Genomic DNA, 70,409 nt, shown 5'->3' with positions numbered 1-70,409 from the left:
GGACTCTGAAAAGAGATATGTCTTTCCCTTATCAACTGAGATGTCATTGCCAGGATAGGGCTGAACACATGACTTTCTGAAGCCCAGACAGGAGTCTCTCCAAAGCTGTTCCCACCTTGCCCTCCCGCTCCCACATAGAGCTCTCAGATGTCGTCATCCCCTGCTCAGTGGTCCGGGGAGGCTGACTGGCCATAGGTTCACCTGCGAGCATATGGAAGCCAACACTGGACTGCCCCCAGTGCAGAGATCAGCACTTGGCTACTCTCAGATGCACCTCTGTCCTCCCCTTTCTCCTCACCCCTTCACACAGCACAGAACCCCTCAGACAACTCCACATGCTCAGTCATCATGCAAGGGTGAGAGTGAGCCACCTGGTTGGTGTTTTCCACACTCTTAGGAACTGCCCTGACCTCTACAGTGTCGTTTCCCTGCCAAAGTCTTTCCTATTTACACAGTAATTAAAATGCCTTGCTTTTGTTCTATCTGGTGCCCTGGTACCCTCGTGGGATCTGGGGACTCCAGTTGAAGCACAAGATCTAGGTGCTGCCACATCCCCAACCTGAATCTCCTCTTGCCCTAGCGGTGGTCTTCCCTGATGGCCAGGCTGTCGGGAAGAAGATCTTCAAGACGGCAGGTGCTGTAAAATCATATTCAGATGCTCAGCAGATCTGCAGAGAGGCTAAGGGACAGCTGGCCTCCCCACGCTCTGCAGCTGAGAACGAGGCTGTGGCACAGCTGGTCAGAGCCAAGAACAATGATGCTTACCTGAGCATGAATGACATCTCCACGGAGGGCAAGTTCACCTACCCCACGGGGGAGTCACTGGTCTATTCCAACTGGGCCAGTGGGGAGCCCAACAACAACAATGCTGGACAACCAGAGAATTGTGTGCAGATCTATCGGGAGGGCAAGTGGAATGATGTACCCTGCAGTGAGCCACTCCTCGTGATCTGCGAGTTTTGAGCTCCCCCACCCACCCCAGGGAAGGGGCAGTGTCCAGAGCTGTGAGCTGCCAACATCCCAATAAAAAGGTGACCCTCTGCTGCTCACAGCTTCCCCACTGAGCCACGGGATGAGGCCACAAGCCAGGCCTCCTATGGAACTCCTCCCTCAGAATAAAGTTTGAAACTGGCTTCACATCTGGAAGATCTGTCACAAAATAGGGTGGGGGTGGGCAGCTTGCTGACTCAGGGGAAAGGCTAAAAGGAGGTCTCCAAGATGCCCTTGTTGAAAACTTCAGAGTCTCCTCCTCAACAAGAAAGGTGTCTAGCCCTCCACGTCTGCCAAATATGGACTGCATTTGACCCCACTAGTCACTGCTACATCCTTCCCTTTCCTCTCCTGCCTTCAATCTTTTTATCCTTCAGCCTCTTTCACTCTTCTCTCCTCCTCTCCTGGACATCCACAGAGAGGAGCAGGCACCTCAGCTCTGGCTAACACTCTACACAATGGTGAAAAATAAAAAGATTTTTCTCCAAGATCATTGTCAAGACAAGGAAAGTTAAAGTGAAAGTCTCTCAGTAGTGTCCAACTCTTTGTCAGCCCATGGGCTAATCAGTCCATGGAATTCTCCAGGCCAGAATACTGGATTGGGTAGCCTTTGCCTTCTCCAGGGGATCTTCCCAACCCAGGAATCAAACCCATGTCTCTTGCATTGCATTCAGATTCTTTACCAGCTGAGCCAGAAAGATACCCTCTCTCTTTTTTTTTTAATTTATTTTAATTTGAAGTTAATTACTTTACAATATTGTATTGGTTTTGCCATACATCAACATGAATCCACCACAGGTATACACGTGTTCCCCATTCTGAACCCCCCTCCCTCCTCTCTCCCTGTACTATCCCTCTGGGTTGTCCCAGTGCATCAGCCCCAAGCATCCAGTATCATGCATCGAACCTGGACTGGCGATTCGTTTCATATATGATATTATGCATGTTTCAATACCATTCTCCCAAATCATCCCACCCTCTCCCTCTCCCACAGAGTCCAAAAGACTGCTCTATACATCTATGTCTCTTTTGCTATCTCGCATACAGGGTTATCGTTACCATCTTTCTAAATTCCATATGTATGCCTTAGTATACTGTATTGGTGTGTTTCTTTCTGACTTACTTCACTCTGTATAATAGGCTCCAGTTTCATTCACCTTATTAGAACTGATTCAAATGTATTGTTTTTAATGGCTAGGTAATATTCCATTGTATATATGTACCACTACTTTCTTATCCATTCATCTGCTGATGGACATCTAGGTTGCTTCTATGTCCTGGCTATTATAAACAGTGCTGCGATGAACTTTGGGGTACACGTGTCTCTTTCAATTCTGATTTCCTCAATGTGTATGCCCAGCAGTGGGATTGCTGGGTCATAAGGCAGTTCTAGTTCCAGTTTTTTTAAGGAATCTCCCCACTGTTCTCCATAGTGGCTGTACTAGTTTGCATTCCCACCAACAGTGGAAGAGGGTTCCCTTTTCTCCCCCCTCTCTCCAGCATTTATTGCTTGTAGACTTTTGGATAGCAGCCATTCTGACTGCCATGAAATAATACCTCATTGTGGTTGGATTTGCATTTCTCTGATAATGAGTGATGTTGAGCATCTTTTCATGTGTTTGTTAGCCATCTATATGTCTTCTTAATATTTAGAGAAGAGGTAAGGAGATCAGCCCTGGGATTTCCTTGGAAGGAATGATGCTAAAGCTGAAACTCCAGTACTTTGGCCACCTCATGAGAAGAGTTGACTCTTTGGAAAAGATGCTGGGAGGGATTGGGGGCAGGAGGAGAAGGGGATGACAGAGGATGAGATGGCTGGATGGCATCACTGACTCAATGGATGTGAGTCTGGGTGAACTCCGGGAGTTGGTGGTGGACAGGGAGGCCTAGTGTGCTGTGATTCATGGGGTCGCAAAGAGTCGGACACGACTGAGTGACTGATCTGAACTGAACACCTACCCTACTCAAACTCTTCCAGAAAATTGCAGAGGAAGGTAAACTTCCAAAGTCATTCTACGAGGCCACCATCACCCTAATACCAAAACCTGACAAAGATGCCACAAAAAAAGAAAACTACAGGCGAATATCACTGATGAACATAGATGCAAAAATCCTTAACGAAATTCTAGCAATGAGAATCCAATAACACATTAAAAAGATCATACATCATGACCAAGTGAGCTTTAACCCAGGGATGCAAGGATTCTTCAATATCCACAAAATCAATCAATGTAATACACCACATTAACAAATTGAAAAATAAAAGCCATGTGATTATGTCAATAGATGCAGAGAGAGCCTTTGACAAAATTCAACATCCGTTTATGGTAAAACTCTTGAGAAACCAGGAATAGAAGGAACATACCTCAACATAATAAAAGCTATATATGACAAATCCACAGCAAACATTATCCTCAATGGTGAAAAATTGAAAGCATTTCCCCTAAAGTAGGGAACAAGATAAGGGTGCCCACTTTCACCATTACTATTCAACATAGTTTTGGAAGTTTTGGCCACAGCAGTCAGAGCAGAAAAAGAAATAAAAGGAATCCAGATTGGAAAAGAAGAAGTAAAACTCTCACTGTTTGCAGATGACATGATTCTCTACATAGAAAACCCTAAAGACTCCACCAGAAAATTACTAGAGCTAATCAATGAATATGTGGCAGGATATAAAATCAACACACAGAAATCCCTTGCATTCCTATGCACTAATAATAAGAAAACAGAGAAATTAAGGAAACAATTCCATTCACCATTGCAACGAAAAGAATAAAATACTTAGGAATATATCTACCTAAAGAAACCTAAGACCTATATATAGAAAACTGTAAAGCACTGGTGAAAGAAATCAAAGAGGACACTAATACCATGTTCATGGATCGGAAGAATCAATATAGTGAAAATGAGTATATTTCCCAAAGCAATCTATAGATTCACTGCAATCCCTATCAAGCTACCAACAATATTTTTCACAGAGCTAGAACAAATAATTTCACAATTTGCATGGAAATACAAAAAACCTCGAATAGCCAAAGCAATCTTGAGAAAGAAGGATGGAACTGGAGGAATCAACCTGCCTGACTTCAGGCTCTACTACAAAGCCAGTCATCAAGACAGTATGGTACTGGCACAAAAACAGAAATATAGATCAATGGAACAAAATAGATGCCCAGAGATTAAACTACACACCTATGGACACCTTATCTTTGACAAAGGCGGCAAGAATATACAATGGATTAAAGACAATCTCTTTAACAAGTGGTGCTGGGAAAACTGGTCAATCACCTGTAAAAGAATGAAACTAGAACACTTTCTAACACCATACACAGAAATAAACTCAAAATGGATTAAAGATCTAAACGTAAGACCAGAAACTATAAAACTCCTAGAGGAGAACATAGGCAAAAGACTCTCCGACATAAATCACAGCAGGATCCTCTTTGACCCACCTCCCAGAATATTGGAAATAAAAGCAAAAATAAACAAATGGGACCTAATTAAACTTAAAAGCTTCTGTACCACAAAGGAAACTATAAGCAAGGTGAAAAGACAGTCTTCAGTATGGGAGAAAATAATAGCAAATGAAGCAACTGAAAAACAACTCATCTCAAAAATATAAAAGCAACATCTGCAGCTCAATTCCAGAAAAATAAACGACCCAATAAAAAACTGGGTCAAAGAACTAAATAGACATTTCTCCAAAGAAGACATACAGATGGCTAACAAACACATTCAAAGATGCTCAACATCACTCATTATCAGAGAAATGCAAATCAAAACCACAATGAGGTACCATTTCATGCCAGTCAGAATGGCTGCGATCCAAAAGTCTACAAGCAATAAATGCTGGAGAGGGTGTGAAGAAAAGGGAACCCTCTGACACTGTTGGTGGGAATGCGAACTAGTACAGCCACTATGGAGAACAGTGGGGAGATTCCTTAAAAAACTGGAACTAGAACTGCCTTATGACCCAGCAATCCCACTGCTGGGCATACACACCAAGTAAACCAGAATTGAAAGAGACACATGTACCCCAATGTTCATCGCAGCACTGTTTATAATAGCCAGGACATGGACACAACCTAGATGTCCATCAGCAGATGAATGGATAAGAAAGCAGTGGTACATATACCCAATGGAGTATTACTCAGCCATTAAAAAGAATTCATCTGAATCAATTCTGATGAGGTGCATGAAACTGGAGCCTATTACACAGAGTGAGTAAGCCAGAAAGTAAAACACCAATACAGTATACTGATGAATATATATGGAATTTAGAAAGATGGTAACGATAATCCTGTATGCGAGACAGCAAAAGAGACACGGATGTATACAACAGTCTTTTGGACTCTGTGGGAGAGGGAGAGGGTGGGATGATTTTGGAGAATAGTATTGAAACGTATAATATATATGAAACAAATCGCCAGTCCAGGTTTGATGCATGATACTGGATGCTTGGGGCTGGTGCACTGAGACGACCCAGAGAGATGGTATGGGGAGGGAGGAGGGAGGGGGGTTCAGGATGGGTAACACGTGTATATCTGTGGTGGATTCATGTTGATATATGTCAAAGCCAATACAATATTGTAAAGTAATTAACCTCCAATTAAAATAAATAAATTTAAAAAATTAAAAATAATAAAAAAAATCAGCAGAAACATAAAAAAAAGAAAAGAAAAGACCGTGATGTTGGGAAAGATTGAAGGTGGGAGGAGAAGGGGACAACAGAGATGAGATGGTTGGATGGCATCACCAACTCAATGGGCATGAGTTTGAGTAGACTCTGGGAGATGGCAATGGATAGGGTGTGCTGGAGTCCAAGGGGTCACAAAGAGTCAGACACAACTGAGTGACAACTGAACAAACAGATAGTACCCAATATTCTTCGGGGGAGCTTCCCTGGTGGTATAGTAGTTAAGACTTCCTGCTTGCAATGCAGGAAATATGGATTCCATTGTTGGTCAGGAACTAGGATCCCCCATACCTTGCTCCATGGCCAAAAACAAAAGAAAGAAACCAATAAGCTATGGGTCACAGGGACTTCAAACTGAGGGTACACTGGGGAGAAAACTTGTTTTTCTTTTTTGGCTTTATCATGTTGCTTATGGGCTCTCAGCTCCCTGACCAGGAACTGAACCCAGGTCACAGCTGTGAAACCCAGGAATCCTAACCACTGGGCCACCAGTTGTTGGGGGTTCTTTGTACCTTTATACCAACCCATTCTTAAACTCTCAAGAAGACATGATTCTCCTGATTCCCTTTGGGATGTACAAGACAGCATTTACTCAAATCCTAGTAGTTATTTATCATCCCTTGGGAATACATGTGGCCCTAAGTGGTTGAGGGGTACAGGCTCATTTGAATGGATGGTTAAGAAGGAAAGTCCATAAAATAATTAGGGGTTGGGCTGGGTGGGCATGTGATTTATTCCTTTATTCCTTATCTCCAAGATACACCTATGCTGAACCACCTCTCCTGTAAGTTCTGAAGTGATTATGAAACAGTGGTAACCAGTATCTTGTGCTTGAGGGCCCTAGGGCCCCAAATCCACCTTCCTCAAATCCACCCTCTCCTACCCCTTGGGATAACCTAATCATCTCAGGTGTTTGACCTTATCCTTGGTGGGGATTGAGACACAATTATACCTAGATGAGAACTGTTCTCCAAAAGGTAGGAAGATAGTGATTTGGGGTATATCTTAGTCTCTTTTGGAGAAGGCAATGGCAACCCACTCCAGTACTCTTGCCCAGAAAATCCCACGGATGGAGGAACCTGGTAGGCTGCAGTCCATGGGGTCACTAAGAGTTGGACATGACTGAGCAACTTCACTTTCATTTTCTGTTTCATGTTTTGGAGAAGGAAATGGCAACCCACTCCAGTGTTCTTGCCTGGAGAATCCCAGGGACTGGGGAGCCTGGTGGGCTGTCATCTATGGGGTCGCACAGAGTCGGACATGACTGAAGCGACTTAGCAGGCTTAGCAGTTAGTCTCTTTGGATACAAATGAAAGAGTCATTTGTACCCAAAAACCTATGATCCTGCTTCAACTGGCTTGCAAGACCCTTCTGTTCTGCATGGAGAGAAAGGAAATTCAGTCTCATCAGAAAAGTGCTTCTCTGATACAGCCTGCAGGAAGAGTGTTGATTCAAACTCAGGTGCTTTTCATCTGGACTTGGTGGCTGCTTATGTCTGAACATCTGTCCATAAGAGATGAGCTTATAGTCATATAAGTGGGCACATGAACTGAAGGCATGAATTTCAATCCATGCCTAAAACCAAGAAAGGCATCTGAGCCACAGAAAGTGATTTTTCATTTGGATCCCAGCTCGTAGCAGAGGGAGAAATGTTTTAAGGAATGCCTGTATACCTGAGGACTTGAGCACTCTGGGTAGTGAAGGGTAGGCAGATTACTATCTGAGCTAAGAATCAACAAATGGGAGCTACTAAGACATCAACTTCAAGGAAATGAAAGGACAATAAAGGCAATAGTACATGAAGAGTCCTCCATTTTAGCCAACCAATGGACAAGTCACTCCTAGCCAGGTGTGATGGAGAAGGCAATGGCACCCCACTCCAGTAGTCTTGCCTGGAAAATCCCATGGACGGAGGAGTCTGGTAGGCTGCAGTCTATGGGGTCGCTAGGAGTCGGACACGACTGAGCGACTTCACTTTCACTTTTCACTTCCACGCATTGGAGAAGGATATGGCAACCCACTCCAGTGTTCTTGCCTGGAGAATCCCAGGGATGGGGGAGCCTGGTGGGCTGCCACCTATGGGGTTGTACAGAGTCGGACATGACTGAAGCAACTTAGCAGCAGCAGCAGCCAGGTGTGGACAGTTGCTCTGAATTTGCACCTAGTATACAATGATCAGATGAAAGGTATAAATTGAATCCCCAAGATTTGACCTCAGAGACACTGCCCTCTGCCTGACGGGTCAAGGGGGAAACAGAGCTGGATTCTTACTTCTTCTGATGTCCATGTCTCTATTTTCCTGCCTGTGTTGTGGTTTTAGAAGCAAAGAGCTCAGCACCCAGAATAGAGCAGAAGTGGGTCTATAAATGCTCTGGTGGAAGGCACCACTGCCAGACCTCCCCTGACAGTTCCCAGAGACCCAAACCAAAGCAACCTGCCCACTGCTGTTGGGCTGGACCTCACAGGCCTTCATGCCTTGTAGATGCCCTGCCCTAAGACTGAAGCAAGGGGGAGAGACCGCAACAAAGACATCAATGGTTATTGGACAGGACATCTTACATGTTCGAAACACATTATCCTAGAGTGATGTGCCAATGTTTATAGCAGCTAGGAAATGGCAGCAATTTTTGGCACTGGGGAGAAGTGTCAATGTGTCCCCCTACCCTTTACAGGGGGAGTTGATGTCAGCTGGGCTTATCTGTTACCAGGGAAACCTGCAGCTAGATCAGCAGCCAGCATGTAGGTGGTTATTAATTAAGCAATGTATGAAATAGGATTGAGCAGTCCTGTGAGTGGAGCAGGGACTGGTTGAGCAGGGAGGTGTAGTAAAAGAAAGAGAACAGCCATGTCAAATGGGCTGACCATACACTCCATCCCTATATAACCTGCATGACCTATGACCCTTACTATCTAGGTCCACCCCTCTTCCACAGTATTCCCGGCCTCAGGTATACAAAGGTGCACCACAGTCAGATACCACAAATGCAATACAGACAACCACAGCTGCGAGTACTGAGAGTCCAAAGAACAGGCAATCTTTGGAGACAGCCATTTATCAGGACAATTTTTCATGGAATTCCTGAGGATAACAACAGCATATCACTGTTAGACCCACCATCAGATTCATTATGGAGTGAGGTCACCATTGTTGCCATGTCTGCAAATAGATTCCTTACCACTCAGACTAGACATGAAATGTAAGATGTCTAACAGACTCAGTGCAGGGAAGATCATGACCATTAAGCAAAATACAAGCAGTCACAGCATTCTGACATAATAACACCCCTGACTACGTTTTTTGTCCTGGCTAGAGTACCATTACTCTGTCCAAATTCAGTCCACTCCAGCCAGTGTCAAAAAACACTGGAGGGGTATAACAGAACACAAGGTTAATATAATGGTGCCTTTTCTAGTAGGGGACCTAGATTAATTTCTTAGTTATTTTATGTGGGTGCAGATGAAATCTTTAAGTCCCTTATTCCTAATCCCTACAGGGCTGCAAACCCAAAACACCTGGGACATCCATACCAGTTTCAGTCCCAGAGCCACTTACAGTATGTTCCCTTGGGTAATCCTGTAGCAAGGGCAAAAGTTATTCTCCTGATTGTTAGCTGTTAATGATATTTGGCTGATCAGCAGTTGAACTCCGATGATGTTGAATAGTTTGCTCTGGTTTAATACAAGGTAGGTACGCCCTGTGCTGACTGCTCTTGGAATATTTAATGAAAAGCTCTGTGACTTAAGCTAGCCTCTTGGTTCACAGGTCGAGACAGTGGGTCCCTGTATCTGCTGTTGCTTACTCAGTCCACTCGTCCATTAGGCTGGCAGCAGTAGGGCTGTAGGACAGGCGGAAATGCCTGAGTATGGCATTCTTATCAGCCCATTCCTGAAATTCATGGCCACTAAAGCGGTGTTTTTTGCATTGCTCAGCAAGTTGAGTAGGCCCACTGTAGCAGCTTCCACCTGTTGTAAAGCATGTAGGCCGCATAGAGCCTTGTTCCTTGACACTATATCCCTGCTCTACCCCCTCCCACACCTGGGACCAGAAGCCCAGAGGGTACTCTTTTTATTTCGCCATTGCCACAGGTCCTAACCAAACCCTTCATGGTAACCGACCATGGCCAATTCACAAGCTGTCCCACTTAGTGTCTCTAAAGCCTGTAATTGTTTAGGGGTGGTGGGTCAGGGGTATGTTTGTATTTTGTAGAAAACAATAAAACCAGAAAGGCTCTTGTGTTTTGCCAGTATCACAAGCCCTCCCCAGGCAGTCAGGTGAAGCACAAGCCCAGGCTGCTACTTTTAAACTGGAAAGAAACTGAGGTTAATAGGATGTCATCAGTTTAATGGAAGAGAAAGATATCTCTCACAGGAGCCCACTTGCTAGGGGAATGACACCCTGGTATTATCCCCACAACTTTCCCTTCCTGTCCTCATTCTCCAACATCTCTGCACTCACGGGATTTTCTGTAGCTTTCTGGCTGACTCACCAATTTTGGGGCTTCACCCTGCAGCTGTGCACGCGTGTTGATGCCCAGCCTTGAGACCGAAGCAAGAGTTGGGAGACAGGGACAAAGATGTCCATGGCTTATTAGATAGGAAATCTTACGTGTCCAGAAAAGAAGGGTCCTAGCGCAACAGCATACTATGTTCAGCAGAGAGCAGGAAGGACGTGGAGGCACTCTTCACTGCTTGAGGGAGGAGCCTACCAGTCTAACAGAGAGTTGATGTCAGTTTGTTCATCAGTTACCAGGGAAACCAGTGTCTGGGGCAGCAAGCATGTAGGCAGTTGCCATTACACCCTATAATTAAGAGAATTGGATAGTCATGTGCGTCTATGGGGTTACACAGACTCGGACATACTGAAGTGACTTAGCAGCAGCAGTGAGTGAAAAAGGGTTGGGTAGGAGATGAACAGAGAGCGTAGAAAGCCATCTTGAGGCAAGTGGAGAGTAGTCCTAGATCTACAGCATAAAGCAAAAGAGTGACCCCTGCCAGATGGCAGCTCGCCGAGATGCTGTCTCCCACAGGCTGTTGCCTCAGCAGCCCTTCACCTGCCCCACTTCTGCTCAGATTGGCCAAGCAGCTCCCAGATCTTTCCTAGTGTCTGAGCAGTAATGTTGAGATGAAGGTGGAAGAGAAGTGGCCGCAGGGTGCTAGCTCTTGGACTCTGCAGAGGAAGGCTGCTTTTGCAAGAGTTGTAGATCGCTGTACAACTTACTGTTCTTCTCTGGACCTTGGATCCCTGGAGATCATGAAATACAGACACCGATGCTGCCATTTTACTTACAAGGCTGAAGTGGGGAATCCATGAGATCCTGGGCTGAGGGTGCTCTTTGGACTCTAATGTGTGTTTAGTCCTGTCAACGTTAGTGGCAGGTGTCCAGAACCCAGGTGGACACCTGAGCTCAGGTGGGGGTGTGACTGAGTGAGTCAATAATAAGGAAATTACCCTACTTCCTGAAGAGAATTCTCAGGAAACTGGGGCTTAGGGTCAAGTTACAGGGCAGATATAAAGAGCCAGTGCTTACCCAGGAACTCTAACTTGCCTGGACATTCTGGACCCTTACGGGAAGCAATTGTGAGTGTCTCTGTCCTTGCCTCTTAATTTGTTTTCCATATGCAGTGAATATCTCCTTGCCTATGTGGGTGGTTGAAGAAGGCAGGGTGTGTGTAGATCTTCCACTCTAGGAGGTTCAGTGCTGGTGGTGGGAGCAAATGAGGCAATAAGGGGTGCTCTTCACTCTGCTCCCTTTGTTTGGTGGGAGATGTCTTTCCAGGACAGGGAGAGGGGGAGAGTTGAATGTGACATCCAACCAGATGTCTGATGCCATTGTCTGGAAGTCCCCAGGGTAAATGCAATTCATCATCCTCTTGGAAGGAGGCACTTCTCTGCTTAGGAAACCCCTTCCCTCCCACTGCATCAGCCTGCTTGGCAATTCTCGGTCCTTTGCACAGGTCCCTCAGGCTTTCTTCCAGGTCTCTGCAACTCCCATGATTCTTTTCCATGCTCTAAACATTACAGTTTCTCTCTGAGAGAAGAAAGAAGCCCAACACTGGGAGTGACCCACATCCTGCACCCTGATCTCACTTAGCTCCTGAGTCCCTTTCCGATGGTAACCAGAAGCTCTACTGGACACCGGCTTTCCTCCTTTGAAGCCAGCTTCCCCCTGATGGCACCCATCTCACACGTCCTCTCTACCAAGAGGCCCCCGTCCCAGGTCCTCTTAAGAGGTCTGGGCAGGACTCTAGGTGTACGAGGAACTTTCCTGGTGGAGCACATGAATGACAAATCCTGGAAAAAAAAGCAGTCATGCACCTTTCTGTGCTCAGGACAGACCTCACCAAGCATTAGGACTCTGGCTTTCTTTTCAGATAGCACTGCAGACTCCAGTACTAGCCTGTCCAGAGCAGCAAGTGAGAGGAAACAAGCCAGCATTGTAAGAGGTAAAGCAACCGACTTACTGGTATAAAAAGGGATAAAGAGGCCAGAGAGGGAAGGGTCCCACCCGAGGGCCCTCAGTGAGTCCCTCTTTGTGTGACAATGGCCTCAATGAGGACTTCTACATCCTGGCACAGTGCCCTTGGCAGGGATGACAAGCCCAAAAAGGGATGACACAGAGCATCTGGGAGTAGATTCATGCTGCTGGAAGAGCAGGTCATTTGCCCAGCTGGTCCACTCATGACCTCCCTGGCCAGACCTCATCCTAACTTTCCTTAAACTGCTTTTGAAGCCCTGCTACTCTTGGCCCCAGAGGGTGGGAGAAGAGATGGGGAAAGGGCTTCTCCTGACCTCCAGGAGCTGGGCCAGCCCTACGCCTCGTCCTTGGACCAAGAGCACCCCCTCTCTCTTTTCCTCTGCCTAGGACATGCTTCTCCTCCCTCTCTCCGTGCTGCTCCTGCTCACACAGCCCTGGAGATCCCTGGGAGCAGAAATGAAGATCTATTCCCAGAAAACACTGGCCAACGCCTGTACCCTGGTTATGTGTAGCCCCGTGGAGGGTAGCTTGGCTGGTCGTGATGGACAAGATGGGAGAGAAGGCCCCCGGGGGGAGAAGGGAGATCCAGGTAGAGTTGGGACCATGGGCTTGCCCTGATAGGAAGGGGTGGGCAATGGAATTTTAACCAACCTCAACTCTGAATCTTCTTTAGTGGAAACCTTGAAGATGGTCTTCCCAAGAGGGGAGGTTTCCCCCAAATTTTCAGTCCACCTAAATCATGGCTTTACTGGTTGGCAAAGAATGACTTGCCCAAGTCCCCAGCTCCATAACCACCTGTCCTGATTCCTCCCCTAGGATATTCTGACCCTAACACCCCCAAGAAGGTACAAAGAATGAGCGAGTGACTGGTATTTGGAGTCCCCTGCTCCAGAACTCATTGGGCGTCCCAGGTGGTACTAGTGGTAAAAAAAAAACCTGACTCCCAGTGAAGGAGATGTAAGAGATGTAGTTTCGATCCCTGGGTCAGAAAGATCCCCTGGAGGAGGGCATAGCAACCCTCTCCTGTATTCTTGCTTGGAGAATCCCATGGACACAGGAGCCTGGCGGGCTTTGGGCCACTGGGTTGCACACAACTGAAGTGACTTTGTACACTCATGTAGGAGACATAGGAGATGTGGGTTTCATCCCACGGTTGGGACAATCCCCTGGATAAAAATGGCAACTCACTCTGTTATTGCCTGGAGAATATCATGGACAGAGGAATCTGTCAGGAATCCACAAAGAGTCAGATGTGACTGAGTACACACACTCCAAAGCTTAACTGTTGATCATTCGTATTAAATGTTGCCTCTGCAGAATGTCAAATATTTTTGAACTGATGACAGTGTTGTAAGTTTCAGTTTAATCATCTGTAGATGAGAATAATATCAACCAACTAGTGACAAAGAATTGAGCAAAGGCTTCATTTCTTTGTTGGGTCTTCAAGATAAAGTTTTATCCTTCTGCTGTCCCAACCAGCTGAATTTGCCTGAAGTTTCCAAATGTACTGATTATTAAGGCAATTTTCTGGAAACACTGTCCCACAGGAGAAGATCTGGTTTTTACTGGCAAGAAGTGAGAATTTGATGAACCAGCAACAAGGACAAGGGGACCACCATGGCCCTGGGCCAGGGAGATGGGGGATCAACTGAGGTCTTTTAACTTTCTGGAGTTTGTGTTTTGATTGGAGAGGAAAGAAATGAACAACATTAAAGCCGAAAAGAACACATAATATCCCCAGGATTTGTAGGGTAAGAGACAAGTATCTGTCTTTTAGAAAGAAAGTAGCTTCCAACATGAATGGGCTGGGGCTAGAGCAGGCCTCCTAGAAGTGATCTCAGAGGAGGGGTGGTATTCAAGATGCCAGCTCTCTCTAGCTCCCCGAGGGGCCTTGAATTGAAAAGTATCCCTTCCTCTACCTCCCTGCTCTCATGGCCGCCATGGTTGTGCAAAGGATGGGCAACCTCTAATGCTCCCTTCTAAGGAGTGACTTGCTTCCCAGGTACCTGCTGCCCTCCCCAGCCACTGGGGAGCCAAGGAGAGGCTCAACCAGGGACCAGGTGTCTCTGCCTGAGCACAGTGCACCAGAGGTCTGGGATGCGGGGCCCATCCTCCGGGCTCCCATTGATTGCCTAGCGAGATTTGGAGCTAAGAGCAGGACACAATGTCCAGCACAGAGGCTCTCACCACCCACCAAATACCCCAGTCTCCCTCCACCTGCACAGTCTTGGCCCAGGCTGCCTGGCCCTTCTTACCCTGGGGGAGTGGTTTCCAGATCTGAAATGTCACCTCTCCTCTCCAGGTCTCTGAATCCTCTTCAGCCTTGAAGTCCTGTTCCCTATGAGTACGTGTGTGTCCATGGGTTGGGGGTGCTGGGACGGGATGAGGGATATCTCATAAGCTGTTTTCTTCACTCATTACCTGTGCCTCACAGTTTAAACTTCAGTGACAAGTTCCTTGTAGACCAGGACCTGGTGCTGACATTTACTTCCTGCTCAGTGCTAGGCAGAGAGCCATGTTCCACAGAGAGATTCTCAGTGAACAGAGAAATGAAATAATGAGGAAATGAACAAATAAGTGAATGAACAAGTTAGTAGTAACTGACAGATTTCTTTTGTTGTCTTTTTGCACATGAATGCTGACTCACAACAGTCAAAAGATAGAAACAACCCAAGTGTCTATCCACATTTATCCACGGTGATTGAATAAAGAAAATGTATTGTGTTCATACTATAGAACATTACTCAGCCATAGACTGGAACGAAGTACTGAGATGTGCTACAAATTGGATGAGCCTCAAGAATGTCACTCCTGGTTTAAAGAGGCAGACACAAAGGGTCATATATTGTATATATTTATATAAAATATCCAGAATAGGTAACAGAGACAGGCAGCTGCATAAAGGTAGCCAGGGCTTAGGAGGAGGCAGGGAGGGAGTATGGGTATGAGGTTTTCTTTGGGATTAATGAAATAGTCTTGAACTAAAGAGTAGTGGTAGTTGTACAACTATGTCAATGTTCTAAATGCCACTGATTTGTATACTTTAAATGATTAATTACAGGTAATTCCTGGAGGTCCAGTGGTTAGGATTCGGTGCTCTCACTGCCAGGCCTCAGGTTTAATCCCTGGTTGGGTAACTGAGAGCCTGCAAGCTACACAACACAGTAAAAGAAAATAAAAAAGTTATTTTTATATTATGTGAATTTAATCTCAATGAAAAAAGAATAACCAAACTCACAGAATCGAGTGTATAATTCTTGAATCAATAGGCATTTCTCCCTTTAGTCTTTGAAGGCAAATCTCATAATTTCAGACTTAGGCAGCCTTCTTAAGGTAATGTGATGTTTTGAAATGTTTGGTCATTTTTCAAAAGCAAATTAGCATGTGGTCACTAAATACAAAAAGATGAAAATTTAAATTGCCTGAATTGTGCCCCTTAGAACAAACGATAACACTTGTCTATGCTCTTCTTGTCGTTTTTTCAATGTGTGTTACATGTGCACATGCCTGACACATGCATGGACATGTTGAAGAAACCGAATCATATTAAATAGTGTTTATAACTTACTTTTATCACTTAATAATGAACAATAATGTCATCTATCTTCCATAATGTTAAAAGCATGTTACATAGTTTGTGTTTTTTTTTGGATTAAACAGAATTGATCTATAATATATTAGAATCAGATGTACATCATAATGAATTCATATTTGCATATATTGTGAAATGATGTCACAATAAGTCATCAACACACATAGTTACGATTTGTGTGTGATGAGAGCTTTTAAGATCTGCTTGCTCAGCAATGTTCAAGCATGCAACCCAGGATTACTAACTATAGTAACTTCACTGTACATTATATTCCTGGGACTCAATTGTTTTTTAACTGAACTCTTGTACCTTTTGAAGATTTCTATCCATTGTGCCAACTTCTCAACCCCACCTCTAGCAACCACAAATCTGTTCTCTGTATTGTGAGTAAGTTGTTTTTGTTCATCTGTTTTCTTAGATTTCACATGTAAGTGAGATCGTATGGTACCGCCCTTCCCTGTGACTTATTCCACTAAGCATAGTGCCTTCAAGGTTCACCAGTGTTGCTGCAAATAGCAAGATTTCATTCCCTTTTATGGCTGAATAATGTTCCATTGTATACACACCCTGCATTTTCTACATCCGTTCATCCATCCACAGATACTTGGGCTCTAGGCTGCATCCATGCCTGGGCTACCATGAATGACACTGCAATTAACTTGGGGGTACATATACCTTTTCAGGTTAGTATTTTCATTTTGTCTAGTTATATGCTGAGAAGGGGAATTGATGGATTATACAGTGGCTCTAGTTTTAACTTTCTGAGAAACCTCCATGCTGTCTCCATAGTGGCTGTTCCATTTGCATCCCTACTGCACAAAGCTTTCCTTTTCTCTACTTCTCCAGCACTTCCTATTTGCTGTCTGATAATAGCCATTCTGAGAGGTGTGAGGTGACAGCTCTTTGTGCTTTTGATTTCTATTTCTCTGGTGGTAAGTGTCAGGTGTCATTTTTGACAGAAATTTTGGTTCTGGGAAGGGGGGAGGGCAGGGAGTCCATGGTCCAGGGTAAAAGCTGACAAACTTAACTGCCATAAATACCGTGGCCTTGGGGCAGGGGCAGGTGCATTGTATGCAAAGCCAGGTGAGTCTTGGTTTGGATCTGCCTCCAATTCAGCAAGCCAGTTTCTTCACTTGTAAAATGGAGATGTGGACACGCATTTCTTGATAGCCACTGGACCAGTCACCTGGAAGGGCAGTGTCTACACCCTACAGAACCCTGAAAGAATGCCAAGGCCCTGACCCTGCAGGCAGCTGGCTCCTCCTGGGCCGGGATCAGCTTTATGTCCATCTCTTCTGCGGCCACAGGTTCACCAGGACCTGCAGGACGAGCAGGGAGGCCTGGACCAGCTGGCCCCATTGGGCTGAAAGGGGACAATGGCTCTGCTGGAGAACCCGGACCAAAGGGAGACCCTGGACCACCTGGTAAGCAGCTGGGCATGGAATGCAGGTGTCTGCAGATGGTGTGCTGCTGCTAGGCCATGGCAGTAGGCATGCAGTGATTCTACCACAGGAAGAGGAAGGTCATTCTCAAGTTGGCACAGGGTTATCTCAGGGAAGACTGGAGCTCATGGGGAGGGTGGAGAGTGAGGGCAACATCTTTAGGAGGAGGCTGCCTGTCTGACTTCTATTACAGCCCCATCTTTTATGCACTCCGTTCCGAGGACATTCAGTGTCACTGACGGGGCTGGTTTTTTTTCCCAGGGCCTCCAGGTATGCCTGGTCCAGCTGGAAGAGAGGGCCCCTCATGGAGGCAGGGAAGCATGGGACCTCCAGGCACACCAGGCCCCAAAGGAGAGACTGGGCCCAAAGGTAGGAGGATGGTATGAGGTGGGTGAGGGAGGGAGAAGGGAGGGGTGACGTTGGCAGCCCTGGTAGGGAGCAGGGTATGTGCACAGTGCCTGGAAAAGCCTGGAACGTCCGTGCCTGGTAGGCCTGGCCTGGGACTCACCTCCCACATTCCCACACTGACTGAATCTCCTAGAGGAGACCTAGCAGTCAGGAGCAGTCTTCCAGGTCGCTCTCTCACCTGGAGCTATGGGTGACAAGCTGCGCTGATGAAGAAATGGTACCTGCTGAGCGCACTCTCAGCCATGTTTCTCCAATGTGTTTCTGCCTCAGGAGGAGTGGGTGCCCCAGGCATGCAGGGCTCCCCAGGCCCCGCAGGTCTCAAAGGAGAGAGAGGTGCCCCCGGGGAGACTGGAGCCCCTGGACATGCTGGGGAAGCAGGTGAGCAATGGATATGGGGCTGGGCTCATATTCCCTTGTGCCCACCACCACCAGCCATCATATCAGAGCTGGCATTCCAGGGAGAGAGCCAGTGTTGGGTTTTGGGAACTGCCCGTCTCCAGGGAGAGGGTGGTGTGAGCAGCAGGGACTGTCTGTATTCAGGGAAGGCTAGTTGTTAGGTTATGGGACAGTCAGTGTATAGAGAGGATGCAAGCAGAGGTTCCAGGCACAGAGGGACATTTGTATGTGGGAGGGTGTACTCCTGGGGATATGACAGTCCATGTGTGGAGGCTGGGGCCGGGGGGGTGGGGGGGGGCACAAAAATGCTAAAATATATGTTCAGCACTCACCCATTTCTACTTCTCTTATTCAGGGCCTGCTGGAGCCATAGGTCCGCAGGGCCCTTCAGGTGCCAGGGGCCCCCCAGGACTGAAGGGGGACAGAGGTGATCCTGGAGAAAGAGGAGCAAAGGGGGATAGTGGGCTTGCAGGTAAGGAAGCCTTGGGGGCCCCATTAGGGTGTGGGGCAGGGAGGCGGCCTTATTCAGCTCAGCTCTCCTCTCAGGTAACCCATTTAGTTACAGGTTGGGGTCAAAGCGGGAAAGGTTGACAGGGTGTATGGCGAGGTGGACTCTGGTCTTAGCCTCTATGACTCACTGGAGGACAACCTGAGCAGATTTTCTATCTGATCTTTATGACAAGCTAACGTCCCTCTCCAGTTCATCACATAACTTTGAACATCAAATAACTCAGTGGATGGGAAATACTCAAGCTATGTGTATTCCTCTCCTACAACCATACCACCCCCTGCAATGCAAAAGGAAGTGCTATCAGATTCCTAGAATTTGGAATTAAAATGACATCTGGTTCACTGTCAGTGAGGCAAGGGACCTGTCAGGGATACTGTTCACAAGAGAACCCCAGGAAATCCCGTGGACACAGAGGCCAGCTAGGTCAGCAGAGGTGGACTTCCTAAGCCTCTGTTCCACCTCCTTACCCCACCCCCAACTTGCATCTTCACCTGGGCACTCTTCCCTTGAGGCCTGGGCTCTGAGTGACTCCAGGCTGTTCTGGATCTGTCTTCACTTGGCCTCTCTCTCCTGCAGAGGTCAATGCTCTCAGGCAGTGGGTGACAATCTTAGACGGACAGCTGCAACACTTCCAAAATGCCTTCTCTCAGTATAAGAAAGGTGAGTTCCTGGACCTGACTCTTGCCAGGCCCTGAGCGTGGGCCTCAGACTTAGTCTAGGCTTGGCTTGTAGTTCTCTTGGCTGGGTCTAAATTGGACTTGCTGGGACCATGACTGGGACTGGACCTAGACCTGGGGCAGGAGGTGGGGTTAGGACAGGGCTGGGACAGAGCTGTACCCCACATGCTCCAGAAGCTCAAGTAGACGCACTGGAGAAGGAGGAAGATGAGGTCCATGTCACCAGTTCAGCAGACCTTTACTACAGCCTACCCTGGGCAGGTTCCTATGACATACAAAGGGTCACCCAACCCAGGATGCATTTCTTCCCTCTGTGGTGCCTGGTGTGAAAATATCCAGAGAAGAAGCTGCACAGTCCAGAGTAGCAGAGAATCCAGACATGATCCTGAGATCCAGGGTGGGATGATGCCTGTGGGGTTCAAGGCTGCTGGGAACCTATCCTTGGTGTGTGGCCACTAAGTATCTTACCCTAAAGATGTCCCTGGGTCTGGAAGGAATAGGCTGCCTCCAGTCTCTGGCCAGTCCTGGACTCCCCTGCACCTCTTGGGGAGTTTAAAGCAGAGATTCTTCCCTAAGCCTGGATCCTAAGCAGGCAGAGGCCTCTTGGAGCACACACCTGAGTGCCCTGCGTCTTTGGGATGCTCCATCAACTGCCCTTCCTCCTTCTCTGCTCTCCCTGATGACAGCTTTGAATGCACATCACTTATCAAACCTCACTGATCCAAAAAAAGTAGAGTTTTCTGAAGAAGCAGAGCATTAAGGGGCCTGATGGGGTGAGACATAGGGTTGGCCCCTAAGAACTCAAGCCAACTAAGTACTGAAGTAGTGGGATGAGAATTCTCAGCAGTTTATGTGTTCCTTCTTCCACAATCATATTTACATATCAATGTACTACCTCATTCCCTGGTAGCTCAGCTGGTAAAGAATCTTCCTGCATTGCAGGAGACCTGGGTTTGATCTCTGGGTCAGGAAGATCCCCTGGAATGGAAATGGCAAACCACTCCAATATCCTAGCCTGGAAAAATCTCATGGACAGAAGTCCCTGGGGGGCTTCAGTACATGGGGTCAAAAAGAGTTGGGCACAACTTAAAAACTAACCCTTCATGCAGACTGATATAAACAAAGGTGAACTTGGGCATATGTGCTGGCCACCTGTGTGTACCTAAACACCATCACTCAGTCCACACCACCTACACACAGGAACACACATGCAGACATATGCACACCCATCCTGAGGACCTTGAGTCAACCCATGTACCTTCAGATGGACACACGAATGTATTCAAGCATGCACACACACACACACCAAGATGCATGGGACATAAACCAATCATGGCACACAAGCTTGCACTGACCTTGTCCAGGGCTGTCTGGGCGCCATCCTGATTACGTGGAAAATCTGATCTCCGATTGCTTGTTGAAGCTACTCAGAGGAAAAGGGCAGTGGGTCAGGGTGCAGCCTGGGTTCAGAACCAGTCCAGTGAGCCCTCTTAGGAGCCCAGAAGATTTCCATGCAGACCCTGGAAGTCAGAGTGGTGTGGATGGGATGGAAGAAAAAGATACTTAACACGTCACATCGGGGATGCCGTTTTGCAGTGCACCTTTTCCTTAGAAATAAGGGATTAGACTCTGAAAAGAGAAGTGACTTTCCCTTGTCACCTGGGCTGTCATTGCCAGGGTAGGGCTGAACACATGACTTTCTGAAGCCCAGACAGGAGTCTCTCCAAAGCTGATCCCACCCTGCCCTCCCGCTCCCACATAGAGCTCTCAGATGCTGTCATCCCCTGCTCAGTGGTCCAGGGAGGCTGACTGGCCATAGGTTCACCTGCGAGCATATGGAAGCCAACACTGGACAGCCCCCAGTGCAGAGGTCAGCACTTGGCTGCTCTCAGATGCACCTCTGTCCTCCCATTTCTCCTCACCCCTTCACACAGCACAGAACCCCTCAGACAACTCCACATGCCCAGTCATCATGCAAGAGAGAGAGTGAGCCACCTGGTTGGTGTTTTCCACACTCTCAAGAACTGCCCAGGACTCTACAGTGTCATTTCCTTGCCAAAGTCTTTCCTATTTACACAGTAATTAAAATGCCTTGCTTTTGTTCTATCTGGTGCCCTGGTACCCTCGTGGGATCTGGGGACTCCAGTTGAAGCACAAGATCTAGGTGCTGCCGCATCCCCAACCTGAATCTCCTCTTCCCCTAGCGGTGCTCTTCCCTGATGGCCAGGCTGTCGGGGAGAAGATCTTCAAGACGGCAGGTGCTGTAAAATCATATTCGGATGCCCAGCAGATCTGCAGAGAGGCTAAGGGACAGCTGGCCTCCCCACGCTCTGCAGCTGAGAACGAGGCCGTGGCACAGCTGGTCAGAGCCAAGAACAATGATGCTTACCTGAGCATGAATGACATCTCCACGGAAGGCAAGTTCACCTACCCCACGGGGGAGTCACTGGTCTATTCCAACTGGGCCAGTGGGGAGCCCAACAACAACAATGTTGGACAACCAGAGAACTGTGTGCAGATCTATCGGGAGGGCAAGTGGAATGATGTACCCTGCAGTGAGCCACTCCTCGTGATCTGTGAGTTTTGAGCTCCCCCACCCACCCCAGGGAAGGGGCAGTGCCCAGAGCTGTGAGCTGCCAACATCCCAATAAAAAGGTGACCCTCTGCTGCTCACAGCTTCCCCACTGAGCCACGGAATGAGGCCACAAGGCAGGCCTCCTATGAAACTCCTCCCTCAGAATAAAGTTTGAAACTGGCTTCACATCTGGAAGATTTATCACAAAAAAGGGCGGGGGTGGGGGGCAGCTTGCTGACTCAGGGGCAAGGCTAAAAGGAGGTCTCCAAGATGCCCTTGTTGAAAACTTCAGAGTCTCCTCCTCAACAAGAAAGGTGTCTATCTCTGCACGTCTGCCAAATATGGACTGCATTTGACCCCACTAGTCACTGCTACATCCTTCCCTTTCCTCTCCTGCCTTCAATCTTTTTATCCTTCAGCCTCTTTCACTCTTCTCTCCTCCTCTCCTGGACATCCACAGAAAGGAGCAGGCATCTCAGCTCTGGCTAACACTCTACACAATGGTGAAAAAGAAAAAGATTTTTCTCCAAGATCATTGTCAAGACAAGGAAAGTGAAAGTGAAAGTCTTTCAGTAGTGTCCAACTCTTTGTGAGCCCATAGGCTAATCAGTCCATGGAATTCTCCAGGCCAGAATACTGGATTGGGTAGCCTTTCCCTTCTCCAGGGGATCTTCCCAACCCAGGAATCAAACCCAGGTCTCCTACTTTGCACGCAGATTCTTTACCAGCTGAGTCAGAAAGATACCCTCTCTTTTTTTTAATTTATTTTAATTTGAGGTTAATTATTTTACAATATTGTATTGGTTTTGCCACACATCAACATGAATCCACCACAGGTATACACGTGTTCCCCATCCTGAACCCCACTCCCTCCTCCCTCCCCATACCATTCTTCTGGGTTGTCTCAGTGCACAAGCCCCAAGCATCCAGTATCATGCATCGAACCTGGACTGGCGATTCGTTTCATATATGATATTATACATGTTTCAGTGCCGTTCTTCCAAATCATCCCACCCTCTCCCTCTCCCACAGAGTCCAAAAGACTACTCTATACATCTGTGTCTCTTTTGCTGTCTCGCATACAGGGTTATCGTTACCATCTTTCTAAATTCCATATGTATGCCTTAGTATACTGTATTGGTGTTTTTCTTTCTGGCTTACTTCACTCAGTATAATAGGCTCCAGTTTCATCCACCTCATTAGAACTGATTCAAATGTATTGTTTTTAATGGCTGGGTAATACCCCATTGTGTATATGTACCACAGCTTTCTTATCCATTCATCTTCTGATAGACATCTAGGTTACTTCTATGTCCTGGCTATTATAAACAGTGTTGCGATGAACACTGGGGTACACATGTCTCTTTCAATTCTGGTTTCCTCAGTGTGTATGCCCAGAAGCGGGATTGCTGGGTCATAAGGCAGTTCTAGTTCCAGTTTTTTTTTTTTAAGGAATCTCCCCACTGTTCTCCATAGTGGCTGTACTAGTTTGCATTCCCACTAACAGTGGAGGAGGGTTCACTTTTCTCCCCACTCTCCCCAGCATTTATTGCTTGAAGACTTTTGGATAGCAGCCATTCTGACTGCCATGAAATAGTACCTCATTGTGGTTTTGATTTGCATTTCTCTGATAATGAGTGATGTTGAGCATCCTTTCATGTGTTTCTTAGCCATCTGTATGTCTTCTTAAAATTTAGAGAAGAGCTAAGGAGATCAGCCCTGGGATTTCCTTGGAAGGAATGATGCTAAAGCTGAAACTCCAGCACTTTGGCCACCTCATGCGAAGAGTTGACTCTTTGGAAAAGATTCTGATGCTTGGAGGGATTGGGGGCAGGAGGAGAAGGGGACGACAGAGGATGAGATGGCTGGATGGCATCACTGACTTGATGGACGTGAGTCTGGGTGAACTCCGGGAGTTGGTAGTAGACAGCGAGGCCTGGCGTGCTGTGATTCATGGGGTCGCAAAGAGTCAGACACGACTGAGCGACTGAACTGAACAGAACACCTACCCTACTCAAACTATTCCAGAAAATTGCAGATGAAGATAAACTTCCAAACTTATTCTATGAGGCCACCATCACCCTAATACCAAAACCTGACCAAGATCCCACAAAAAAAGAAAACTACAGGCCAGTATCACTGATGAACATGGATGCAAAAATCCTTAACAAAATTCTAGCAATCAGAATCCAACAACACATTTAAAAGATCATACATCATGACCAAGTGGGCTTTATCCCAGGGATGCAAGGATTCTTCAATATCCGCAAATCAGTCAATGTAACACACCACATTAACAAATTGAAAAATAAAAGGCATATGATTATCTTAATAGATGCAGAGACAGCCTTTGACAAAATTCAACATCCATTTATGATAAAAATTCTCCAGAAACCAGGAATAGAAGGAACATACCTCAACATAATAAAAGCTATATATGACAAACCCACAGCAAACATTATCCTCAATGGTGAAAAATTGAAAGCATTTCCCCTAAAGTCAGGAACAAGACAAGGGTGCCCACTCTCACCACTACTATTCAACATAGTATTGGAAGTTTGGGCCACAGCAATCAGAGCAGAAAAAGAAATAAAAGGAATCCAGATTGGAAAAGAAGAAGTAAAACTCTGTTTGCAGATGACATGATTCTCTACATAGAAAACCCTAAAGACTCCACCAGAAAATTACTAGAGCTAATCAATGAATATAGTAAAGTGGCAGGATATAAAATCAACACACAGAAATCCCTTGCATTCCTATACACTAATAATGAGAAAACTGAGAAATTAAGGAAACAATTCCATCCACCACTGCAACAAAAAGAATAAAATACTTAGGAATATATCTACCTAAAGAAACTAAAGACCTATATATAGAAAACTGTAAAACACTGGTGAAAGAAATCAAAGAGGACACTGATAGATGGAGAAATATACCATGTTCATGGATCGGAAGAATCAATATAATGAAAATGAGTATACTTCCCAAAGTGAGCTATAGATTCAATGCAATCCCTATCAAGCTACCAACAGTATTTTTCACAGAGCTAGAACAAATAATTTCACAATTTGCATGGAAATACAAAAAATCTCGAATAGCCAAAGCAATCTTGAGAAAGAAGAATGGAACTGGAGGAATCAACCTGCCTGACTTCAGGCTCTACTACAAAGCCACAGTCATCAAGACAGCATGGTACTGGCACAAAGACAGAAATATAGATCAATGGAACCAAATAGAAGCCCAGAGATTAATCTACACACCTATGGATACCTTATCTTTGACAAAGGAGGTGAGAATATACAATGGATTAAAGACAATCTCTTTAACAAGTGGTGCTGGGAAAACTGGTCAACCACTAGTAAAAGAATGAAACTAGAACACTTTCTAACACCATACACAAAAATAAACTCAAAATGGATTAAAGATCTCAACGTAAGACCAGAAACTATAAAACTCCTAGAGGACATCATAGGCAAAACACTCTCTGACATACATCACAGCAGGATCTTCTATGACCCACCTCCCAGAATATTGGAAATAAAAGCAAAAATAAACAAATGGGACTAATTAAACTCTAAGCTTCTGCACCACAAAGAAAACTATAAGCAAGGTGAAAAGAAAGCCTTCAGAATGGGAGAAAATAATAGCAAATGAAGCAACTGACAAACAACTAATCTCAAAAATATACAAGCAACTCCTGCAGCTCAAATCCAGAAAAATAAATGATCCAATCAAAAAATGGGCCAAAGAACTAAATAGACATTTCTCCAAAGGAGACATACAGATGGCTAAGATACCCTCTCTTATCACTCTTATTCAACACAGAACTGGAAGTCCCAGCCAGAATATTTAGGCAACACAAAGGAATGAAATGCATCTAAATAAAAAAGAAGTAAATTGTCATCCCTTGCATATAACTTTACATATAGAAAATCCCAAAGACAAATCAAAATAGTTGGAAACAAAGTCAGTAAAACGGGGGAAAAAAAATCAACATACAGAATCAGTATTCGTATATAACGAAAAATGAGATATCTGGAAAGGAAATAAATTAGACCTTTTCAATAGCTTAAAACAATAAAATGCCTAGAAAAAATTTAATCACTTAAGTGAAATATGTGTTCAATGAAAAGTACACAGGTTTGTTGAAAGAAGTCAGAGGCAAAAGCAAATGGAAAGACATTCGATGTTTATTGATTGAAATAATGAATATTGTGAAATGGTCACAGATTTATATATAGAAAATAAATTTATAGATATAGGTCAACACTTAAGAGTTTTAATTCCATCCCTTTCAAATTCTAATGGAAATTTTCACAGAAATAGAAACAAAAGAGCCAAATCTGTATGGATCACAAAAGACCCTGGATAGCCAAAGTAATTCTGAGGAAGAACAAAGTTGGAGATTCACACCACCTGATTTAAAAATACACCACAAATCAAGAGTAATAATATGGTTCTAGAATAAAAATAAACACACAGACCAGTAGAACAGAACAAAGAATCCAGAATGAAACCATATAAATATGGTAAAAATGTTTGAGACTGGAGCCAAGAACACCTAATGGGGAAAGGACAGTCTCTTCAGTCAGTGGTATTAAGAAAACTGGATCAAGCTGCAGAACAATCAAACTGGACCACTATCATAAAACAGTCACAAATATTAACTCAAAATCAATCATAAATATAGGGCATGATATCATACTACTCCAGGAAGAAAACAGGGTAGAAGTTCTTCAACATCGGTCTTGGTAATGAGCTTTTAGATATGACACCAAAGGCACACACAACAAAAATGAAAACCAACGTGACTACATCAAATTTAGAAGCCTCTGCACAGCAAAAGGAACAATTAAATGAAATGGCAAGCAACAAGAGAATATTTTTGCAAACCAAGTACAGTGGTTAATATCCAAAACATGTGAAGAACTCATACAACTCAACAGCAATGTGATTTTAAAATGGGCAAAGGGATGAAACAAACATTTCCCAAAGAAAACACATAAATGGTTAACAGGTACATGAAAAGATGCTCAAAGGAACTAATCAGAGAAATACGCATCAAAACCACAATAAACTATCACCTCACACCTTTAAGAATGGCTATCACCAAGAGGACAAGGGATGGCAAGTTTCGACAAGAAGGAAAAGAAAAGTGAACTTGTTGTGTACGCTCTGTGGGAATGCAAGTCGGTTCAGCTACTATGGAAAACAACACAGAGATTCTTCAAAAAATTAAACAGATCTACCCAATGATCTAGCAGTTCCATTCCTGGGTATACACCAAAAGGAAATGAAAACAGGTTTTTAAAGAGATAGATGCACTCCTATGTTTTTTATAGCATTATTCTTAATAGCTCAGATGTAAAAACAACTAGGTGCCCATCAACAAATGAATGGATAAGGACATGAGATATACACATTCACACAATGGAATATTATTCAGCCATAAGAAGTATATCCTGACATTTGCAACAACATGGATGGATCTTGAGGACATTCGACTAAGTGACATAAGTCAGGCAGAGAAAGACAAATACGTAAGATATGACTTACACTTGGAAATGAAAAACAGCCAAATTCATAAAAACAGAGTATACAGTTACTAGGGGAATCAGCGGGGGGTGGGGGGACTTAGAACATATTTTGTAGTGTACAAACTTGCAACAAGTAATAAATATGTCCTAGACATCAAATACATCACATAGTGAATATAGACAACAATATTCTATTGTATGTTAAGATACTAGAATGTAATATTTCATTCACTAAAAAGAAATTAAGTTTTATGATAGAGGTGCTAATTATCACTACAATGGAAATCATATTACATACACATATGCATCAAATTAATATGTTGTACGTTTAGGTTTGTTGGGAGATGGAGACAACAGAAGATGAGATGGTTGGATGGCATCACTGAAACAATAGACATGAGTTTGAGCAGGCTCTGGGAGATGGTGCAGGACAGGGAAGCCTGGTATGCTGCAGTCCATGGGGTCACAAAGAGTCGGCCATGACTGAGCAACTGAACAACAACACTTTAAATTTATACAGTGCTGTGTGTCAAGTGTATTTCAATCAAAAAAGAAACTGGCATTCCAGAAACTAGAATCCAGGTACGCTTGAATTTCTCTTTCATTATCTCTCAGCGTCAAGGTAGAGACAACCTGGGCTAGCACGATTGAATCAATAGTGTATATAGAGTATTTAGCTAAGAAATTTTTGCATGTTATATCATAGAATATGAAGATTTACATAATGAATTTTTCTATATCTTCTACCAATGGAGGAAAACTTGGTTTGGTGCATTCACTGATGGGGAAGGGAACTGTCCTGGTTATTCGCCTCATAGTAGAAAATGAAGTCACATGTGAACACTGTCGAGAATGCAAGCAACAGGGTCAACTTGATGGTACATTGTCCTTGATCACTGCAATCAATGCTACAGAACAATGAACAACAAATAGCATGAGATCTCCGGATTAAAATAACATTTTAACATTTCCCAGTTTTTTGACCAGGATTTCTTTTTTGTAATGTTTCAGATGGGGTTGACATAGGACAGTTAAAGATTGGACCTGTAGAATAATTTTGAATGGAATAGTCCGCACAAAAAGGAAATAAAACTTGATGTATCTAGTGATCAAAGAGAGCTAGAAAGAAAACTATTCTAGGAGAAGCCACATTTGGACTACCAACAAATAAAGCAACTTATTAGAGATAAGATTTTTTGCAAATGTTATAGTTCCCAATAGGCTATGGGGGAATTCCCTGGAGATCCAGGGGTTAAAACTCTGTGCTTCCAACACAGGAGGCATGGGTTCCATACCTAGTTGGGGAACTAGGATCTCTCATGCTGCAGCCAAAAACAAAACCAATAAGATATGGGTTACAGGGACTTCAGTCTGAGAGCACGTGGGGAAGACGACTTTTTTCTTTTTCTGGGTTTTGTTTTGGCCAGTGTAACTTATGGGATTTCAGTTCCCTGACCAGGGACTGCACCCGGGTCACGGAAGTGAAAGCTGGCAATCCTAACCACTAGGCTACCAGGGAACTCCCAGGAAGACATATTTATCTTGATACCTTTTGGGTGCCCAAGTCAGCATTAACTCAAATCCTAGTAGTTAATGTGCATCCCTTGGAAACACAAGTGGCCACAGGTGGCTGAGTGGTTCCAGGCCCATTTGAATGGATGGTCAAGAAAGAAAGTATATGAAACAATGAAGGATTAGGCTGGTTGGGCATGTTCCTTATTACTTTATCCCTTATCTGGAAAGTACACCTGTGCTGAGGACTGCCTGACTGGTGAGTCCTGAAGTAAATATGGAAACAAAGGCAATATTGGTTCATCAGAATCTTGGGCCAGAGAACCCTGGGAGCCCATACAGACCCTGTCCCAAACCCACCCTCCTCTACCCCTCAGAATAACCTCATCATTTGGGTCAGTGCCCTTATCCTTGGTTGGGGTGGAAACACAATTGCCTCTGGTTGAGAAATGTTCTCTAAGTTACGAAGATAGTGGTTTGGGGTATATCAGTCTCTGAAACACTCATTTGTATCCAAGAACTTATGATCCTCCTTCAACTGGCTTGCCAGGCCTTGTGTTCTTCTGTTCCTCATGGAAGGAGAGGAAATTCAGCCTCATCAGGAGAGTGCCTCTCCTGATACAGCCTTGTAAGAAGTGTGTTGATTAAAGTCTCAGGTGTTTTGAATCTGGACTTGGTGGGAGCCTGTGTCTGACCATATGTCCACTTATAGTCATATCAAGTGGGCACAGGCACCAAAGGCATGAATTTCAGTCCATGTCTGTATCATGGAAGGCATCTGAGCCACAGAAGGTGGTTTTTCATTTGGATCACAGCTCTTAGCAGAGAGGGGAAAGGCTATAAGGGATGCCTATATACCTGAGGACTTAGACTCTGATATAGCCCAAACCACTATCTTCATAACTTAGAGAGATAACATTTCTCAACCAGAGGCAATTGTGTTTCCACTTAACCAAGGATAATCCTTCACTGTTTCATGAATTTTCTTTCTTGACCATCCATTCAAATGGGCCTTTGGGAGGCAGATCACTATTTACCCTAGGACTCGAAAAATGGGAAATATTAAGACATTAACTTTCAGGAAACAGAAGAGAAAGAGGAGTAATAGTGTATGAGGAGTCCACCATTTTAACCAACCAATGGAGCAGCCAGTGCTAGCCAGCTTAGACGCTTGCCCTGAATTTGTACGTAGTTTGCAAGGACCAGATGAAGGGTATAAATACAACCCCCAAGATTAGGCCCAAGAGATATTGCCCTCTGCCTGACAGATTGGTGGGAAACCGAACTGGATTCCTACTTTTTCTGATGTCCATGTCACTGCTTTTTTCTGACTTAGACATGGCTTTAGAATCAAAGAATTCAGCACACAGAACAGAGCAGAAGAAGGTCTGTGAATGCCCTGGCTGAAGGCCCCAATGCCACCTCCCTGACTGTTCCCTGGGACCCAAGCACCCTGTTCACTGCTGTTGAACTGTACCTCACAGGCCTGCAAGCCTTGTAGATGCCCTGCCTTGAGACTGAAGACAGAGTGACACAGTGAAAAAGATATTAGTGATTACTCGACAGGGGATCCGACATGTCTGAAGTGGAGGGTCCTAGAGCAACATGCCACCATGTATGGCAGGCAGGACAGGGCAGCAATCTGTGACACTGGAGGAAGAGAGGCTGCCATTTACAGGGGGAATTGACTTCAGGTTGGCTTATCAGTTACCACGGAAACCAGAAGCTAAGGTAGAAGCAAGTGTGTAGGCAGTTTCTAGTTAAGCCCTATAATTAAGAGGATTGGATAGTCACGTGAAGCAGGGACTGGTCGAGCAGGGGATATAGAGAGAACAAGGGAACAGCTATCTTGAATGGCTTGCTAATCCCCTACATAACCTGCCTGACCCCCACAATATCTGATCCCCCCCTTCCTTGATATCCCTGGGGTCAGGTATATCAAGGTGCACTGCAAACAGATTCCATACATACAATACACACCACAGCACTAGAGAGTGCTGAGAGTCAAAAGATGGGCTAACTTTGGAGCCAGGCATTAACTGGGTTAATTTTTGATAGAATTCCAGAGGAAGACAACAAAGGCATCTCGCTGTGGACCCAACAATCAGACTCATTTAGTAGTGAGGTTACTATTGTTGCCCTGTCTGCAAACAGATTCCCTCTGCTCGGACTAGAGATAAAATATAAGATGTTTATCAGGCTCAATGCAGGGAAAATCATGACCATTAAGAAAGTCCAAGCAGCAGCACCATTCTGATATAATGTCACCCCTGTCTATGGTTTTTGTCTGGGCTGTAGTATCATTATGCAACCTCAGTCCCCATAGCCAGTATCAAATACTGGAGAGGGTGTGACAGACCACAGTGTTAATATAATGGTGCCTTTCTCCATAAGGAGGCCTGGCGTAATTATCTTAGATGGGGCCAGATGAAATCTGTAAGTTCCCTTCTTGCACTAATACTAACCCCCACGGGGCTGCAAACGTAAAACATGGGGGACTTCCCTACCAGTCCCAGGGCCACTAACAATATCTTCCCTCTGGGGTAGATCCTGTGGCAAGGAAAAAAGTGAGTTATTCTCCTGACCATTCGCTGGCAATGACCTTGGGTGGTTAATCATTGAACTCAGATGGTGCTGACTTGTTCCTTTGGTTAACCCGATGGAGTGATTGCTCCTGGAATATTTAGTTACAAGTTTGTGGGACTGAAGTTAGCCTACTGGTTCACAGGTTGAGACAGTGGGTTTCCTATATAAGTTGTTCTTTGAGTAGTCCACTCATCCTTCAACTAGCCTGGCAGCGGTAGGGCTGTAGGGCAGGTGGAATCTCCAGGGTATGGCATTTTTATCAGTCCATTTCTGAACATCATGGCTGCTAAAGAGGGGGTGTTTTGTGTGTGTGTGTGTGTAGCCCAAGGCTACTCTTGTTATTTCAGCATTTCCATAGGTTCCAAACGAACGGTTCAGGGTGACTGGAACCATCCAATTCCCAATCCTGCCCCTAAGTTTATGTCCCTAAAGCCTGTGTCTGTAATTTTTTAGAGGTGGTGGATCAGGGGTATGTTTGTACTTTGTAAAAAGCAATAAAGTCAGAAAGACTCTTGTGTGTTGCCTGTATCACAAGCCCTCCCCATGCAGTCAGGTGAACCAAAAGCACAAGGCTGCTACTTTTAAACTGGAAAGAGACTGAGGTTAGCAGGATGTCATCAGTATAATGGAAGAGAGAAATATCTCTTACAGTAGTCAGATTCCACAGGAACCCACATGCTAGTGGACAGACACCCCAGGACTAACCCCATAATTTTTCCTTCCCCATCTGTATTCATCAACATTTTGGCCCTCACGGGGCTTTCAGCAGCCTTCTGGCTGACTCACCAATTGTTGGGCTGCAACACACAAGCCTGCACACTTGTAGATGCCCAGCCTGAGACCAAAGAAAGAGCTGAGAGACAGCAGGAGAGACGGCCACCGCTTATCGGACAAACACCCAAAGAGGAAGGGCCCTGGAGCAACAACATGCCATGTTCAGCAGGCAGCAGGAGGCACACTGTGGCAATCTCCACTCTTTGAGGGAGGAACCTACCATTTATAGGGGTATTGACATCAGGTTGGCTCATCAGTACCAGGAAAACCAGCAGCTGGGCAGCAAGCATGCAGGCAGCTACTATTAAGCCCTGTAATTAAGAGGTTTGGATGGTCATGTGAGTGAAGCAGGGACTGGTCTAGCAGGGGGATGAACAGAGAACAAGAGGAAGCCACCTTGAGTGGCCTGATCCTGCATGGGCCCACTGATCTGGGAGCTTCAACAGTAATGTGCACAAGCATCTGGAAAAATACCAGAGGCTACACAGCTTAGCTCTGAGGCAAGTGCAGCGAATGAAGTCCACCAGGGACTGTGGATGTTGCTGGGACTGCAGTATGGCACCAGTGATTAGCCCCTAGAGAAACTGTGCAGTCATTCAGGATTCTGTCTGGGAAGAGAGAGTGGCCCAGTGATCCTCTGTGTGAAAGCCATTGCGATCACCGTTTAAAATCTGATTCTTCTCACCTGTGTCAGTGGAATTGAGACAAGTAAAAGGTATTACTGAAACAGGAGTGTCTGGGTTTGATCATAAGTAGAACTGGCCTCTCTTGGAATGTGAAGTAACACAAAGGAAATACCACATTCTGTGCTATAATGGGGTCCAAGGCCTGAAGGATGTAATTGACAGTCTAGGAGGCAGGAGTTAATAGAGCCAACTTGCAGGAAGAGATGAAGTATGCTGCTGCTGCTAAGTCGCTTCAGTCGTGTCCAACTCTGTGCGACCCCATAGACAGCAGCCCACCAGGCTCCTCCATCCATGGGATTTTCCAGGCAAGAGTACTGGAGTGGGGTGCCATTGCCTTCTCCTGAGATGAAGTATAGGACTCCTGAAATGAAAGTCACCATATATAAGGAGAGTTTGTCTAGTCACCAGGATAAGACCTGACAATTAGGCTTTGTGGGGCGAGGAGAGCAAGGGTTCAGTTCAACTTCCATGCTGATTAGATCTCTCGGTGGTGTGTGAACATCCTGGAATAGAGGGGGCTGGGTGTTATTTATAGAACAGAGAAGAGCTCAAGCTTTAGAGGTCCAGGTCCTGAGCTACAGGATCTTGCTTCAAAAAATTGCAATATAGAAAAGAGAAGACCTTTCCGTACCTTTGAGGAAAGCTGACATCATAGATTCCATAACATACAAGGAGGATCAAAGCCCAGAAGCAGGTCAGTACATCCAATGAGGTGGCCAAAACGGAGGCTGGAGACCTGGGGTTGCTGATGTGCAGACCTGGGAAGAGACCATAGAACCCTTCCCCACTCTATGAGCAGGAGTGGGGCAGGTAGAGGGGCTGCTGAGGCAACAGCCTGTGGGGGGCAGTGTCTGGGGGAGCTGCCACCCAACAGGGGTCACTCTTTTGCTTTCTGCTGTATCTAGGGCGGCCCTCCACTTGCCTTTTGGGGACCCCCTATAATGGGGTCCAGTCCATGCCCTTGGACCCCATTATAGCACAGAATGTGGTGTTTCCTTTGTGTGCCTTCACATTCCAAGAGAGGCCAGTTCTCTCCAAGGGAAGAGTTGATGGAAGAAATAAGTCACAGGGAACTACAGGCAAGCAGAGATGCCAACAACTAGCCCACAGTCACCGGGAATGAGAGTTGCCCTGCGATGGTTACAACAGTGTATCAGCAGCTTGGGGATCCGAACTAGCCACTAGGGCCACATCATGGAGAAACACTGGCTAAAACAGTGGAGAGATTAGGGCAATCAAGTTAAGGGAGGATGGCTCCAATACTTTGGCCACCTGATGCAAAAAACTAACTCATTTGAAAAGATCCTGATTCTGGAAAAGATTGAAGGCAGGAGGAAAATGGGACGACAGAGGATGAGATGGTTGAATGCATCACCCATTCGATGGAAATGAGTTGAGTAAGCTCCGGGAATTGGTGATGGACAAGGAAGCCTGGCTTGCTGCAGTCCATGGGGTCCAAGAGTTGGACATGACTTGAGCAACTGAACTGAACTGAGGGAAGCCTGGCATGCTGAAGTCCATGGGGTCACAAAGAGTCAGACACAACTTAACCACTGAACAACAACAATTCTATAAAAGGCACGTGGAGGGCTGCCCTAAATACAGAAGAAAGCAAAAGAGTGACCCCTGTTGGGTGGGAGCTCCCCAGACACTGCCCCCCACAGGCTGTTGCCTCAGCAGCCCCTCTACCTGCCCCACTCCTGCTCAGACCTGCCAGGCAGCTCCCAGGTCTTTGCTAGTGTCTGAGCACTCATGTTGAGATGAGAAGGAAGAGAAATGGGCAAAGCAGGTGCTGTTTCTTGGACTCTGCAGAGGCAGGCTGCTTTTGAAAGAACTCTAGATGATTGTGCAACTTGCTGGTCTTCCCTGGACCTTGGATTCCTGGACATCCGTGAAACACAGACGCTGGTGCTGCCACTAAACTCTCAGGACTGCAGTGAGGAACCCATGAGATCCTGGGCTGAGGGTGCTCTTTGAACTCTAATGTGTGTTTTGAGCCATGAACATCAGCGGCAAATGTCCAGAACCCAGGTGGGGGCGAATTGACCGAGTCAACAAGCCAAAATTTGTCAATCTTTTCTCTGGAAACTGGTACTGGAACCTCAGGTTACAGCGTAGGTATAAATACTCAATATTGGCTGAGGAACTTCAATTTGTGTGGAGGTTCTGAAACCCTAGAGGACGCAACTGTGAATGTCCCTGTCCTAGCCTCTCAACTTGCTTTCCTGTGTCCCGTGAGTATCTTCCTGCCTGAATGGGCGCTTTATCCTACTGGTGCTGAGGAAGGCAGGGTCTATATAGCTGTTCCAGTCTAGGAGGGTGAGTGTTGGAGGTGGGGTACAAGGTAGTAATGGATGCTCTGCACTGTGTTCCTTTTGTTTGGTGGGAGATGTGTTTCCTGGGCTGGGAGAAGGGGAGAGTTGGATGTGACATCCAACCAGATCTCTGATGCCATTGTCCCCATGGTAAATGCAATTCATCGTTCTCTTGGAAGGAGGCACTTCTCTGTTCAGAAAGCCCCCTTCCTCCCACTACCTCAGCCAGCCAGTGGCCCTCTGTCTTTTTTTGCACAGGTCACTCAGGCTTTCTTTCAAGTCTTTCCAATGCCCATGAGCCCTTTCCATGGTCAAAGCTTTACAGTTTCTGCCTCAGAGAAGAAAGAAGCCCAACAGTGGGACTGAGCCATGTCCTGTACCCACCCCTGATCTCACTTAGCTCCTCAGTCCCTTTCTGATGGTAATTGGAAGCTCTATTGGACATCTGCTCTTTCAGCCCCTGAAGCCAGCCTTCCACTAACTGTGCGTCTCACATGTTCCTTCCTCCATGAGGCCGCTGGCCCAACTCCTCTTGGAAGTCTGGACAGACTCTAGGTATGCCAGGGACTTTTCTCGTGGAGCTCAGGGATGACAAACCCTGGTAAACACACAGTCATGCACCCATCCTGTGCTCACGACAGACCTCACCCAGTTTAGGACGCTGGCTTTTCTTCAGACAGCACTGCAGACCTCCAATACTAGTCTATCCAGAACAGCAAGTGAGAGGAAACAAGTCTGCCTTGTCACAGGTAAGTCAACCACCTTACTGATACAGAAAAGGATAAGCAGGTCCAGAGAGGGGACAGGTCCCACCCGAGGGCCCTCAGTGAGTCCCCCCTGATGTGACAATGGCCTCAGTGAGGAATTCTACATCCTGGTCACAGTGCCCCTGGCAAGGATGACAAGCCCAAAAAGGGATGACACAGAGCATCTGAGAGTAGGTTCATGCTGCTGGCAGACCAGGTCAGAGGCCCAGCTGGTCCACTCATGTCCTCCCTGGCCAGACCTTATCCTAAATTTCCGTAAACTGCTTTCGGAGCCCTGCTGCTCTTGTCTCCAGAGGATGGGAGAGGAGATGAGGGAAGGGCTTCTCCTGATCTCAAGGAGCTGGGCCAGCGCTAATCCTCATCCTTGGACCAAGAGCAGCCCCTCTTTGTATTCCTCTGCCTAGGACATGCTTCCCCTCCCTCTCTCCATATTGCTCCTGCTCACACAGTCCTAGAGTTTCCTGGGCGAAGAAATGGATGTCTATTCTGAGAAAACCCTCACCGATCCCTGCACCCTGGTTGTGTGTGCTCCACCAGCAGATAGCCTTCGTGGTCATGATGGACGAGATGGGAAAGAAGGCCCCCAGGGAGAGAAGGGGGATCCAGGTAGATCTGGGACCATGGGCCTGTCTTGGTGGGAAGGGGTGGGCACTTGTAACGAAGCCAGAAACTGAGTCCTCTGCGGGTGAAGCCTTATAGATAATCTTCTTCCTCAATGGGTGGGTTTCACCCAGATTTTGAGCCCACCTAAAACACGGCTTTACTGGTTCACTAAGACTGGCTGCCCTGAGCCTCCAGCTTCATCATCAGCTGTCCTTATTCCTCCCCTTGAATCTTCTGACTCCCACCAGCCCGAAATGCACAAAGAGTAAATGACTGGTATTTGGAGTCGTCTGCTCTAGAACTTAACTACAGTCCATTTGGAATAGTGCCTCTGCAGGATGTTAAAGATTTTTAATATTTAATTAAGCTCTACTCCATGATGGGTGGGAAAGGCTGAGACACTGTAGCCCCATAAGCAAGCCTGAATAAAAGGATTTTCCCTAAATATATTACAGAGGGAAAGAAAGGAAGCTTATATTTCACAGTCCAGCCCTGTGCTTAGGAGTTCCCTTGAGTAGTTTATTTAATCCCACCAAAACTCTAATAAGTGATGCATTAATCACATTTGACAGGGAAGACAACTGTGACACAAAGATGCTAAGTGAAACCCAACCTGGAAGGTGAAAAGGACATGAGTTTCTTTTTCAGACACATCTGTGCTTGTCTACTAGCTCTGTTTCAACAACAGTCCCCTAGGGAAAAGTCACTCAGTGTTTCTGAGTCTCAATTTGCTCATCTTTGGATGGAAATAATATGACCATACAGTGACAAATAGTTGAGCCAAGCCTTCCCCCACCACCACATTTATTATTATTATTATTATTTTTTGGTGAGGCTTTAGGATAATGTTGCATCCTCTTGCTGTAATCAGCAATCAGGTGGATTCTCCTGAGGTTTCCCAAGATACTGCTTATTAAGGGAAGTGTCTGAGAAACACTGCCCCACAGGAGAAGATCTGGGTGTTACTGGCAAGAAGTGAGAATTCAATGAACCAGCAACAAGGATAAGGGCACCACCGTGGCACTGAACCAGGGCTGTGGGGGGGATCAACTGAGATCTTTGAACTTTCTCTAGTTTGTATTTTGGTTGGGGAAGAAGGAAATGAGCAACATTTGCAGGATCTTTGTTGCTGGTTCCTACACACCCCAGTCTTTGTAAGTATCTGTCTGTCCTTTACAGACAGAAAGTAGCTTCCAACATGAATGAACTGGGCCTTAATAAGGCTGCCTAGAAGTGAACTCAATAGTGGGGTGGTATTCAAGGTACTAGCATTCTCTAGCTCCCAGAGTGTCCTGAATTGAATCACAGGGCAGGGGGTGGGGTAGAGACTTTTCCTACAGTGGCTCTCAGCTGCATGATGTACCCCAGACCTCCCTTTTTGTGCATTCCAAGCCTGGCTTTGGGTTGGTGCTTGGAGAGAGAACAGTGCACAGTCGGGCCAAGACCAGGCTCCACACTGGCTCCCCAGATCCAGGCACTGTCATCCTTCAACGGTGACAGGTCTGAGAATTTCCTGGAGATCTGAGCATCCTCAGATCCTGACCAGTAGGGCTGGGTGGGGCCAGAGTCTGCACTGGGGACAACCTGCCCCACAGATTCTGACACACATGTTCCCAAGAACCTGATGGAAAGGACAAGATGGGCCTGAGAGGACAGACCCCTGAGCAGAGATAGAGGGTGGGGCTGGGTCACTTGGTGATGCCCCAGACGTGTCGTGCAGGGCCAATAACACCTGGGCCCTACTTGGGGGGCTGTATTTCCAGGGACAATTCCTTCTTTCCTCAGTGCCTCTGAGATTCCTGCCCAGAAGGATTCAGTGAGAGAGTCTGTCCAGGGGGACAATTCTCCCCTGGGAGTAAAACCTCACACCCCATAGCATTCCCACCACCCAGCTCTGCTGATCTCTCTGAGCTCATTTCCTTCCCCTCCTCCCACACTCCCTGGACTCTGACCACACTGGCTCCTTCTTGGTCCCTGAGCACGCACATCCCCCTGCCTCCCCAGGGCCCTGTCCTTGCTCAGTCCATACACATCCCCATGGCTCACTCCTCACCCCCATCACAGCTTCACTCATAGACTCCCTCTCTGGCCATCCTATTTGGAAGACACCCCCACCAATTCTCTAGGCTTCAATTTACCTCTGTAGCACTTATTCTGATCTGATTATCATGTTAAACAGTTTCCTTTTGGTTAAGTATTTCTACATAGTTGTTTAAGCTCCATGAGGAAGGGATTTTATCTGTTTTTTTGTTTGTTTGTTTTTCCCACAAAGAATCCCATGACAGCACCTGGTATGTAGTAGAATCTCAGTGAGTACTTGTGGAATAAATGAATGTAAATGGCCAGGAGATAAGGCATTTAAGTACACTTCTTGTATTTCAGTCACTCAGTCCCCGTCTGACTCTTTGTAACCCCATGGACTGCAACATGCCAGGATTCCCTGTTCTACATTATTTCCTGGAGTTTGCTCAAACTCATGTCCCTTGAGGTGGTGATGCCATCAAACCATCCCCTTCTCTGTCATCACGTTCTGCTCCTGCCTTCAATCTCCATGGGGTTATTTCAGGGAAGACTGGAGCTTCTCAGGGGACAATATCTTTAGGAGGAGGCTAAAGATCTTTTAGCCTCATCTTTTATGCACTCCACTTCCAAGGAGATTCAGTGTCACTGACTAGGCTGGTCCTTTTTCCCAGGGCCTCCAGGTATGCCTGGACCAGCTGGAAGAGAGGGCCCCTCAGGGAGGCAGGGGAGCATGGGACCTCCAGGCACACCAGACCCCAAAGGAGAACCTGGGCCCGAAGGTAGGAGGGTGGTATGTGGCGGGTGAAGGAGGGAGAAGGGAGGGGTGATGTTGGCAGCCGTGGTGGGGACCAAGGTATGTGCACAGAGCCTGAAGAAGCCTGGAACCTCCGCGCCTGGTAGGCCTGGCCTGGGCCTCTCCCCCCACAGTCCTACACTGACTGGATTTCCCCAATACTGTTCCTGGAGGAGACCAGGTGGTCAGGAGCAGTCTCCCAGGTCGCTCTCTCACCTGGAGCTGTGGGTGTCAACCTGAACTGCTGAGGAAATGGTATCTGCCGAGTGCACTCTCAGCCATGTTTCTCCAATGTGTTCCTTCCTCAGGAGGAGTGGGTGCCCCAGGCATGCCCGGCTCCCCAGGCCCCGCAGGTCTCAAAGGAGAGAGGGGTACCCCTGGTGAGCCCGGAGCCCCTGGAAGTGCTGGGGCGGCAGTTGAGCAATGGACATGGGGATGGGCTCATGTTCCCCTGTGCCTACCACCACCACCCTCCAGGTCAGAGCTGGCATTCCAGGGAGAGAGCCAGCTTTGGGCTCTGGGAACTGTCTGTCTCCAGGGAGAGGGTGATGTGAGCAGCAGGGACTATTTGTGTTCAGGGAAGGCTGGTTGTTGGGTTAAGGGACAGTCAGTGTACAGAGAGGATGCACGCAGAGGATCCAGGCACTGAGGGCCATTTGTAAAGAGGGAGGGCATACTGCTGAGGATATGACAGTCCATGTACTGGGGGAGGTGAAAATTGCAGGAAAGTGTGCCCAGAACTCACACAACAATTCTTTTCTGATCCCAGGGCCTGTTGGAGCCATCGGTCCACAGGGACCTTCAGGTGCCATGGGTCCCCCAGGACTGAAGGGAGACAGAGGTGATCCTGGAGAAAAAGGAGCAAAGGGGGAGACTTCAGTCCTAGGTAAGAAAGGTCTGGGGGCTCTAGTGGGTGTGGAGGGGCCAGCAGGCCCTCTTCAGTTCAGCATCTCCTCTCATGCATCCCACGTCCTTATCCCACCCCCAATATGCGTCACCCTTCCCTGAGCTCTGGGCTCTGAGTGACCCCAGGCAGCGCTGGATCTGTCTTCACTTGGCCTCTCTCTCCTGCAGAGGTTGATACTCTAAGGCAGCGGATGAGAAACTTAGAGGGAGAAGTTCAACGCCTCCAGAACATAGTCACTCAGTACAGGAAAGGTGAGCTCCTGAACCCGACCCTGAGCTGCCACTGAAGGCAGGCCTCAGACTGAGTCTGGGCTTGGCTTGGAGTTCACTGGGCTTGGGTCTAAATTGGACTTCCTGGGACCATGACTGGGACTGGACCTAGACCTGGGGCAGGAGCGGGGCTAAGGACAAGTTTGGGACAGAGCTGTTCCCCACGTGCTCCAGAAGCTCAAGCAGACACACGGGACAAGGAGGAGGACGTGGTCCATGTCACCAGTCAGCAGACCTTTACTACAGCCCACCCTGGGCAGGTTCCTAGGACATATAAAGGGACACCCAACCCAGGATGCATTTCTTCCCTCTGTGGGGCCAGGTATGCAAATGCCCAGAGAAGAAGCTGCACAGTCCATAGCAGCAGAGAATCCAGCATGATCCTGAGAGTGGGGGTGGGATGCTGCCCGTGGGGTTCAAGGCTGCTGGGGACCTATCCTTGGTGTGTGGCCCCCAAGTATCTTACCCTAAAGATGTCCCTGGGTCTGGAAGGAATAGGCTGCCTCCAGTCTCTGGCCAGTGCTGGACTCTCCTGCACCTCTTGTGGAGTTTAAAGCAGAGGATCTTCCCTAAGCCTGGATCCTAATCAGGCTGAGGCCTCCTAGAGCACAGACCTGAGTGCCCTGCATCTTTGGGACACTCCATCAACTACCCCTCCTCCTTCTCTCCTCTCCCTGATGACAGCTTTGAATGCACATCACTTATCAAACCTGACTGATCCAAGAAAAGGAAGAGTTTTCTGAAGAAGCAGAGCATTAAGGGGCCTGATTGGGTGAGACATAGGGTTGGCTCCTAAGAACTCAAGCCAACTAAGTACTGAAGTAGTGGGATGAGAATTCTCAGCAGTTTATGTCTTCCTTCTTGCACAATCATATTTACATATCTATTTACTACCTCATTCCCTGGTAGCTCAGCTGGTAAAGAATCTGCCTGCATTGCAAGAGACCTGGGTTTGATCTCTGGGTCGGGAATATCCCCTGGAATGGAAATGGCAAACCAATCCAATATCCTAGCCTGGAAAATCTCATGGACAGAAGTCCCTGGTGGGCTTCAGTCCATGGGGTCAAAAAGAGTTGAGTATGACTAAAAAACTAACCCTTCATGCAGACTGATATAAACAAAGGTGAACTTGGGCATATGTGCTGGCCACCTGTGTGTACCTAAACACCATCACTCAGTCCACACCATCTACATACATGAGCGCACATGCACACATATGCACACCCATCCAGATGGACCTTGAGTCAGCCCATGTACCTTCAGATGGACACATGGATGTATTCATGCATGCACACACATACCCACCCAGATGCATGGGACATAAACCAATCATGGCACACAAGCTTGCACTGACCTTGTCTGCGGCTGTCTGGGCGCCATCCTGAATACGTGGAAAATCTGGTCTCCGATTGCTTGTTGAAGCTACTCAGAGGAACAGGGCAGTGGATCAGGGTGCAGCCTGGATTCAGAACCAGTCCAGTGAGCCCTCTTAGGAGCCCTGAAGATATCCATGCAGACCCTGGAAGTCAGAGGGGTGTGGACGGGATGGAAGAAAAAGAGATACTTAACACGTCACATCGGGGATGCTGTTTTGCAGTGTACCTTTTCCTTAGAAATATGAGATTAGACTCTGAAAAGAGAAGTGACTTTCCCTTGTCACCTGGCCTGTCATTGCCAGGGTAGGGCTGAACACATGACTTTCTGAAGCCCAGACAGGAGTCTCTCCAAAGCTGATCCCACTCTGCCCTCCCGCCCCCGCATAGAGCTCTCAGATGCCATCATCCCCTGCTCAGTGATCCAGGGAGGCTGACTGGCCATAGGTTCACCTGCGAGCATATGGAAGCCAACACTGGACAGCCCCCAGTGCAGAGGTCAGCACTTGGCTGCTCTCAGATGCACCTCTGTCCTCCCCTTTCTCCTCACCCCTTCACACAGCACAGAATGGCTCAGACAACTCCTCATGCCCAGTCATCATGCAAGGGTGAGAGTGAGCCACCTGTTTGGTGTTTTCCACACTCTCAGGAACTGCCCTGGACTCTACAGTGTCATTTCCCTGCCAACGTCCTTCCTATTTACACAGTAATTAAAATGCTGGATTCTCGTGAACAGCACGGGGAAGAACAGAAAGTGCATGTGGGAGCTTTAGTATCACCTCCAACAAGGTCTGATTCTCATCTACATTTGACAGTTGGGTGACTTTGGTCCTTTGCATAAGCACCTGAATTCCAGGGTCCTCACCTCTTGCATGATGGATGCTTGGGAGCTAAGTGCCTTGCTTTTGTTCTATCTGGTGCCCTGGTACCCTCGTGGGAGCTGGGGACTCCAATTGAAGCACAAGGTCTAGCTGCTGCACATCCCCAGCCTGACTCTCCTCTTCCCCTAGCGGTGCTCTTCCCTGATGGCCAGGCTGTCGGGGAGAAGATCTTCAAGACGGCAGGTGCTGTAAAGTCATATTCGGATGCAGAGCAGCTCTGCAGAGAGGCTAAGGGACAGCTGGCCTCCCCACGCTCTTCAGCCGAGAACGAGGCCGTGACACAGCTGGTCAGAGCCAAGAACAAGCATGCTTACCTGAGCATGAATGACATCTCCAAAGAGGGCAAGTTCACCTACCCAACGGGGGGGTCACTGGACTATTCCAACTGGGCCCCCGGGGAGCCCAACAATAGGGCAAAAGACGAAGGCCCAGAGAACTGTCTTGAGATCTATTCCGATGGCAATTGGAATGACATAGAATGCAGGGAGGAGCGCCTCGTGATCTGCGAGTTCTGAGCCCCCGGGGAGGAAGGGGGCTCAGAATGCCAGGGTTGTGAGCTGCCAACATCCCTATAAAAAGGTGACCCTCTGGTGCTCACAGCTTCCTCACTGAGCCACAGGATAAGGCCAGAAGGAAGGCCTCCTATGGAACTCCTTCCTCAGAATAAAGTTCTAAACTGTCTTCACACTTGGAAGTCTTGTCACAGAAAAAAAAAGAGGGGGGGGGGGGCGCGGCGCAGCCTGCTTTTCCTGGGGCAAGGGCTAAAAGGAGGTCTCCAAGTCTCCCCTGTTGAAAAATTCAGTGCCCCTGCCTCACCAAGATAGATGTCTAGCCATCCATCTCCACCAACCATCGGCCACATATGACCCCAATGGTCACTGCCTCCTCCTTCCCCTTCCTCTCCTGCCTTCAATCTTCTTATCCTTCAGTCTCTTTCACTTGTCTCTCCTCCTTCCTGGACACTCCACAGAGGGGGAGCAGGATTCTCAGCTCTGGCTCCCTTCTCTCCTTGCACTCACTCTAGGCTTGGGCTCATTCTCTCCCATGGTTTCAAATTCCTTCTATTGATGCCTCCCCCAGGTAGAGCCCGGTTTGGACCTCCCTCCAAACCCCAGACTCCTCTCACCAAGGCAACCTTGGAGGTCACAGTGGAGGGAAGCTCCAGCTTCTCTGGCCAGATTGAGTGGACTTAAACCCAGTAGTCTACCCTCACCCTTGACTTTGACAGCCCAGGATCTCTTTCTTCCCATGACAATGTGACTGTGGATGGCTCATCAGAGAATGTACCATGCACAATCCTAATCCCTTCTGACGTTTCAGGCAGAGTGGGTGTCCAACCATGTTTGACTCATTCCCCAACCTCTTCCTGCCTTGAAGTACAAGGGATGTTCATCTTCACTCTGCCTCAGGGATAATCTAGTCAAACCCTTCTCATTTTACAGACATGGAAACCAAGACACAGAGCGGAAGGGAAACTGCACTTAGTAAGCCAGGAGACAGGGTGCCTCTGGGACTGACACCTGGTGTTTGTCAAGTCGAGTAAAATTCAAGCTTTATTCTCACCTAGACATCCAAGGACAAAGCTAGTGGCCAAAGCTGAGCTCTGCTAAAGCAAAGAGATAAGCTGCCCACTCCTGAGTTCAACAAAGACTTCCCTGTCTACACATGCTCAGGAAGGCTTCTTGGGGATCAAAAAGAGAGGGGCCCCACCCCATAATAAGTGTGGACATGCACCCATAAGCCCCTGAGAAGGGATGTATCTTAGAAAACAGTTTCACATGCACCTGGGGGAGGGTCCATGGACCAGTCAGTTGTGAAGAAATTAACAGGATAATTATCCAAAGGTAAGCAAAGACACTGAAGGACCATCCTATATAAGTTAATTTATGTCACATCTTTACTGCTCTCCCTCTCATTCAGGACTCCCGCACTCCACCATGGGTGTGTGTCTCCACTTAGCTCTGACTACTGCACTGCCCCTTATTAGAGAGGATGACCATACCCTTTTTCTCTGGGGGCATATTTCTGCCTTCTTCTGTCTTAAATAAACAACCTGTTTCTCTGTGTGCTCTGCCATATATTGTGCTATATCTCTAATAATAAACTTTTAATCTAATTTACAGTTTTTTCCTCCTTGAAACATTTTTGCTTTCAAATGGGGGAAAGAGCCGGAGTCACTTTGCTTCTAGCCTTTAGTCCCTGGTGGTGTGTTGGCTAGGATTCCTGGGGTTTCATCCAGGGTACCCAGGTTCCATCCCTGGGCAGGGAACTAAGATATCCCTTCAGGAGCGCTCACTGCTCTCCCTCTGAGATCAGGAGCACTGGTGCTGCAACTCACTCATGAAAAAGGTCATCTGACACCAGAACTTACACTTTTGGTTTGTAAATTTTTATATCAATGCGTCTGTATACTTAGTTGATTACACTGACAATGTACTGCAAAGAAAAATGTAAAACAACATCTGCACTTCAGAAATTGGAATGAGGTCTGAATGAACCACAGGCTCATGGGAGAGGGTGATGAATACCCCTCCTCCAGACAGGAAACCAGCCACTCTTTCCTTTGATCCCAGGGATCAGAGGGACTGCCCTCTCTGGCCTTTTCTGAATAGGACCCCCAAGCCCCACCCCTCTTCCCAACACCATCAAGATACCGAAATAAGCATTTCTAAAATAATGAAATATCTGAAAAAATAAAAGAAATTAACCCATTTTAATAGTTTAAAACAACAAAATGCCTAGAAAAAAATTCAACCACTTAAGTGAAATATCTGTACAATGAAAAGTATACAACTTTGTTGAAAGAAATCAAAAGCACAAACAAAAGGAAAGATTATGATGTTCATGGATTGAAAGAATTAATATTGTTAAAACGGTCATAGATTTAGAGATAGATAATAAATTTAAAGTTATATTTCTGTTTTATTGACTATGCCAAAGCCTTTGACTGTGTGGATCACAATAAACGGTGGAAAATTCTGAAAGAGATGGGAATACCAGACCACCTGATCTGCCTCTTGAGAAATTTGTATGCAGGTCAGGAAGCAACAGTTAGAACTGGACATGGAACAACACACTGGTTCCAAATAGGAAAAGGAGTTCATCAAGGCTGCATATTGTCACCCTGTTTATTTAACTTATATGCAGAGTACATCATGAGAAACGCTGGACTGGAAGAAACACAAGCTGGAATCAAGACTGCTGGGAGAAATCACAAAAACCTCAGATATGCAGATGACACCACCCTTATGGCAGTAAGTGAAGAGGAACTAAAAAGCCTCTTGATGAAAGTGAAAGTGGAGAGTGAAAAAGTTGGCTTAAAGCTCAACATGCAGAAAACGAAGATCATGGCATCCGGTCCCATCACTTCATGGGAAATAGATGGGGAAACAGTGGAAACAGTGTCAGACTATATTTTTCTGGGCTCCAAAATCACTACAGATGGTGACTGCAGCCATGAAATTAAAAGATGCTTACTCCTTGGAAGGAAAGTTATGACCAACCTAGATAGCATATTCAAAAGCAGAGACGTTGCTTTGCCAACAAAGCTTTGTCTAGTCAAGGCGATGGTTTTTCCTGTGGTCATGTATGGATGTGAGAGTTGGACTGTGAAGAAAGCTGAGCGCCGAAGAATTGATGCTTTTGAACTGTGGTGTTGGAGAAGACTCTTGAGGGTCCCTTGGACTGCAAGGAGATCCAACCAGTCCATTCTGAAGGAGATCAGCCCTGGGATTTCTTTGGAAGGAATGATGCTAAAGCTGAAACTCCAGTACTTTGGCCACCTCATGCAAAGAGTTAATTCATTGGAAAAGACTCTGATGCTGGGAGGGATTGGGGGCAAGAGGAGAAGGGGACGACAGAGGATGAGATGGCTGGATGGCATCACTGACTCAATGGACGTGAGTCTGGGTGAACTTCGGGAGTTGGTGATGGACAGGGAGGCCTGGAGTGCTGCGATTCATGAGGTCACAAAGAGTCGGACATGACTGAGTGACTGATCTGATCGGTCACCATCTATAGATTCAATTCTATCCCTATCAAAATTCTAATGGAATTCTTCACAGATATAAAGAAAAGTCCCAAAATTTGTATGGAACCATAAAGGACCTTGAGTAGCCAAAGCAATCCTGATAAAGAAGAACAAAGTTGGAGGTATCACACCTCCTCATTACAAAATACACTCCCCAAAGCCATAGAAATAAAAACAGTATAGTTCTAGATTAAAAATAGACACAGACCAATAGAGCAGAAAAGAGAGCCTAGAAAGAAATTGTCCGATTATGGTCAAAATATTTGACAAGGAAGCCAAGAACACCCAGTGCGAAAAGGGTGGTCTCTTCAATTAGTGGTGTTGAGAAAACTGGATCAGCACAAGCAGGACAATGAAATTGGACCACTATCTTATAACACACACATAACACATTAACTGACATCAATCATAGACACTAGACCTGATACCATAAAACTTCTGGAAGAAAACATAGGGTAGCAGTTCCTCAACATCAAATCTTGGTCATGATATTTTAGATATGACTTCAAAGCACAAACAACAAAGGCAAAAAAAAAAAAACAAAAAAACAAAAAAAAACAAAAACCGAGGTGACTATATCAAATTTAAAAGTCTCTGCACAGTGAAGGAAACAATTAAATGAGAAGACAGCCTACACATTGGGAGAAAATTTGCAAACCATGAATAGCAGTTACAATACATATGAAGAGCTCATACAAGTCATTAATAATCTGATTTTAAAATAGGCAAAGGGAAAAAAACCAGACATTTTCCCAAAGAAAAGACAGAAAAGGATATAGATATATGAAAAGATGTTCAAGACACTTAACCAGAGAAATATAGATCAAAACCACAATAAGCTATCACCTCACACCTTTAAGAATGGCTATCGCCAAGAAGACAAGGTATGATAAGTTTTGGCAAGGATGAAAAGAAAAGTGAACTTGTCATGTACACTATGTGTGGGAATGCAAGTCGGTTCACCTACTATGGAAATCAAAATGAAAGATCCTCAAAAATAAATAAATAAATAAAAAGATCCACCCTATGATCTAGCGATCCCATTTCTGGGTATACACCAAAAGGAAATAAAAACAGATTTTCAAAGAGATATATGCAATCTCATGTGTTTTACCGCATTTTTCTTAATAGCTCAGATATAGAAACAAATAGGAGCCCATCAACAAATGAATTGATAAAAAGATGAGGTATACCATATGCACAATGGAATATTATTCAGCCATGAGAAAGAAGTATATACTGCCATTTGCAATAACATGGATGGATCTTGAGGACATTAGGCTACCTGAAATAAGTCAGACCGAGAAAGACAAATACTCTAAGATATCACTTATACATGGAATCTAGACAAGAACAAACTCAAAAATAGAGTTAATGGTTACTAGGGGATGACAAGGAGAAGGGTTAGAATATGTTTTTTAAGTGTACAAACTTGCAACAGGTAGTAAATATGTCCTAGAGATCAAATACCTAGTGAATAGAGACAATATCCTATTGTAATGAAACTAAGAGACTAGAACCTAATATTCCATCCACTAAAAAGAAATTATAACTGTTTTATGACAGAGGTGCTAATTATCACTACAATGGCAATCATATTACAATATATAAATATATCAAACTAATATGTTGTACATTTGAAATATACACAATGCTGTATGTCGAGTATATTTCAATGTAGAAAACAAAAAAAGAAATTTTTGCATTCCAGAAACTAGAATCCAAGTATGCTTGAATTTCTCTTTCATTATCTCTCAGAATCAAGGTGAAGAGATAATCTGGGGTAGCAATTTTGAATCAATATTTTATATCAAATATTTTGCTAAACAATTTTTGCATGTTATATCATACAATGTGAAGGATTAAATAAAAATAAATATGTCTCTATCTTCTACCAATGGAGGAAAACTTGGTTTGGTGCATTCACTCATGGGGAAGGGACCCGTATTGTATATTCATCTCAAAGTAGAAAATGAAGTCACATGAGGACATTGTAGAGAATGTAAGCAACAGGGTCAATTTGATTATAGGATGTTGTCCTTGATGACTATAGTCAACACTAGAGAATAATGAACAGTATATACTATGTGGACTGTGGATAAAATAATACCCATATTTCGAGTTTCAGACCAGGATTCCTTTTTTGCACTACTGTTTCAGATGGCTTTGACACAGGACAGCTTACGGACTAGAAGAATAATTTTGAATGGAATGTTTCATGTAAAAGAGGAAAACAAATAATGTATCTAGTGATCAAAGAGACAGCTAGAAAGAAAATAGTTAATCTAGAGGGAGCCATATTCAGGCTACCAACAAATAAAGTAAAGCAACATATTAGAGATCAGGTTTTTAACAAATGTTGTAGTACCCAATTCTTAAAGAGATGGGAATCCCAGACCACTTGACCTGCCTCCTGAGAAATCTGTATGTAGGTCAAGAAACAACACTTAGAACAGGACATAGAACAACAGACTGGTTCCAGATTGGGAAAGGATTTTGTCAAGGCTGTATATTGTCACCCTGCTTATTTAACTTACATGCAGAGTACATCATGAGAAACGCTGGACTGGATGAAGCACAAGCTGGATCAAGACTGCCAGGAGAAATATCAATAACCTGAGATATGCAGATGAAACCACACTTATGGCCAAAAAGCAAAGAACTAAAGAGCCTCTTGATGAAAGTGAAAGAAGAAAGTGAAAAAGTTGGCTTAAAACTCAACATTCAGAAAACTAAGATATGGCCCCATCACTTCATGGCAAATGGATGGGGAAACAGTGGAAACAGTGGCTGACTTTATATTTATGGGCTCCAAAATCACTGCAGATGGTAACTGCAGCCATGAAATTAAAAGATGCTTGCTGCTTGGAAGAAAAGTTATGACCAACCTAGACAGCATATTAAAAAGAAGAGACATTGCTTTGCCAACAAAGGTCAATCTAGTCAAAGCTATGGTTTTTCCAGTAGTCATGTATGGTTTTGAGAGTTGGATTATAAAGAAATATGAGCACTGAAGAATTGATGCTTTTGAACTGCGGTGTTGGAGAAGAGTCTTGAGAGTCCCTTGGACTGCAAGGGGATCCAACCAGTCCATCCTAAAGAAAACTCGTCTTGATTATTCATCAGAAGGACTGATGGTGAAGGTGAAACTCCAAACTTAGGCCATCTAAGGTGAAGAACTGACTCATTAGAAAAGACCCTAAAAAGATCATACACCATGACCAATTGGCTTTATCCCAGGGATGCAAGGATTCTTCAATATCCGCAAATCAATCAATGTAATACACCACATTAACAAATTGAAAAATAAAAACCATACGATTATCTCAATAGATGCAGATAAAGCCTTTGACAAAATTCAACATCCATTTATGATAAATACTCTCCAGAAAGCAGGAATATAAGGAACATACTTCAACATAATAAAAGCTATATATGATAAACCCACAGCAAACATTATCCTAAATGGTGAAAAATTAAAAACATTTCCTCTAAAGTCAGGAACAAGATAAGTGTGCCCACTTTCACCACTACTATTCAGCATAGTTTTGGAAGTTTTGGCCACAGCAATCAGAGCAGAAAAATAAAAGGAATACAAATTAGAAAAGAAGAAGTAAAACCCTCACTCTTTGCAGATGACATGATCCTCTACATAGAAAACCCTAAAGACTCCACCAGAAAATTACTAGAGCTAATCAATGAATATAGTAAAGTTGCAGGATATAAAATCAACACACAGAAATCCCTTGCATTCCTATACACTAATAATGAGAAAATAAATTAAGGAAAAAATTCCATTCACCATTGCAACAAAAAGAATAAAATACATAGGAATATATCTACCTAAAGAAACTAAAGACCTATAAATAGCAAACTGTAAAACACTGGTGAAAGGAATCAAAGAGGACACTGATAGATGGAGAAATATACCATGTTCATGGATCGGAAGAATAAATATAGTGAAAATGAGTATACTACCCAAAGCAATCTATATATCCAATGCAATCCCTATCAAGCTACCAAAGGTATTTTTCACAGAGCTAGAACAAATAATTTCACAATTTGTATGGAGATACAAAAAACCTCGAATAGCCAAAGCAATCTTGAGAAAGAAGAATGGAACTGGAGGAATCAAAATGCCTGACTTCAGGCTCTACTACAAAGCCACAGTCATCAAGACAGTATGGTACTGGCACAAAGACAGAAATATAGATCAATGGAACAAAATAGAAAGCCCAGAGATAAATCCACACACCTATGGACACCTTATCTTTGACAAAGGAGGCAAGAATATACAATGGATTAAAAACAATCTCTATAACAAGTGGTGCTGGGAAAACTGGTCAACCACTTGTAAAAGAATGAAAGTAGAACACTTTCTAACACCATACACAGAAATAAACTCAAAATGGATTAAAGATCTAAACGTAACACCAGAAACTATAAAACTCCTAGAGGAGAACATAGGGAAAACACTCTCTGACATAAATCACAGCAGGATCCTCTTTGACCCACCTCCCAAAATATTGGAAATAAAAGCAAAAATAAACAAATGGGATGTAATTAAACTTAAAAGCTTCTTCACCACAAAGGAAACTATAAGCAAAGTGAAAAAAGACAGCCTTCAGAATGGGAGAAAATAATAGTAAATGAAGCAACTGACAAACAACTAATCTCAAAAATATACAAGCAACTTCTACAGCTCAATTCCAGAAAAATAAACTACCCAATCAAAAAATGGGCCAAAGAACTAAATAGACATTTCTCCAAAGAAGACATACAAATGGCTAACAAACACATTCAAAAATGCTCAACAACACTCATTATCAAAGAAATGCAAATCAAAACTACAATGAGGTACCATTTCATGCCAGTTAGAATGGCTGCTATCCAAAAGTCTACAAGCAATAAATGCTGGAGAGGGTGTGAAGAAAAGGGAACCCTCTTACACTGTTGGTGGTAATTCAAACTAGTACAACCACTATGGAGAACAGTGCGGAGATTCCTTAAAATACTGGAAATAAACTGCCTTATGGCCCAGCAATCCCACTGCTGGGCATACACACCGAGGAAACCAGAATTGAGATACATGTACCCCAGTGTTCATCGCAGCACTGTTTATAATAACCAGGACATGAAAGCAACCTAGATGTCCATCAGCAGATGAATGGATAAGAAAGCAGTGGCACATATACACCATGGAGTATTACTCAGCCATTAAAAATAATTTATTTGAATCAGTTCTAATGAGGTGGATGAAACTGGAGCCTATTATATAGAGTGAAGAAAGCCAGAAAGAAAATCACCAATACAGTATACTAACAGATATACATGGAATTTAGAAAGATGGTAACGATAACCCTGTATGCAAGACAGCAAAAGAGACACTGATGTATAGAACAGTCTTTTCGACTCTGTGGGAGAGGGAGAGGGTGGGATGATTTGGGAGAATAGCATTGAAACATGTATAATATCATATATGAAATGAATCACCAGTCCAGGTTTGATGCATGATATTGGATGCTTGAGGCTGGTGCACTGAGATGACCCAGAGAGATGGTATGGGGAAGGAGGAGGGAGGGGTGTTCAGGATGGGGAACACATGTATACCTGTGGCAGATTCATGTTGATGTATGGCAAAACCAATACAATATTGTAAAGTAATTAACCTCCAATTAAAATAAATTTATATTAAAAAAATTTTAAAAAAAATCAGCTGAAACATAAAAAAAAAAAAAAAAGACAAGAAAAGAGCCTGATGTTGGGAAAGATTGAAGGCGGGAGGAGAAGGGGACGACAGAGATGAGACGGTTGGATGGCACCACGAACTCAACAGGCATGAGTTTGAGTAGACTCTGGGAGTTGGTGACGGACAGGGTGGTCTGGCGTGCTGGAGTCTAAGGGGTCACAAAGAGTCAGACACAACTGAGAGACAACTGAACAAACAGATAGTACCCAATATTCTTTGGGGGAGCTTCCCTGGTGGTACAGTGGTTAAGACTTCCTGCTTGCAATGCAGGAAATATGGGTTCCATTGTTGGTCAGGAACTAGGATCCCCCATACCTTGCTCCATGGCCAAAAACAAAAGAAAGAAACCAATAAGCTATGGGTCACAGGGACTTCAAACTGAGGGTACACTGGGGAGAAAACTTGTTTTTCTTTTTTGGCTTTACCATGTTGCTTATGGGCTCTCAGCTCCCTGACCAGGAACTGAACCCAGGCCACAGCTGTGAAACCCAGGAATCCTAACCACTGGGCCACCAGTTGTTGGGGGTTCTTTGTACCTGTATACCAACCCATTCTTAAACTCTCAAGAAGACATGATTCTCCTGATTCCCTTTGGGATGTACGAGAGAGCATTTACTCAAATCCTAGTAGTTAATTATCATCCCTTGGGAATACATGTGGCCTTAAGTGGTTGAGTGGTACAGGCTCATTTGAATGGATGGTCAAGAAGGAAAGTCCATAAAATAATTAGGGGTTGGGCTGGGTGGGCATGTGATTTATTCCTTTATTCCTTATCTCCAAGACACACCTATGCTGAACATCTCTCTGGTAAGTTCTGAAGTAAGTGATTATGAAACAGAAGTAACTAGGATCTTGTGCTTGAGGGCCCTAGGGTCCCAAATCCACCTTCCCCAAATCCACCCTCTCCTACCCCTTGGGATAACCTAATCATCTCAGGTGTTTGACCTTATCCTTGGTGGGGATTGTGACACAATTATACCTAGATGAGAACTGTTCTCCAAAAGGTAGGAAGATAGTGATTTGGGGTATATCTTAGTCTCTTTTGGAGAAGGCAATGGCAACCCACTCCAGTACTCTTGCCCAGAAAATCCCACGGATGGAGGAACCTGGTAGGCTGCAGTCCATGAGGTCACTAAGAGTCGGACATGACGGAGCAACTTCACTTTCACTTTTCTCTTTCATGCTTTGGAGAAGGAAATGGCAACCCACTCCAGTTTTCTGGCCTGGAGAATCCCAGAGACCAGGGAGCCTGGTGGGCTGCCATCTATGGGGTCACACAGAATCAGACATGACTGAAGTGACTTAGCAGACTTAGCAGTTAGTCTCTTTGGATACAAATGAAAGAGTCATTTGTATCCAAAAACCTATGATCCTGCTTCAACTGGCTTGCAAGTCAGACATGACTGAAGCAACTTAGCAGACTTAGCAGTTAGTCTCTTTGGATACAAATAAAAGAGTCATTTGTACCCAAAAACCTATGATCCTGCTTCAACTGGCTTGCAAGACCCTTCTGTTCTGCAGAGAAAGGAAATTCAGTCTCATCAGAAAAGTGCTTCTCTGATACAGCCTGCAGGAAGAGTGTTGATTCAAACTCAGGTGCTTTTCATCTGGACTTGGTGGCTGCTTATGTCTGAACATCTGTCCATAAGAGATCAGCTTATAGTCATATAAGTGGGCACATGAACTGAAGGCATGGATTTCAAACCATGCCTAAAACCAAGAAAGGCATCTGAGCCACAGAAAGTGATTTTTCATTTGGATCCCAGCTCTTAGCAGAGGGAGAAATGTTTTAAGGAATGCCTGTATACCTGAGGACTTGAGTACTCTGGGTAGTGAAGGAAAGGAAGATTACTATTTGAGCTAAGAATCAACAAATGGGAGCTACTAAGACATCAACTTCAAGGAAATGAAAGGACAATAAAGGCAATAGTATATGAAGAGCCCTCCATTCTAGCCAACCAATGGACAAGCCACTCCTAGCCAGGTGTGGACAGTTGCTCTGAATTTGTACCTAGTATACAATGATCAGATGAAAGGTATAAATCAAACCCCCAAGATTTGACCTCAGAGACATTGCCCTCTGCCTGACAGGTTAGGAGGGAAACAGCTGGAATCTTACTTCTTCTGATGTCCATGTTTCCTTTCTCCTGCCTGTGTTATGGTTTCAGAAGCAAAGAGCTCAGCACCCAGAACAGAGCAGAATGGGTCTATAAATGCTCTGGTGAAGCAGGTCTGGGAGACCTCCCCTGACAGTTCCCAGAGACCAAAACAAAAGTAACCTGCCCATTGCTGTTGGGCTGGACCTCACAGGCCTTCATGCCTTGTAGATGCCCTGCCCTAAGACTGAAGCAAGGGGGAGAGACCGCAACAAAGACATCAATGGTTATTGGACAGGACATCTTACATGTTCGAAACACATTATCCTAGAGTGATGTGCCAATGTTTATAGCAGCTAGGAAATGGCAGCAATTTTTGGCACTGGGGAGAAGTGTCAATGTGTCCCCCTACCATTTACAGGGGGAGTTGATGTCAGCTGGGCTTATCTGTTACCAGGGAAACCTGCAGCTAGAGCAGCAGCCAGCATGTAGGTGGTTATTAATTAAGCAATGTATAAACTAGGATTGAGCAGTCCTGTGAGTGGAGCAGGGACTGGTCGAGCAGGGAGATGTAGTAAAAGCAAGGGAACAGCATCTCAAATGGGCTGACCATACACTCCATCCCCACATAACCTGCATGACCTATTACTATCTAGGTCCACCCCTCTTCCACAGTATTCCTGGCCTCAGGTATATAAAGGTGCACCGCAGTCAGATACCACAAATGCAATACAGACAACCACAGCTGCGAGTACTGAGAGTCCAAAGAACAGGCAATCTTTGGAGACAGCCATTTATCAGGTCAATTTTCATGGAATTCCTGAGGATAACAACAGCATATCACTGTTAGACCCACCATCAGATTCATTACGGAATGAGGTCACTATTGCCATGTCTGCAAATAGATTCCTTACCACTCAGACTAGACATGAAATGTAAGATGTCTAACAGACTCAGCGCAGGGAAGATCATGACCAGTAAGCAAAATACAAGCAGTCACAGCATTCTGACATAATAACACCCCTGACTACGTTTTTTGTCCTGGCTAGAGTACCATTACTCTGTCCAAACTCAGTCCACTCCAGCCAGTGTCAAAAAACACTGGAGGGGTATAACAGAACACAAGGTTAATATAATGGTGCCTTTTCTAGTAGGGGACCTAGATTAATTTCTTAGTTATTTTATGTGGGTGCAGATGAAATCTTTAAGTCCCTTATTCCTAATCCCTACAGGGCTGCAAACCCAAAACACCTGGGACATCCATACCAGTTTCAGTCCCAGAGCCACTTACAGAATGTTCCCCTGGGCGTAGATCCTGTGGCAAGGACAAAAGTGAGTTATTCTCCTGATCGTTAGCTGTCAATGATATTTGGGTGATCAACAGTTGAACTCCGATGATGTTGAAGAGTTTGCTCTGGGTTAACACGATGCAGGTACTCCCTGTGCTGACTGCTCTTGGAATATTTAATGACAATCTCTGTGACTTAAGCTAGCCTCTTGGTTCACAGGTTGAGACAGTGGGTTTCCTGTATCTGTTGTTGCTTACTCAGTCCACTCGTCCTTCTATTAGCCTGGCAGCAGTAGGGCTGTAGGACAGGTGGAAAAGTCTGGGTATGGCATTTTTATCAGCCCATTCCTGAACTTCATGGCCACTAAAGCGGTGTTTTTTTGCATTGCTCAGCAACTTGAGTAGGCCCACTGTAGCAGCTTCCACCTGTTTGTTGTAAAGCATGTAGGCTGCATAGAGCTGTGTTCCTTGACACTATATCCCTGCTCTGCCCCCTCCCACACCTGGGACCAGAAGCCCAGAGGGTACTCTTTTTATTTCGCCATTGCCACCGGTCCTAACCAAACCCTTCATGGTAACCGACCATGGCCAATTCACAAGCTGTCCCAGTTAGTGTCTCTAAAGCCTGTAATTGTTTAGGGGTGGTGGGTCAGGGGTATGTTTGTATTTTGTAGAAAACAATAAAACCAGAAAGGCTCTTGTGTTTTGCCAGTATCACAAGCCCTCCCCAGGCAGTCAGGTGAAGCACAAGCCCAGGCTGCTACTTTTAAACTGGAAAGAAACTGAGGTTAATAGGATGTCATCAGTTTAATGGAAGAGAAAGATATCTCTCACAGGAACCCACATGCTAGGGAAATGAACCCCGGGATTATCCCCACAACTTTCCCTTCATGTCCTCATTCTCCAACATCTCTGCACTCACGGGATTTTCTGTAGCTTTCTGGCTGACTCACCAATTTTGGGGCTTCACCCTGCAGCTGTGCACGCGTGTTGATGCCGAGCCTTGAGACTGAAGCAAGAGCTGGGAGACAGGGACAAAGACATCCATGGCTTATTAGATAGGAAATCTTACGTGTCCAGAAAAGAAGGGTCCTAGCGCAACAGCATACCATGTTCAGCAGAGAGCAGGAAGGACGTGGAGGCACTCTTCACCGCTTGAGGGAGGAGCCAACCAGTCTAACAGAGAGCTGACGTCAGTTTGTTCATCAGTTACCAGGGAAACCAGTGTCTGGGGCAGCAAGCATGTAGGCAGTTGCCGTTAAACCCTATAATTAAGAGAATTGGATAGTCATGTGCGTCTATGGGGTCGCACAGAGTCGGACACGACTAAAGTGACTTAGCAGCAGCAGCAGCAGCAGTGAGTGAATAAGGGTTGGGCAGGGGATGAACAGAGAGCATAGAAAGCCATCCTGAGGCAAGTGGAGAGTTGTCCTAGATTGACAGCAGAAAGCAAAAGAGTGACCCCTGCCAGATGGCAGCTCCCCGAGATGCTGTCTCCCACAGGCTGTTGCCTCAGCAGCCCTTCACATGCCCCACTTCTGCTCAGATTGGCCAAGCAGCTCCCAGCTCTTTCCTAGTGTCTGAGCAGTAATGTTGAGATGAAGGTGGAAGAGAAGTGGCCGCAGGGTGCTAGCTCTTGGACTCTGCAGAGGAAGGCTGCTTTTGCAAGAGTTGTAGATCACTGTACAACTTACTGTTCTTCTCTGGACCTTGGACCCCTGGACATCATGAAATACAGACACCGATGCTGCCATTTTACTTACAAGGCTGAAGTGGGGTACCCATGAGATCCTGGGCTGAGGGTGCTCTTTGAACTCTAATGTGTGTTTAGTCCTGTCAACATTAGTGGCAGGTGGACCCTGAGCTCAGGTGGGGATGAAATTGAGTGAGTCAATAATAAGGAAATTACCCTACTTCCCGAAGAGAATTCTCAGGAAACTGGGGCTGAGGGTCAAGTTATAGGGCAGATATAAAGGGCCAATGCTTACCCGGGAACTCTAACATGCTTGGATATTCTGGACCCTTACAGGAAGCAGTTGTGAGTATCTCTGTCCTTGCCTCTTAATTTGTTTTCCATATGCAGTGAATATCTCCTTGCCTATGTGGGTGGTTGAAGAAGGCAGGGTGTGTGTAGATCTTCCACTCCAGGAGGTTCAGTGCTGGTGGTGGGAGCAAATGAGGCAATAAGGGGTGCTCTTTACTCTTCTCCCTTTGTTTGGTGGGAGATGTCTTTCCAGGACAGGGAGAGGGGGAGAGTTGAATGTGACATCCAACCAGATGTCTGATGCCATTGTCTGGAAGTCCCCAGGGTAAATGCAATTCATCATCCTCTTGGAAGGAGGCACTTCTCTGCTTAGGAAACCCCTTCCCTCCCACTACATCAGCCTGCTTGGCAATCCTCGGTCCTTTGCACGGTCCCTCGGGCTTTCTTCCAGGTCTCTGCAACTCCCATGATTCTTTTCCATGCTCTAAACATTACAGTTTCTCTCTGAGAGAGGAAAGAAGCCCAACACTGGGAGTGACCCACGTCCTGCACCCTGATCTCACTTAGCTCCTGAGTCCCTTTCCGATGGTAACCAGAAACTCTACTGGACGTCAGCTTTCCTCCTTTGAAGCCAGCTTCCCCCTGATGGCACCCGTCTCACACGTCCTCTCTACCAAGAGGCCCCTGTCCCAAGTCCTCTTAGGAGGTCTGGGCAGGACTCTAGGTGTACCAGGAACTTTCCTGGTGGAGCCCTGGAATGACAAATCCTGAAAAATAAGCAGTCATGCACCTTTCTGTGCTCAGGACAGACCTTACCAAGAATTATCCCTCTGGCTTTCTTTTTTTTTTTTTCAGATAGCACTGCAGACTCCAGTACTAGTCTGTCCAGAGCAGCAAGTGACAGCAACTAGGAAACAAGTCAGCATTGTAAGAGGTAAAGCAACCGACTCACTGGTATAAAAAGGGATAAAGAGACCCAGAGAGGGAAGGGTCCCACCCAACAGCCCTCAGTGAGTCCCTCCTGGTGTGACAATGGCCTCAGTGAGGCATTCTACATCCTGGCCAAAGTGCCCCTGACAGGGATGACAAGCCCCAAAAGGGATGACCCAGACCATCTGAGAGTAGGTTCATGCTGCTGGCAGACCAGGTCAGAGGCCCAGCTGGTCCACACATGTCCTCCCTGGCCAGACCTTATCCTAACTTTCCCTAAACTGCTTTTGGAGCTTGGTACTCTTGGCCCCAGAGGATGGGAGAGGAGATGGGGGAAGGGCTTCTCCTGACCTCCAGGAGCTGGGCCAGCCCTAAGCCTCGTCCTTGGACCAAGAGCACCCCCTCTCTCTTTTCCTCTGCCTAGGACATGCTTCTCCTCCCTCTCTCCATGCTGCTCCTGCTCACACAGCCCTGGAGATCCCTGGGAGCAGAAATAATGATCTATTCCCAGAAAACAATGGCCAACGCCTGTACCCTGGTTATGTGTAGCCCCCCCGGAGGGTGGTTTGCCTGGTCGTGATGGACAAGATGGGAGAGAAGGTCCCCGGGGGGAGAAGGGAGATCCAGGTAGAGCTGGGACCATGGGCTTGCCCTGATGGGAAGGGGTGGGCACTGGAATTGTAACCAACCCCAAAACTCTGAATCTTCTGCTGTGGAAACCTTGAAGATGGTCTTCCCAAGATGGGAGGAATCCCCCAGATTTTCAGTGCACCTAAAACATGGCTTTACTGGTTGGCAAAGACTGGCTTGCCCAAATCCCCAGCTCCATAACCACCTGTCCTGATTTCTCCCCTAGGATCTTCTAACCCTAACCACCCCAAGAATGTACAAACAATGAGTGAGCAAGTGGTATTTGGATCCTCTGCTCCAGAACTCTTTGGGATTCCCAGGTGGTGCTAGTGGTAAAAAACCTGACTCCCAAAGAAGGAGATGTAAGAGATGCAGTTTTGATCCCTGGGTCAGAAAGATCCCCTGGAGGAGGGCATAGCAACCCTCTCCTGTATTCTTGCTTGGAGAATCCCGTGGACAGAGGAGCTTGGCAAGCTTTGGGCCACTGGGTTCCACACGACTGAAGTGACTTAGTACACTCATGTGGGAGACGTAGGAGATGTAGGTTTGATCCCATGGTTGGGACAATCCCCTGGATAGAAAATGGCAACTCACTCTGTTATTGCCTGGAGAATATCATGGACAGAGGAATCTGTCAGGCTACAATCCACAAAGAGTCAGATGCGACTGAGTACATACACTCCCAAACTTAACTGTTGTTCATTCGTATTAAATGTTGCCTCTGCAGAATGTCAAATATTTTTGAACTGATGACTGTCGTAAGTTTCAGTTTAATCATCTGTAGATGAGAATAATATCAACCACCAGTGACAGAGAATTGAGCCAAGGCTTCATTTCTTTGTTGGGTCTTCAAGATAAACTTTTATTCTTCTGCTGTCCCAACCAGCTGAATTCGCCTGAGGTTTCCAAATGTACTGATTATTAAGGGAATTTTCTGGAAACACTGCCCCACAGGAGAAGATCTGGTTTTTACTGACAAGAAGTGAGAATTTGATGAACCAGCGACAAGGACGAGGGGATCACCATGGCCCTGGGCCAGGGTTATGGGGGATAAACTGAGTTCTTTCATCTTTCTGGAGTTTGTGTTTTGATTGGAGAGGAAATACATGAACCAGATTAAAGCTGAAAAGAATACATAACATCCCTAGGATTTGTAGGGTAAGAGACAATATCTGTCTGTCTTTTAGAAAGAAAGTAGCTTCCAACATGAATGGGCTGGGGCTAGAGCAGGCCTCCTAGAAGTGATCTCAGAGGAGGGGTGGTATTCAAGATGCCAACTCTCTCTAGCTCCCCGAGGGGCCCTGTATTGAAAAGTATCCCTTCTTCTACCTCCCTGCTCTCATGGCTGCCATGGTTTGTACACAAGGATGGCAACCTCGAATGCTCCCTTCTAAGGAGTGACTTGCTTCCAAGGTACCTGCTGCCCTCCCCAGCCAGGGGGGAGCCCAGGAGAGGCTCAGCCAGGGACCAGGTGTCTCTGCCTGAGCACTGTGCACCAGGGGGTCTGGGATGTGGGGCCTATCCTCCGGGCTCCCATTGATTGCCTAGTGAGAATTGGAGCTAAGAGCAGGACCCAATGTCCAGCACAGACACTCTCATCACCCATCAAATACTCCAGTCTCCCTCCACCTGCACATTCTTGGCCCGGGCAAGACTGGCCCTTCTTACCCTGGGGGAGTGGTTTCCAGATCTGAAATGTCACCTCTCCTCTCCAGGGCTCTGAATCCTCTTCAGCCTTGAAGTCCTGTTCCCTATGAGTACGTGTGTGTCCATGGGTTGAGGGTGCTGGGATGGACAAGGGACATCTCAGAAGCTGTTTTCTTCACTCATTACCTGTGCCTCACAGTTTAAACTTCAGTGACAAATTCCTTGTAGACCAGGACCTGGTGCTGACATTTACTTCCTGCTCAGTGCTAGGCAGAAAGCCATGTTCCACAGAGAGATTCTCAGTGAACAGAGAAATGAAATAATGAGGAAATGAACAAATACGTGAATGAACAAGTTAGTAGTAACTGACAGATTTCTTTTGTTGTCTTTTTGCACATGAATGCTTACTCACAACAGTCAAAAGATGGAAACAACCCAAGTGTCTATCAACATTTATCTGAGGTGAATGAATAAAGAAAATATATTGTATTCATACTATAGAACATTTCTCATCCATAGATTGGAACGAAGTACTGATAATGTGGTACAAATTGGATGAGACTCAAGAATGTCACTCCTAGTTTAAAGAGGCAGACACAAAGGGTCATATATTGTATGTATTTATATAAAATATACAGAATAGCTAACAGAGACAGGCAGCTGCATAGAGGTAGCCAGGGCTTAGGAGGAGGCAGGGAGGGAGTATGGGTATGAGCTTTTCTCTGGGATTAATCAAATAGTCTTGAACTAAAGAGTAGTGGTAGTTGTACAATTATGTCAATGTTCTAAATGCCACTGAATTGTATACTTTAAATGATTAATTACAGGTAATTCCTGGAATCCAGAGGTTAGGATTCCGTGCTCTCACTGCCAGGCCTCAGGTTCAATCCCTGATTGGGAGACTGAGAGCCTGCAAACTACACAGCACAGTAAAAAAAAAAAAAAAAAAGTAATTTTTATATTATATGAATTACATCTCAATGAAAAAAGAATAACCAAATTCACAGAATTGAGTGTATAATTCTTGAATCAATAGGCATTTCTCCCTTTAGTCTTTGAAGGCAAATCTCTTATAATTTCAGACTTAGGCAGCCTTCTTAAGGTAATGTGATTTTTTTAAATGTTTGGTCATTTTTCCAAAGCAAATTAGTATATGATCACTAAATACAAGAAGATGGAAATTAAAATTGCCTCAATTGTGCTCCTTAGAAAGAACAACTAACACTTGTCTATGCTCTTCTTGTGGTTTTTTCAATGTGTGTTACATGTGCACATGCCTGAGACATGCGTGGACATGTTGAAGAAATGGAATCATATTAAATAGTGTTTATAACTTACTTTTATCACTTAATAATGCACAATAATATCATCTATCTTCCATAATTTTAAAAGCATGTTACATAGTTTTTTCTCTTCTTTATATTAAATAAAATTGATCTATAATATATTAGAATCAGATGTACATCATAATGAATTCATATTTGCATATATTGTGCAATGATTGTCACAATAAGTCATCAACACACATAGTTAACGATTTATGTGTGATGCGAACTTTTAAGATCTGCTTGCTCAGCAATGTTCAAGCATGCAACCCAGGATTACTAACTATAGAACTTCGCTGTACATTATATCCTGGGACTTAATTGTTTTTAAACTGGACCCTAGTACCTTTTGAAGATTTCTATCCATTCTGCCCACTTCTCAAACCCACCTCTAGCAACCACAAATCTGTTCTCTGTATTGTGAGTATGTTGTTTCTATTTGTTTTCTTAGATTTCACATATAAGTGAGATCGTATGGTACCGCCCTTCCCTGTGACTTATTCCACTAAACATAGTGCCTTGAAGGTTCACCAGTGTTGCTGCAAATAGCAAGATTTCATTCTCTTTTATGGCTGAATAATGTTCCATTGTATATGCACCCTGCAATTTCTACATCCATTCATCCATCCATAGATACTTGGGCTCTAGGCTGCATCCATGTCTGGGCTACCATGAATGATGCTGCAATTAACTTGGGGGTGCATATATCTTTTCAGGTTAGTGTTTTCATTTTCTTTAGTTAAATGCTCAGAAGGGGAATTGATGGATTCTATGGTAGCTCTAGTTTTAACTTTCTGAGAAACCTCCATGCTGTCTCCATAGTGGCTGTTCCATTTGCATCCCTACTGCACAAAGCTTTCCTTTTCTCTACTTCTGCAGCACTTCCTATTTGCTGTCTGATAATAGCCATTCTGAGAGGTGTGAGGTGACAGCTCATTGTGCTTTTGATTTCTATTTCTCTGGTGCTAAGTGTCAGGTGTCATTTCTGCCATAAACTTTGGTTCTGGGGAGGGGGGAGGGCAGGGAGTCCATGGTCCAGGGTAAAAGCTGACAGACTTAACTGCCATAAATACCGTGGCCTTGGGGCAGGGGCAGGTGCATTGTATGCAAAGCCAGGTGAGTCTTGGTTTGGATCTGCGTCCAATTCAGCAAGCCTGTTTCTTCACTTGTAAAATGGGGATATGGATATGCATTTCTTGATAGCCACTGGACCAGTCACCTGGAAGGGCAGTGTCTACACCCTACAGAACCCTGAAAGAACGCCAAGGCCCTGACCCTGCAGGCAGCTGGCTCCTCCTGGGCCAGGATCAGCTTTATGTCCATCTCGTCTGTGCCCACAGGTTCACCCGACCTGCAGGATGAGAATGGAGGCCTGGACCAGCTGGCCCCATAGGGCTGAAAGGGGACAATGGCTCTTCTGGAGAACCCAGACCAAAGGGAGACCCTGGACCACCTGGTGAGCAGCTTGGCATGGAATGCAGGTGTCTGTAGATGGCGTGCTGCCACTAGGCCATGGCACTAGGCGTGCACAGATTCTACCCCAGGAAGAGGAAGGTCATTCTCAAGGTGGCACTGGGTTATCTCAGGGAAGACTACAGCTCCTGGGGAGGGTGGAGAGTGAGGGCAACATCTTTAGGAGGAGGCTCCCTGTCTGACTTCTACTACAGCCCCATCTTTTATGCACTCCGTTCCGAGGAGATTCAGTGTCACTGACTAGGCTGGTCGTTTATCCCAGGGCCTCCTGGTATTCCTGGATCAGCTGGAAGACAGGGCCCCTCAGGGAGGCAGGGGAGCATGGGACCTCCAGGCACACCAGGCCCCAAAGGAGAGACTGGGCCCAAAGGTAGGAGGGTGGTATGTGGTGGGTGAGGGAGGGGGAAGGGAGGGGTGACGTTGGCAGCCCTGGTGGGGACCAGGGTATGTGCACAGTGCCTGGAAAAGCCTGGAACCTCTGTGCCTGGTAGGCCTGGCCTGGGCCTCTCCACATTCCCACACTGACTGAATTTGCTAGAGGAGACCAAGCAGTCAGGAGCAGTCTCCCAGGTCGCTCTTTTACCCGGAGCTGTGGGTGACAAGCTGCACTGCTGAAGAAATGGTACCTGCTGAGCGCACTCTCAGCCATGTTTCTCCAATGTGTTCCATCCTCAGGAGGAGTGGGTGCCCCAGGCATGCTGGGCATCCGAGGCCCCGCAGACCTCAAAGGAGAGAGAGGTGCCCCCGGGGAGACTGGAGCCCCTGGACGTGCTGGGGAAGCAGGTGAGCAATGGATATAGGGCTGGGCTCATATTCCCTTGTGCCTACCCCCACGAGCCATCATGTCAGAGCTGGCATTTCAGGGAGAGAGCCAGTGTTGGGTTTTGGGAACTGTCTGTCTCCAGGGAGAAGGTGCTGAGAGTAGCAGGGACTGTTTGTATTTGGGAAGGCTGGTTGTTAGTTTATGGGACAGTCAGTGTATAGAGAGGATGCAAGAAGAGGATCCAGGCACAGAGGGACATTTGTATGTGGGAGGGTGTGCTGCTTGGGGAAAGGAAGTCCATGTGTGGAAGTTGGGGGCGGTTGGGGGGGCAGAGCACAAAAATGCTAAAATATATGTTCAGCACTCACCCATTTCTACTTCTCTTATCCAGGGCCTGCTGGAGCTATAGGTCCACAGGGCCCTTCAGGTGCCAGAGGCCCCCCAGGACTGAAGGGGGACAGAGGTGATCCTGGAGAAACAGGAGCAAAGGGGGAGAGTGGGCTTGCAGGTATGGAAGCCTTGGGGGCCCCATTAGGGTTTGGGGCAGGGAGGAGGCCTTATTCAGCTCAGCTCTCCTCTCAGGTAACCCATTTACAGGTGGGGGTCAAGCAGGAAAAGCTGACAGGGTGTATGGCGAGGTGGACTCTGGTCTTAGCCTCTGTGACTCGCTGGAGGAATACCTGAGCAGATTTTCTATCTGATCTTTATGACAAGCCAACCTCACTCTCCAGTTCATCAGATAACCTTGAACATCAATAATTTAATGGATGGGAAATACTCAAGCTATGTGTATTCCTCTCCTACAACCATACCATCCTCTGCAATGCAAAAGGAAGTGCTATCAGATTCCTAGAATTTGGAATTAAAATGACATCTGGTTCACTGTCAGTGAGGCAAGGGACCTGTCAGGGATACTGTTCACAAGAGAACCCCAGGAAATCCCGTGGATACAGAGGCCAGCTAGGTCAGCAAAGGTGGGCTTCCTAGGCCTCTATTCCACCTCCTTACCCCACCCCCAACTTGAGTCTCCTCCTGGACTCTCTTCCCTTGAGGCCTGGGCTCTGAGTGACCCTAGGCTGTTCTGGATCTGTCTTCACTTGGCGTCTCTCTCCTTCAGAGGTCAATGCTCTCAGGCAGCGGGTGACAATCTTAGACAGACAGCTGCAATGCTTCCAAAATGCCTTCTCTCAGTATAAGAAAGGTGAGTTCCTGGACCTGACTCTTGCCAGGCCATGAGCGTGGGCCTCAGACTTAGTCTAGGCTTGGCTTGTAGTTCTCTTGGCTGGGTCTAAATTGGACTTGCTGGGACCATGACTGGGACTGGACCTAGACCTTGGGCAGGAGCGGGTCTAAGGACAGGTTTGGGACAGAGCCGTACCCCACGTGCTCCAGAAGCTCAAGTAGACGCACAGGACAAGGAGGAGGATGCGGTCCATGTCACCAGTTCAGCAGACCTTCACCACAGCCTACCCTGGGCAGGTTCCTATGACAGACAAGGGGTCACCCAAACCAGGATACTTTTCTTCCATCTGTGGGGCCAAGTGTCCAAATGCCCAGAGAAGAAGCTGCACAGCCCAGGGAAGCAGAGAATCCAGACATGACCCTGAGAGCGGGGGTGGGATGCTGCCCGTGGGGTTCAAGGCTGCTGGCGACCAATCCTTGGTGTGTGGCCACCAAGTATCTTACCGTAAAGATGTCCCTGGGTCTGGAAGGAATAGGCTGCCTCCAGTCTCTGGCCAGTGCTGGACTCTTCTGCACCTCTTGTGGAGTTTAAAGCAGAGGTTCTTCCCTAAGCCTGGATCCTAATCAGGCTAAGGCCTCCTAGAGCACACACCTGAGTGCCCTGCATCTTTGAGACACTCCATCAACTACCCCTCCTCCGTCTCTCCTCTCCCTGATGACAGCTTTGAATGCACATCACTTATCAAACCTGACTGATCCAAGAAAAGGAGAGTTTTCTGAAGGAGTAGAGCATAAAGGGGCCTGATTGGGTGAGACATAGGGTTGGTTCCTAAGAACTCAAGCCAACTAAGTACTGAAGTAGTGGGATGAGAATTCTCAGCAGTTTATGTGTTCCTTCTTGCACAGTCATATTTACATATCTATTTACTACCTCATTCCCTGGTAGCTCAGCTGGTAAAGAATCTGCCTGCATTGCAGGAGACCTGGGTTTGATCTCTGGGTTGGGAGTATCCCCTGGAATGGAAATGGAAAACCACTCCAATATCCTAGCCTGGAAAATCTCATGGACAGAAGTCCCTGGTGGACTTCAGTACATGGGATCAAAAAGAGTTGGGCACAACTTAAAAACTAACCCTTTATGCAGACTTATATAAACAAAGGTGAACTTGGGCATATGTGCTGGCCACCTGTGTGTATGTAAACACCATCACTCAGTCCACACCATCTACATACATGAACACACATGCAGACATATGCACACCCATCCTGATGGACCTTGAGTCAGCCCATGTACCTTCAGATGGACACACGGATGTATTCACGCATGCACACACACACCCACACCCAGATGCATGAGACATAAACCAATCATGGCACACAAGCTTGCACTGACCTTGTCCGGGGCTGTCTGGGCGCCATCCGACTATGTGGAAAATCTGGTCTCCGATTACTTGTTGAAGCTACTCAGAGGAAAAGGGCAGTGGGTTAGGGTGCAGCCTGGGTTCAGAACCAGTCCAGTGAGCCCTCTTAGGAGCCCAGAAGATTTCCATGCAGACCCTGGAAGTCAGAGGGGTGTGGATGGGATGGAATAAAAAGAGATACGTAACACGTCACATCAGGGATGCTATTTTGCAGTGTACCTTTTCCTTAGAAATAAGGGATTAGACTCTGAAAAGAGAAATGACTTTCCCTTGTCACCTGGGCTGTCATTGCCAGGGTAGGGCTGAACACATGACTTTCTGAAGCCCAGACAGGGCTCTCTCCAAAGCTGATCCCACCCTGCCCTCCTGCCCCCACATAGAGCTCTCAGATGCCGTCATCCCCTGCTCAGTGGTCCAGGGAGGCTGACTGGCCATAGGTTCACCTGCGAGCATATGGAAGCCAACACTGGACTGCCCCCAGTGCAGAGGTCAGCACTTGGCTGCTCTCAGATGCACCCCTGTTGTCCCCTTTCTCCTCACCACTTCACACAGCACAGAACGGCTCAGACAACTCCTCATGCCCAGTCATCATGCAAGGGTGAGAGTGAGCCACCTGTTTGGTGTTTTCCACACTCTCAGGAACTGCCCTGGACTCTACAGTGTCATTTCCCTGCCAATGTCCTTCCTATTTACACAGTAATTAAAATGCTGGATTCTCGTGAACAGCACGGGGAAGAACAGAAAGTGCATGTGGGAGCTGTAGTGTCACCTCCAAGGTCTGATCCTCATCTACATTTGAGAGTTGGGTGACTTTGGGCTTCTTGCATAAGCACCTGAGTTCCAGGGTCCTCACCTCTTGCATGATGGATGCTTGAGAGCTAAGTGCCTTGCTTTTGTGCTATCTGGTGCCCTGGTACCCTCGTGGGATCTGGGGACTCCAGTTGAAGCACAAGGTCTAGCTGCTGCACATCCCTAGCCTGATTCTCCTCTTCCCCTAGCGGTGCTCTTCCCTGATGCCCGGAGTGTCGTGGCGAAGATCTTCAAGATGGCAGGTGCTGTAATATCATATTTGGGTTCAGAGCATCAGGAACAGCTGGCCTTCCCACGCTCTGCAGCTGAGAATGAGGCCGTGACACAGGTGGTCAGAGCCCAGAAAAAGAATGCTTACCTGAGCATGAATGACATCTCCACAGAGGGGAAGTTCACCTACCCCACTGGGAAAATACTGGTCTATTCCAACTGGGCCAATGGGGAGCCCAACAACAGTGATGAGGGACAACCAGAGAACTGTGTGGAAATCTTTCCTGATGGCAAGTGGAATGACGTACCCTGCAGTGAGCAACTCCTTGTGATCTGCGAGTTTTGAGCTCCCCCACCCACCCCAGGGAAGGGGCAGTGCCCAGAGCTGTGAGCTGCCAACATCCCAATAAAACGTTGACCCTCTGCTGCTCAGGGCTTCCCAATTGAGCCATGGGATGAATCCACAAGGCAGGCCTCCTATGTAACTCCTCCATCAGAATAAAGTTTGAAACTGGCTTCACATCTGGAAGATTTGTCACAAAAAAGGGGGGGCAGCCTGCGACTCAGGGGCAAGGACTAAACGGAGGTCTCCAAGATGCCCCTGTGCAAAATCCAGTGTCTCCTTTTCAACAAGGCAGATGTCTAGCCCTCCACCTCTGCCAAACATGGACTCCATTTGACCCCACTGGTCACTGCTACCTCCTTCGCTTTCCTCTCCTGCCTTCAATCTTTTCATCCTTCAGCCTCTTTCACTCGTATCTCCTCTCCTGGACTCCCACAGAGAGGAGCAGGCACCTCAGCTCTGGCTCCCTTCCCTCCTTGCACTCACTCTAGGCTTGGGCTCATCCTCTGCCATGGTTTCAAATTCTTTCTACTGATGTCTCCCCCAGGTAGAGCCCTGTTCAGACCTCTCCCCATACCCCAGACTCCTCTCATCAAGGCAAGCTGTAGCCCTGGGGCTTGGAGGTCATTGTGGCTGCCTCTTGCTAGCAGGGAAGCACCAACTTCTCTGGCCAGGTTGAGTGGGCTTATACCCAGCAGACTCCCCTCACCCGTTACCATCCAGGATTTCTTTCTTCCCATGACAATGTGACTGTGGATGCCTCATCAGAGAATGTACCATCTGCACAGTCCTAATCCCTTCTAAAGTTTCAGGCAGAGAGGGTGTCCAGCCACGTTCAGATTCATCCCTCAACCTCTTCCTGCCTTGAAGTTCAAGGGATGTTCATCTTCACTCTGCCTCAGAGATAATCTAGGCAAATCCTTCTCATTTTACAGACATGGAATCCAAGACACTGAGAGGAAGGGAACCTGCATAGGTAGTGACATAGGAGACAGGGTGCCTCTGGGCTGGACCTCTGGTGTTTGTCAAGTCGAGTAAAATCAAGCTTTGTTCACACCCAGAACTCCAAGGACAAAGCTAGTGGCCAAAGCTGAGCTCTGCTAAAGTAAAGAGATAAGGAGCCCACTTCTGAGTTCAACAAGGACTTCCCTGTCTACATATGCGCAGGAACAGTTATTGGGGGTCGAAAAGAGAGAGGCCCCACCCCATAATAAGTGGACTTGTACCCACAGGTTCTGTGCTGGCATCTATCTTATAAAACAGTTTCACATGCACCTTTTGAGGGTCTATGGACCAGTCAGGTGTGAAGAAATTAACAAGGTAATTGGCCAAAGGTAAATAATGATCTGGAAGGACTGTCCCATATAAGTTAATTTATGTCACATCTTTACTGCTCTTCCTCTCATTCGGGACTCCCACACTCCACCTCGGGTGTGTGTCTCTGCTTAGCTCTGACTTACTGCACGCCTCCTCCTCATTAGAGAGGATGCCCATACCCTTTTTATCTGGGGGCGTATTTCTGCCTTCTTCTGTCTTAAATAAACAACCTGCTTCTCAGTGTGCTCTGCCATGCATTGTGCTGTGTCTCTAATAATAAACGTTGTGGGTTTTGCCTCCTTTAAACATTCTTGCTTTCAAATGGGGGATAGAGCCAGAGTCATTTTGCTTCTAGCCTCTAGTTCCTGATGGTGTGTTGACTAGGATTCCTGGGGTTTCATCCAGTCTACCCAGGTTCCATCC

At 46.1% G+C, this 70,409-nt stretch overlaps 3 protein-coding genes and 2 long non-coding RNA genes across 12 annotated transcripts; 3 read left to right on the top strand and 2 right to left on the bottom strand.

Annotated features, from left to right (window-relative positions):
* Positions 1–11,207: 11,207 nt before the first annotated feature.
* On the top strand, positions 11,208–21,949 carry LOC147342832 (collectin-46). Its single transcript, XM_086381757.1, has 9 exons — positions 11,208–11,264; positions 12,059–12,130; positions 12,550–12,751; positions 17,062–17,178; positions 17,458–17,565; positions 17,875–17,982; positions 18,356–18,472; positions 19,088–19,171; positions 21,393–21,949. Exons 3-9 carry the CDS (start codon positions 12,553–12,555, stop codon positions 21,773–21,775), a joined length of 1,116 nt encoding a protein of 371 aa, XP_086237883.1. The 5' UTR covers positions 11,208–11,264; positions 12,059–12,130; positions 12,550–12,552; the 3' UTR covers positions 21,776–21,949.
* On the bottom strand, positions 15,004–32,399 carry LOC147342831 (uncharacterized). Of its 7 annotated transcripts, XR_015156730.1 has the most exons (6): positions 32,185–32,399; positions 20,544–20,708; positions 19,003–19,139; positions 18,333–18,433; positions 16,321–16,387; positions 15,004–15,314 (listed from the first exon to the last, which is right to left on the bottom strand). It is a non-coding gene; the product is annotated as an uncharacterized LOC147342831 (long non-coding RNA). The 7 variants fall into 7 exon arrangements; XR_015156732.1 differs by lacking the exon at positions 16,321–16,387; XR_015156726.1 differs by lacking the exon at positions 19,003–19,139 and having other exon boundaries at positions 32,185–32,397.
* Positions 32,400–34,591: 2,192 nt separating this feature from the next.
* On the top strand, positions 34,592–43,469 carry LOC147342830 (collectin-43). 2 transcript variants are annotated; one of them, XM_086381763.1, is made up of 7 exons: positions 34,592–35,092; positions 36,345–36,546; positions 39,237–39,344; positions 39,667–39,738; positions 40,128–40,244; positions 40,433–40,516; positions 42,918–43,469. In XM_086381763.1, exons 2-7 carry the CDS (start codon positions 36,414–36,416, stop codon positions 43,301–43,303), a joined length of 900 nt encoding a protein of 299 aa, XP_086237889.1. In that variant the 5' UTR covers positions 34,592–35,092; positions 36,345–36,413; the 3' UTR covers positions 43,304–43,469. The 2 variants fall into 2 exon arrangements, with proteins under 2 accessions (XP_086237889.1, XP_086237890.1); XM_086381764.1 differs by lacking the exon at positions 34,592–35,092 and having other exon boundaries at positions 35,154–36,546.
* On the bottom strand, positions 39,996–57,211 carry LOC147342829 (uncharacterized). The gene is made up of 4 exons (XR_015156733.1): positions 57,061–57,211; positions 56,905–56,972; positions 41,889–42,053; positions 39,996–40,205 (listed from the first exon to the last, which is right to left on the bottom strand). It is a non-coding gene; the product is annotated as an uncharacterized LOC147342829 (long non-coding RNA).
* Positions 57,212–57,216: 5 nt separating this feature from the next.
* Positions 57,217–68,846, top strand: LOC147342828 (conglutinin-like). The gene is made up of 7 exons (XM_086381765.1): positions 57,217–57,989; positions 58,791–58,869; positions 63,808–63,923; positions 64,203–64,310; positions 64,616–64,723; positions 65,095–65,211; positions 68,305–68,846. The coding sequence occupies exons 4-7, from the start codon at positions 64,262–64,264 to the stop codon at positions 68,670–68,672; spliced, it is 642 nt and encodes a 213-aa protein (XP_086237891.1). The 5' UTR covers positions 57,217–57,989; positions 58,791–58,869; positions 63,808–63,923; positions 64,203–64,261; the 3' UTR covers positions 68,673–68,846.
* Positions 68,847–70,409: the final 1,563 nt, after the last annotated feature.

Source organism: Bos grunniens, chromosome 28, assembly GCF_055505025.1.
Source record: "Bos grunniens cultivar Pamir isolate PY7600 chromosome 28, Bosgru_T2T1.0, whole genome shotgun sequence".
In the NCBI taxonomy this organism is placed as follows: Eukaryota; Metazoa; Chordata; class Mammalia; order Artiodactyla; family Bovidae; genus Bos; species Bos grunniens.
Note: the sequence above shows the minus strand (reverse complement) of the source record. Positions and strands in the feature narration are given on the sequence as shown.

What these genes read in the sequence shown, in the direction of transcription:
- LOC147342830 (XM_086381763.1), top strand. Translation starts at nt 36,414, where the DNA reads ATGGATGTCTATTCTGAGAAAACCCTCACCGATCCCTGCACCCTGGTT. An exon ending in AGGAGAGAGGGGTACCCCTG is followed by an intron (nt 39,739 to 40,127) that starts GTGAGCCCGGAG and finishes TTCTGATCCCAG; the next exon opens with GGCCTGTTGGAGCCATCGGT. An exon ending in GGGGGAGACTTCAGTCCTAG is followed by an intron (nt 40,245 to 40,432) that starts GTAAGAAAGGTC and finishes TCTCTCCTGCAG; the next exon opens with AGGTTGATACTCTAAGGCAG.
- LOC147342828 (XM_086381765.1), top strand. Translation starts at nt 64,262, where the DNA reads ATGGGACCTCCAGGCACACCAGGCCCCAAAGGAGAGACTGGGCCCAAA. An exon ending in TGGACGTGCTGGGGAAGCAG is followed by an intron (nt 64,724 to 65,094) that starts GTGAGCAATGGA and finishes TCTCTTATCCAG; the next exon opens with GGCCTGCTGGAGCTATAGGT. An exon ending in GGGGGAGAGTGGGCTTGCAG is followed by an intron (nt 65,212 to 68,304) that starts GTATGGAAGCCT and finishes CTCTTCCCCTAG; the next exon opens with CGGTGCTCTTCCCTGATGCC.
- LOC147342832 (XM_086381757.1), top strand. Translation starts at nt 12,553, where the DNA reads ATGCTTCTCCTCCCTCTCTCCGTGCTGCTCCTGCTCACACAGCCCTGG. An exon ending in AGGAGAGACTGGGCCCAAAG is followed by an intron (nt 17,566 to 17,874) that starts GTAGGAGGATGG and finishes TTTCTGCCTCAG; the next exon opens with GAGGAGTGGGTGCCCCAGGC. An exon ending in CTTCTCTCAGTATAAGAAAG is followed by an intron (nt 19,172 to 21,392) that starts GTGAGTTCCTGG and finishes CTCTTCCCCTAG; the next exon opens with CGGTGCTCTTCCCTGATGGC.